Source organism: Magnolia sinica, chromosome 12 (genome assembly GCF_029962835.1).
Source record: "Magnolia sinica isolate HGM2019 chromosome 12, MsV1, whole genome shotgun sequence".
NCBI lineage: Eukaryota > Viridiplantae > Streptophyta > Magnoliopsida > Magnoliales > Magnoliaceae > Magnolia > Magnolia sinica.
Genome location: NC_080584.1, coordinates 66,340,627 through 66,403,242, shown reverse-complemented (window position 1 = coordinate 66,403,242; position 62,616 = coordinate 66,340,627). Strand labels below are relative to the sequence as shown.

Sequence of the window (62,616 nt, the reverse complement as noted above, 5' to 3'; positions counted from 1 at the left end):
CATATCTGACTCATGAGTCTTGGGAATCGTATCATTAACGGTTAGTAGTAGCCTCTCAAAGGTATGTGGTGCTTCAAATTCAGGCAAGCGTATACAAACATGGTTAACGTATAAGGATGACCAACTAGTGGACCAATCTGTCCCCACAAGACGAACCGCGGACTGTACGACCTGAGAACAACGTCTCGTGTAGTCCAATAACAGCTAACAACTCGCAGTTTGGCTAGTTAGGCCAAACTTGCCCGTGGGCTGACCCAACGGAAAGGTTGCCTAAAAAGATTCCGATTAACTGGCCGATCTGCAAAAGGGGCAATATGTAAATGTAATCCACATTTGAAATTAATGTATAAGGCATGGTTGTATCTAAGTTTGGGGAAATCCTAATGGTACAAGTATGTGGATCTACATTTCAAGGGGTTACCGATGGAATGGACACCGCAACCACTACATGAAAAAAAAAAAAAAAAAAAAAAGGACGGATTTTGAGACGATCCAGGACCGTCTCTAAAATTCCTTGGTTTAAAGCTGGTTTAGAGACGGCCGTAAGCCATCTCTAAAATTTTAGACGGCTCTTAACCGTCCCTAATATTGTCTTAAAATGTTGAACGTCCACAAATCATTTAAGACAGTCAAAGACCATCTTATATGCGGTCATCTGAGATGGTCAAAGACCGTCCACATTAGAAACGGTCCTTGACCGTCTTATATGCGGTCATCTGAGATGGTTATTGGCCGTCCGCATTAGAGACGGTCATTGGCTGTCTTTTACTTGTAATCTGAGACTGTCAAAGACCGTCTCTATTAGAGATGGTCCTTAGCCGTCTTATATCCCTGTCAAAGACCGTCTTCATTAGAGAATGTCAAGGACCGCCTCTATTAGAGACTGTCAAGGACCGTCTCTATTACAGACTGTCAAAGACCATCTCTATTAGAGACGGTCCTTAACCATCATATAGCCCTATCAAAGACCGTCTCTATTCTTTTTTAAAATATCATTTTTCTTAAACATTGTTAAAAATTAAGAAGGTCAAAAAAATTATGAATTTCGAAAAAAAATTAGTTGAGAAGCTTAGAAAAATAATTTACAATGTTTAAGAAAATTTTAAATTTTGAAAAAAAAAAAAAAAAGATTTCGATAAAAAAAATGATATTTTGAAAAAGAAAATTTTAAAAATTAAACAAAATTGTGAAAATTTTGAGAAATTGAAAAAATATATATATTTTTTTAAAAAAAGAAAACTAGATTTTGTATTTTGATAAGAAAAATTGAAAAGTTATATAACAAAAGTGAGATTAAAAAAAAATGATATTTTGAAAAAGAAAATTTAAGAAAATAAACAAAATTGTGAAAAAATTGACAAATTGTAAAAAAAATATATATTTTACAAAAGAAAACTAGATTTTGTATTTTGACAAGAAAAATTGAAAAGTTAGATAACAAAAGTGAGATTTTGATGATGTGTTGTATATCCTTGCCGCCCCTATGTTTCTCCAACCCATTTTTGGGCCGGGTATAAAAAATTGTGTAGATTTAAATCTTAAGTAGACCACACCACTGGAAAGAATGATAATATAATACCTCGCCATTAAAAATTATAAAGAGCCCATCGTAAGGTTTTAGTAATGTTTATTTGCAATCCAACTTGTTGATAATGTAAAGAAGATCTAGATGAAGGTAAACTACAAAGATCAAATTGATCCAAAACTTTTGTGGCCTTTAAAAGGTTTTTAATAGTTGTTCATCATTGTTTTGATTGGTATGGCCCACCTGAGATTATTGATTCTTATGATTTGAAATCACATCCTAAAATATGATGGAAAAATATATGGACGGTGCCGATATACATAAAATATATCAAGGTGGGCCCTACACGATTAGAGTAACACCCATGAAGGAGTTACCTAAATAGTGAAATGGTACTATAAGGTCACCTCATGGGAACTTCCCATGAGGTTAATCTGTGTGCGCCCCACCATGATATGTGTAGAACATTAGCACCATGCATTTGATGTGTCCCCGGCCTTTAAGTCAAAAAATCAGTCGTATACGAAACTCAGGTGGGCCATAGCATCGAAAACTATGTGAAGACATCCTTAAAACATATAAAAGCATTTGGTAGGGCCCACATGAGTTTTGGATGTGTATGAAACTTGGTCTGACTCCTTATCCAAGTGGGACACACATAATGAATGGGCTGGATCCACATCTAGGTGGGCCCAATAAATGATTATGAATGTTTTAATGGGAGGGTAACCCTCTCAACTATAGTATGTGGTGTGGCCCACCCAAGTCATGGATTGACTTTATTTTTAAGGTCGTGGCCCACCATGGAATGGTGCATCTAACTAATGGGGCAGATCCAAAGTTCAAGTCACTACAAGAAACGGCATTTTTAACGATGGAATTTTTACCGACGAAAAAAATTTGTATTTTAAATATTTTTGAAATATTTTATAATAAAAATGATATTTAGTTAAAAGAGTAAAAGAAAAATATACATTTTGAAGAAAAAATGTTAAATTTATTTGTGAAAAATAAAATTACTAAATTATTAGGCACATCCACAAATTGAACCTTTAATCGTTTTTGGACAATCTAATCTGTTCAAATTGAACAGTAAATAACTTCAGATGTTTAAATCAAATTTCACTGAAATTGTTGATCAAACTTGTATGCCCAATATCGTTCTCATATGTAGCCTGATTGAGGCAAGTAACTAGTCAAATTAAGAGTATTGATCAATAAAATAGAGTGAATGGACCAGACATGTAAAATGGGCCAAATATTCTGGTTAAAATTGTGACCCAACTTACTTATCTCGTGAGAACATAAGAATTAATGTTAGTACGTTTTGTGGGCCTCATCATGATGTGTGTCGAACATCAACACTGTGGATTTGATGTGTCCCCTTTAAGTTATGAGATATCTCAAAAATCATTGGTAAATGAAACTCAAGTGGGCCATACCATTTAAAACTATGTGAAGACATCCTAAAAAATATAAAAGCACTTGGTGGGGCCCACATGAGTTTTGGATGCAGTTGAAATTTGGTCTGACCCCTCATCCAAGTGGGACACACATAATGAGTGGGTTGGATATGTGAATCACATTTAGGCAGGCCCAATATATGATTATGAATATTTTAAGGAAACCCCTCTCCACTACGTTTAGGTGAGTTACTCAGTACCCTTAACATACTGAGTTAACTCTGTGGGGTCCACTATTATTTATTTTATTTATCCACTCCGTTCATCCATTTTAACAAATAACTTGAGGTCTAAAGAACTAAAAGAAAGCATATCCAAAGCTTAAGTGGACCACACCATAGGAAATAGTGTGATTGAACCTCTACCATTGAAAATTTCTTGGAGGCCATAGAAGTTTTGGGTCAAGCAAATATTTGTGTTTTCTCTTCATTCACATCTTTTTGATATTATGAACAGGTTAGATGGCAAATAAACATTACTGTGGGCCCAAGGAAGGTATCAACTTAGAAATCATTATTCCACACTGTTTGGTGTGGCATGGTCCACTTGAGCTTTGGATTTACCGAAAATTTAAGATCAACCCACACCGTTCATCCATTTTTCGAGATAATTTTAGAGAATTATCCAAAAAATGAATCATATCCAAAGATTAAATGGACCACACTATGTTGAGGGTCAAATATTGCATATCAGACCCATTTATTGCATAGATTTACACGCATGATACTGTTTAACGGCCTGATTTAATCATGTTTGTGATGTAGGGCATATTCACGAGCCTGGACTGGGAAAGGGTGCTAAAGGCATGGATTTAACGGTCTGAAAGCACCAGAGCATGGGACGGACCCTAGGAGACCAAGATCAACATATTTGCACGCCAGGGATCCAAGAAAATCGAGAAATTGAAGCTCAAGGGGCCTGAAAAGTGCCCAGAATGCAAGATCATAGGGTTCCCACCATCTGATCAGTTCAAAACTCCATACGTAGCCTGATGACCATAAATGAACCGTACACGTAAAATTTCAGCTCCTGGATCACTGTGAAAGTGGCCCAACGGATAGATCAGCCCACAAATTACTGATCTGGGGCCCACCTGATCGCTGGATACACCTCATCTTCGGTCTCAACGCCTTAAATCATATGAAGAACCAGATGGACGGTGCAGATTTCTCAAAAAATTCATACATGGACCCCATATGAGATGAGTGTGCATGGTGTACATGTGCACTGGCCGTGCACGGCAACAAAGAGCTCGGTCAAACGGTCCATTGACCGAGCTCTCCCTCTCCAACTCGACTTCATTCCTGCGAAAGAAGCAGAGGCTGCGGGTGAGTTTTGTGGCCCACCACCGTGATGCAATGAGCTGATCCGGACCGTCCATGAGATTCGTATGGCCCATGCCACTAAGGCCTAGGTGGCAAAATGCAAAGAAACAGTAATGATAGGGTTCCAGCCGTTCAAACATAGAACGATCGGTAGCAAGAAAGATTCTCTGGGCCGCACCAAAACTGATCCAAACAACCCATACTCGACTGAAATTTTTAAGGGAATCTGGTGGGCGGTTTGGATTTCTCAAGCGACAAGGTAAGTGGGCCCCACCGAGAGTCCAGCGTCGACAATTCGGGCTCTGTTTACGCAGCCCGCGCACGACCGTGAAATCCGAGATTTGTGGGGCATTCCGTGATCTTTATCACTGCCGGACTGCTGATCCAGACCGTTCAAAGTCCTTATAAGTGGGTCTTTACCCTAGCCATGCAGAAGTTTTTACTCCAAGGAAGATCGTTGTCTTGCAAACACATTCCAAACGCGAGTCAGTCTGCGTTCCTACGCAGGCGGTTTGAATAGCTGGCTGCGTAAATTTTCCGCGGATCCCAGCCACGAACGGACTCTCTTCGTACCTGTGAAATAAAGAGAGAATGAACGTGGGACCGGGGGGGGGGAGGAAAAAAGCATTGAAGGAGGAGAGCTTGGCTTGGTTCGGGGGATTAAAGGAGAAGCAGCTGTGGAGCAGAGACAGGGAGAGAGGGAGTAGTATTTTTCTTAATTGTTTATTTCTACTACTATTTTTTTTATTATTTCTTTGAGGATGTTGAGCCTAATCATGGTCGGCTAAACCTCTTAGCTAGGGCTAAGAGGTGAAGCCTGTAGCGAGATGGGAGATATTGTTTCATGCCTTTAATTCATAAACTGAATTTGATATATTTAATTATTAAAGGAATATTTTTCCTAGCCTTTAATGGTCTGTTGTGACTGAAATTACAATGGGATTGCAAGGGCTTTGAATATTTCTTTCCTTTTTTTTATGTTTATGAAGTCAGGAAGCCCTGTTGTTCATCATTGCTCCATGGGCATGGTAGGATGACAGTACCCTTCCTGATCCTCATACATTGTTGATTGGTTGGTAATTAGTTTAATCCTGTTGTTTGCTTTGTCTCCTGGGTATGGTTAGATGATGGAATCCATTCTAATTCATATACCTTTCATCTCTTGAAAACCAGATCAAGTAAGTTCAGTTTGAATTCCATAAACATTGATGCAAACATAAGATCTTCCTGATCTCCACAAGTGGATCCTCTGAATCCCTAGTTTCCTTCCTCAGAATTCCTTAAAGTTTTAGATAATTATTCCACAATTATTTCTTAAATTCTATTTGGTTTAGATCACATCTTAGTCTAGTTCTAGTTCTACTTGGTTTCAGATAACGTACAGGTATCAGTCCCTGTGGATTCGACCTCGGTCTTACCGAGTTTATTACTACATCACAAGCCTATACTTGGGGTGTGAACAAGTTTTTGGCGCCGTTGCCGGGGACTGACGGTTACGTTTTTCTGAAATTAATTAGTTTTAGAATTAGGTTAGGATTAGGATTTTACTTACTTTAGGATAGAAGTTTTTATTTTATTTTATTCTGTTTTTAGAACTTAACCTGTTTTCCTGTTTTGTAGGATCCTGACATAAGTTCTTAAATTGGTAATTCCTTCCTAATTTCTTTACTTTTTCTGTTTTTAGAATTAAGGTTTAAATCTTAGAAATTTTCCTAATTTCTTTATAACATAGTTTATTTTTATAAACTAGGTTATTTCTTAATTAACTTTCTACTTTTAGTAACTTTCTAATCTTAGATTCTAATTTGTTTCCTAATTTATTTTTAGAATTTTTGTTTAGAAACTAACCTTCCTATTTTGTAGGCCTTTAAGATAGAAATCTCTAATTCGGTACCCTCCTTCTCTACTTTCTATTTTTCAGTTCTCTTTTAGTAATTTACTTTCTAATATAGGACTTTCTTAATTTATTTTAGAAGTTTCCACTTTCTTTTAGAAATCAGTTTACTGTTATCTTTCTTTTAAAAGATTGTTTTTCTCCTTTTTAGAATCTAACTTATTTTTGTTTTATTTTGCAGGTCCTTAACTTAGGGGCTTCAATTTGGTAATTTCTTTCCAACTCTCTCTTTCCTTCTAGCTTTTCTTTTCCTTTCTTAGGATTAGGTTTTTAATTGAGGGCTGCGAGTGTTTTCATGCCCAAGTGGGCTCGTGACAACACTCGACGTCTCTTGACTGAAGGAGGATTGGTTAAGGGGTTGACTATCCATCGCAGGACTAGACACCGGTCGAAATCCCCTGAATTAACTGAAGTTATGGCTGAAGACCAACCTCCTCTACTTCCACCCAGGGCGGAGGATACCCAAGATGAGAATGAGGTGCAACAGGCACCCCCGCCTCGTACTCTACGAGATTATCTACAACCGGCGGGAGTGAGTACGCCCTCATGCATGATTTTTCCTGAAAACATAGGACAAATGGACATCAAGCCAGGAGTTATCCAACTCCTTCCCAAATTCCATGGACTTGAATCTGAAAGTCCATATTTACATTTGAAAGAGTTCGATGAGATAATAGCTACATTATGTTTTCCTAATGTATCTGAAGATACAATTAGGCTGAAACTCTTTCCCTTTTTCTTAAAAGAGAAAGCTAAGACGTGGTTACATTCACTGCGTCCTAGATCCATTGGCACATGGAACGACATGCAGAGGGAATTCATAAAAAAAATTTTCCCACATCATAAAACGATTACCCTCAGAAAAGCAATCATGAACTTTGCCCAAAAGGAAGATGAAACATTCTTCCAATGTTGGGAAAGGTTCAAAGATTTGGTCAGTTCATGCCCACAACACGGATTTGAAACGTGGCGCATTACAAATTTTTTCTACGATAGACTGACATCTTCCATGCGCCAAATGGTCGAGACAATGTGTAATGGAGAATTCATTAATAAAGATGTCGACGAGGTATGGGACTACCTCGACAGTTTGGCTGAAAAAACACAATCTTGGGACTATTACCCAAAGTCGAACACCACGTCTAGGCCGACTCAATCAAAGGAGAAAGGTGGATTATATCTCTTGAAAGAAGAGGATGATCTCAAGTGTAAAGTGACTACGCTCATAAGGAAAGTTAAGGCCATGGAAGGAAAGAAGGATAAGGCCAATGAAATTGTTTGCGGCATCTATGATTGCAACATTCACACAACTGAAAACTGTCCTACAATACCTGCCTTTCGAGGAGTGTTGAATGAACAAGCCAATGCCATAAATAATTATCAAAGACCTTTTACTGGACCTAACTCCAATACATATAATCCTGGCTGGAAAAATCATCCAAACTTTAGTTGGAGGAATGGACAAACGGCTACTCCTCCAGGTTTCTTTAATCAAAATCCAAATCAAGTGAAACCTCAAGAGGAACCGGTTCAAAATCCCATACAAGAGCTAGCTCAGGCAATGCGGGGAATTACAGATTTTATGCAAAAGATAGATTCTCGTATGACGGTTATAGAAAAGGGGATGCTTCCTGCACAACCGCTCCCCAATCCTAAACCGCAGTATGAGAATAATGATCCCAGCTCTTCAAATCAGATGGGACATGCTAAATCCATCACCACTCTTAGGAGTGGGAAGATCATTGATAAAACTCTTCCGGTTAGGCCCGAAAAGCCTCAAGAACCAGAAGAGGACAACAATGATGGATCCAGTGATGCCCCACAAAAAGTAGAACCGGAACTTCTAGAGAAGCCAGTTGCTCCATTCCCCCAACGGTTGGTTTCACCAAAACCTCTCTCTAACTCTCAGGATATCCTAGAGGTGTTTTCCTCTACTTGATGTCGTTAAACAAATACCTTCATATGCCAAATTCCTGAAAGACTTATGCACGACCAAAAGACGGAAAATTATTCAAAAGAAAATCTTCTTGACTGAAAAAGTGAGTGCCATCCTGAAGCAAGACGTGCCGCAGAAATTCAAGGATCCCAGTAGCCTAACCATATCATGTGTAATCGGGAACCATCGAATTGATCACGCACTTCTTGACTTAGGAGCGAGCGTCAATTTGATTCCCTACTCGGTATACAAACAGTTAGGTTTGGGTGAATTAAAACCCACCCTAACCACACTATAACTTGCTGATCGCTCTGTTACCAAGAGGGATAATTGAGGATGTGTTAGTCTAGGTCGATAGATTTTACTACCCTATAGATTTTATCATCCTGGACACCGAACCCATCAATAACATGAGCACTCAGATTCCCGTCATTCTTGGTCGCCCATTCCTTGCCACGTCAAATGCAATTATCAATTGCAGGAATGGTATCATGACTATGTCTTTTGGAAATTTGACATTGGAGTCAAACATTTTTTTCAATAACGGCAGCAACGCAGAGGATGATGACGATTTCCACGACATTAACATGATTGACTCTTTCGTGGAAGATACGACACCTCTAACCTTATCCTCCGACCATCTGGAGACGTGCCTGGCCCACTCCCATGATTTTGATGATGGCATGATTAGGGAGACGTGCGCCTTGCTTGATACTGTACCGGTACTTGAAGTTAACCAGTGGAGGCCACAATTTGAAGAATTACCACAAACCGATGTAGTGCCTCTACCGTCTAACCTCAAGTCGCCGAAGCTTGACCTAAAACCTTTACCCTCTGATTTGAAATATGCCTATTTAGGTCAAGATGAGACATACCCGGTGGTGATCTCTGCCCATCTGGAGAAAAAACAGGAGAGTATGCTCATATCTACTCTCATTGAGCATAAAGGAGCCCTGGGATGGACGATAGCGGACCTCAAGGGAATCGATCCCTCGATTTGTACTCACTGCATATATCTTGAGGATAATGCAAAAACCGCTCGGCAACCACAACGTAGACTAAATCCAAATATGAAGGAAGTGGTTAAGGCCGAGGTTCTTAAACTATTGGACGTGGGTATTATATACCATATATCTGATAGTCAATGGGTGAGCCCAACTCAAGTGGTCCCTAAGAAGTCCGGAATCACCATCGTAGCCAATGCTAATAATGAACTCGTACCAACTAGAGTCACTACTGGTTGGAGAATGTGCATTGACTACAGGAAGTTGAATACCGTCACAAGGAAAGACCACTTTCCTTTACCATTTATTGATCAGATCCTTGAAAAGTTAGCTGGTCATTCCTATTACAGTTTCCTTGACGGGTATTCGGGCTACAACCATATAGAGATAGCCCCTGAAGACCAGGAAAAGACCACATTTACATGTCCCTACGGCACCTTTGCTTATCGAAGGATGCCATTCAGACTATGTAATGCCCCTGCCACCTTTCAGCGATGTATGCTTAGTATCTTTTCTGATATGGTAGGGCAATATCTAGAGGTCTTCATGGACGACTTCTCTGTTTATGGTCCATCTTTCAGCAAGTGCCTGGAAAGTCTTAAATGTGTGCTGAAAAGATGTGAAGAAAAGAACTTAGTACTTAATTGGGAGAAGTGCCATTTCATGGTTCAGAAGGGAATTGTCCTTGGGCATATCATCTCGTCCAAAGGAATCGAGGTAGATAAGGCAAAAATCGATCTTATCTCTAACCTACCTCCACCCAAGAACATCAGAGACGTGCGATCCTTCTTAGGACACGCAGGATTTTACAGGCGATTCATAAAGGACTTTAGTCTTCTCTCTCATCCTTTATGTAATCTTCTTCAAAAGGATGCTCCGTATGAGTGGACTGAGCAGTGCCAGGAAGCTTTCACCAAGCTTAAGGGCACGTTAACCACTGCACCTATCATGCAGCCACCTGACTGGAACCTTCCTTTTGAGCTTATGTGCGACGCTTCTGATTATGCTCTTGGGGTGGTCCTAGGCCAGAGAAAAGATAAGAGGCCCTACGTCATTCATTACGTGAGTAGGACTCTAAACCCTGCCCAAGTGAACTACTCGACTACGGAAAAGGAACTCTTAGCCGTAGTGTTCGCCTTGGACAAATTTAGGTCCTACTTAATCGGATCCAAGATCATTATCTATACAGATCATGCGGCACTTAAGTATCTTCTTTCGAAGAATGATTCTAAGCCCCGCCTGATACGATGGATCCTTCTACTCCAAGAATTCGATTTAGAAATTAAAGATAAAAAGGGAGTAGAAAACGTTGTGGCCGATCACCTTTCTCGCCTTAATACCTCTGATTCCCTTGAGGCGACCCATATCAATGATATGTTCCCTGATGAACAACTGTTCAGAGTCTCCCATTCACCTTGGTTCGCCGATATTGCTAACTATCTTGCTACAGGTGCCATACCGACACAGTGGACTGCGCAAGATAAGAAGAAATTTTTTACCGAGGTGCGCAACTTTTTCTGGGATGATCCTTATTTATTTAAATATTGCCCAGACCAAATTCTAAGGAGATGTGTACCAGACGATGAGCATCAGAGCGTCATCTCCTTCTGTCACTCAGAGGCCTGTGGTGGTCACTTTTCTGCTAAAAAAACCCCGGCCAAGATTCTGCAGTGTGGCTTTTACTGACCCACTATGTTTAGGGACACTCATGAGTTTTGCAAAGCTTGTGAGCGTTGTCAGAAATTGGGAGCATTGTCCCGTCGAAATATGATGCCTTTGCATCCCATCCTTATCATTGAAGCATTTGATTGCTGGGGTATCGATTTCATGGGACCATTCCCCCAATCGTTTGGGAATCTGTATATTTTGCTCGCCGTGGATTATGTCACTAAATGGGTCGAAGCGATTCCGTGTCGAAAGAATGACCATCGCACGGTCATTAAATTCCTAAAAGAGAACATCCTTTCTCGATTCGGAATGCCTCGATCCATCATTAGTGATGGGGACTCACACTTTTATAATAAACCATTTGAGAGCTTAATGAAGAAATACGGTATCTCTCATAAGGTGAGCACCCCATACCATCCACAGACAAGTGGGCAAGCCGATATTTCTAATAGGGAAATTAAACACATCTTGGAGAAGACGGTCAACCCTGATCGTAAGGATTGGTCAATTCGATTGACCGATGCCTTATGGGCATACCGTACTGCATTTAAAACCTCTATTGGAATGTCTCCCTTTAGACTTGTCTATGGGAAGGCTTGTCACTTGCCTGTGGAGTTGGAACATAAAGCGTACTGGGCGATCAAAAATCTTAATTTCAATCTGGACAACGCTGGCTCGCTACGCAAACTTCAATTGAATGAACTTGAAGAAATCCGGAATGATGCGTACGATAATTCGAGAATTTACAAGGACAAGATGAAAGCATTTCATGACCAACACATTTCGCGAAAATCATTCACCCCTGGTTAGAAGGTCCTTTTGTATAATTCTAGATTACATCTCTTTTCGGGTAAGCTTCGATCTCATTGGACCGGTCCTTATATTGTTGTCACTGTTTTTTCGCATGGGGCCGTTGAGATAAGAGATCCCGACAATGGCAAGGAGTTTAAAGTCAATGGACATCGATTGAAACCATTTGTCGAGAAATTTGATTCAGAGGACATGTCCATGCCTTTGACTGATCCTGTTTACCAGGATTGATCTCCTAGTCTGATGGAGGTATAGGTAGGTTTCCTGTTTTCTTAGGACTAGAGTAGTTGCCTTATTTGTCTGGCTGAAGACGGTAAACTTAGCGCTCCTGGGAGGCAACCCAGCTCTTCATTTCATTTCGTTTATATAATTAGTTAGTCCAATATTTGTGGGTAACATTACTGCAAACCCTCACGAGACTACAACTCGTCCACTAGGGGCAACCTAGGGGTTTAAAGGCTTGTTGCATATGCTAAATGCAATCGAGAGCACCTGCGAAAGTGATGTAGGTAGGATTTTGTCTTTACTTTTGTTGGTTTCTCTCTTGTACTAACCCCCTTTTACGTAAATAGCTATGGAAAGCCTCTTGATTCTTTCAGGTATTATATTCCTATCACTTCTCATTTACTTATTTTGTCTCATGTGCATTGCATGTTTATTTCTTTTACATTGAGGACAATGTAGATTTTTGGTTGGGGGTGGGAGATTAGGTTTCCTAATCAGTGTTTCTTGGTCTTGAGCAAAAATTGTGTAATTTTTTAATTTTTCTGGACTTTCTTATGAATTCGAAGAGATTTTGACGATCTAGGGCACTTAGAATTTCAAGATGCATGATGTTGGTACTTTATGACTCTTGGATTCAGTTATCTATTATATTTCACAGCTAAGTTTGAATTGTTAATCCATTACTAGAATTTGTAAACATTGATTGAGACATGAATTCGCAGGACACATCTCGCGTGTATATTAAGGTTTCAGTTCGATATTGAAGGATTAACTTGGTAATCACTAAACATGAAAGGAACCAACTTGGAAAATTGAATGGATTGGGCGAACAGTCTTCACCATAGGTTTGCTCCCTATAGGTGAGGATTCGATTCCCCATGGATGATATTTGAAAAAGAGTTGGGTGTACAGTCTTTACTTTAGGTTTGCTCCCTATAGGTAAGGATTTGATCCCTCTTCTTGGCGTTACTTTTAATGTAAAAGTCAAAAATTAAAAGAATAAAAAGATAATGTGTAAGCCAAGAAGAGTTATCGTGAATTCTCTCAGTTGTTACCAATGATATCCTTAAATATCAAGGTGAATCTTAATGTTGACAAGTCGAGATTAGACTATACATTCATAGATCTCAATGGTTAGAATTTTTCTAATTAATGGAATAATACTTTGAACTTGATTATGAAGTTTACCGTGTACTGGAGTCTAGGAGAAAGTAATATCCAACAGTCATGAATCTAAAAATTCTCATATCTGGATTACTCTGCAAAAATCACTCGAGTTTATAAATTGTTCTGTAATTCTCAACTTATTTTTCGCATACTTTGCTCGGGACTAGCAAAATGCTGGTTGGGGGTTGACTACAAATAAGGAGAATGGATTGACTACTCCCCCTAACACCATCCAATGGCTGGTGGTTGGTGCTCTGTGAGCCCTACCATGATGTATGTGCTTAATCCATGTCATCTATATATTTTTAAAGATCATCTTATGGTATGAGACCAAAAATGAGATATATCCAAATCTTAAGTGGACCACATTCTAGGAAACAGTGTTGAATGAGCGTCAACCATTAAAAAACATTTTGGGGCCATAAAAGTTTTGGATCAAGCTGATTTTTGTTTTTCCCCTTCATTTGGCCATGTATGACCTAATCAACATATTGGATGTCAAATAAACAGTACAGTGGGCCTTAGGAGGATTTTAATGATGGATATCCAATCGCTATTGTTTTCATGTGGTGTGGTGCACCTAAGATATCAATTTATATACTTCTCATTTTTTGGGATCAGGTCATAAAATGATCTTTATATACCTCTCAATTTTGGGCCCCACCATGATGTATGTTTTGTATCCACACCTTCCATCCATTTGGAGAGATCATTTTAGGGCAATGTCCAAAGAACGAGTTAAATCCAAAGCTCCAGTGGACCCCGGCACAGAAAACAATGGGACAGTAATGCCCACCATTAAAAACTTCTAAAGGCCACAAAAGTTTTTGATCAAGTTGATATTTGTGTATTCCCTTATTTCATGTTTTCAAAAAAAAAAAAAAAAAACTTTTAAACCAGTTGGATTTCAAATAAACATTCCGATGGACCTTAGGATAGTTTCAACGGTGGGAATCACCCTCCCTGTTGTTTTCTGTAGCAGGGTCCACTACAGATTTTTATCTGTCTCATTCTTTAGCTAATGACTTAAAATGATATCTCAGAATGGATGGACGGTGTGGATATAACAAATACATAATAGGTTTTTATATTTTTTAAATATTATATATATATATAATTATATAGTAATAATATATATATGGAAAATGGTTCTATACGTCGAGCTCATGGGAACTCCCCATGAGGTCGAGCTGTGTGGGCCCCACCATGACGTGTGTCAAACATCAACATCGTGCATTTGATGGGCCCCCTTTAAATTATGGGATATCCCAAAAATCAGCCGTATACGGAACTCCAGTGGGCCATACCATCTAAAATCATGGGAAGACATGCCTAAAACATATAAAAGCACTTGATAGGGCCCCACCTAAAATTTGGATGCGTCTGAAACTTGGTATGACCCCTCATCTAAGTGGCACACACATAATGGATGGTCGGGATTTGTGAACCACATCTTTGTGGGCCTAAAAAATAATTATGAATGTTTTAATGGAGGGTAACCCCTATCAACTTTTGTATGTGGTGTGGCCCACAAAAGTCACATATTGATTTGATTTTTAATCCCTGGGCCCACCATGGAATGGTGCATCTAACTGATGGGGTAGATGTTTGACACACATCATGGTGGGGCCCACAGAGCCATACCAAATCCAAAGCTCAAGTACCATTTTTAGGTGAGAGTGAAAGAATGTGAGTTTTGTATTTGATTTAAAATAATGGTGACTCATTCATAACAATACTGACAAAGATTTAGAGTTATCCAGACCATCCAAATAATCAGTCTAGTTGTAGATGGTAAATATTTATAATTTTGTTATATAATATAATTTAACCATCTAGAAAATGGTCCCATGCATGTACGGCTGTTAATATAGCTTGTGTTATAAATAATGGAAAACTCACAGAATTCGGATTTCAAGTTTTTATCATATCCAAAAGAGGATGTCCGCAAGCGCCATTTCCATCTTCCAAATTCATCTTCAAGCGCCATTTCCATTGAGCGCCATTGCCTCTTCTCCCTCTTTCATCGAGCATCATCTTCCATTGAGCGTCATCGTCCATCTAGCGTCATCTTCCATTGAAGTGTCATCTTCCAAATTCATCTCTCTCTCTCTCTCTCTCTCTCTCTCTCTCTCTCTCTATCCTTCTCATTTGCATTTTCCAATGAATCAGAGAGAAATCCTGTAAGTTTTGGTTCTGTTACTTGCCCCTAATCACCTCTCTCTCTCTCTCTCTCTCTCTCTCTCTCTCTCTCTCTCTCTCTCTCTGTGTGTGTGTGTGTGTATAAATTTCTGTTTCTCAAACCTCAAGCTTTCATTTGAGAAATCCAACAAATTCAGAGAAAAAGAGGAGGCGGGTCTTCTTCCTGGAGATTTTTAGGGTTTCCCTTTGCAATCTCTCTCTGATTGATCCTGCAAAGGTGAACACGAATTTCAGGTCCATTCTCATCGTTTCCTCTGAATTTGTTGAAAATTTTCCTATTTCCTCATCTCTAATTGATGAATTTTCTGATGAATTAATGAACAATCCATAATCAATATACACTGTCTATAGTCCATAAGATAGATGTTTACAATACCATTGTTCTTTTCCTGACGTGTTTGTGAAAATGCCATTGCTCATGATGTGTTTGTGAAAATGCTCATGAAGTTTCTATTGGTTTCAAATGCTCTAGTCTATTTATTTGTGTATACATATATTTCGAATATAATGTTGGTGTGATAGTGAATCTTGAGGGAGAAATAGAAGGTTTGCAAATTACAAGACCAATTCGGAAGTAACATGTAGATTAGTAGCGAAGAATTTTGTGTGCAGCAAACACCATTGTTTAAGAGATGATGTCTGATGTTTGGATTTTTTACTTTGTTGAATTTGAAATTTTATTTATCTGGGAAGAAACTAAGCAGGTGTTTTGTCGATAGAAGCAGAGTTTGTTTTAAATGATTTGAACCATTCATGTTCATGATGCTACCGTATAGAAGATATGGTCTTATAATCCTGACCTTTGAATCTTTGATTTGACTATGAGCTATTAAATATTCTTGTTTATATGAAATCATCCATTCAACAATGCATCTTATGATGGCTAGGGTACCATAGAGTCTGGAACACGAACGGTTTGGCTAGGACCATGAGAAAAATAATTCATGATTATCAGTATTTCTACTTTTTGTAGAATTTCTAAAAATTATGAAACAATGCACATGTGGATGTGAAAGAGCCCTTTCTGTCCAATACAGCACGTATAGGAGCCCCATTTCTCAATTGTTGGAAATTCTACTAAGTGTAGAGATTCCAAAATCACAAACTATTTTTCTCCATTTCTCAAGGTTACGAGCCAAATGCACCATAAAACCAGATCATTGGAAACACATTCAGATATGCATACAACTACTTCAAAATAGGTGTGGAAGAAATGGCAAAGTTTCTGCAATGACCATAGGGCAATTATGTTGGATAGTTGCTAACTGAAAATTGGAATGGAAGCAAGGAAAATGTCTAAGTTGTAATTAGTATAATATGTACCATGGAACTGTTTCATTTGTTCCTTTTTTTTTCATTTTATGTTTGTCCATCTTTGTAATATGAGTTAAAGTAGAAGAAGTTATTTTATTGTGTAGGCTTGAGAGGAGGTCCGCAATGTTTCGTTGGGGAGTTCACATGGGTGCATGATCAAAGCTTTCTACTAGGTGCAAGCCACTATCTAGCTTCTACTGCACATAAAATTTAGGTAAGTCTAACTCACCTTGTCTAATAGGTACGTAGCCCATTGATGAAGTAAGTTATTATTTTTATTTTTTATATATCTATCTAGATTTGGGGGCATAATTTGGACAGTTCAATCTAAGTTACATGTGTGCCACGGTGGCATCTTTAATGCCTATGCATCAACCATTCCACTCAAGCAGAGCATCAAATTTTTTTGTATAAAAATAATGGCCTTAGTGCACTTGTGCAACGATATCCAAAGCATGAATAGACCCTCATGGTTGCCAACAACATTCTAGAAGTTTTCTAGATAAATACCTTCATGGTGATCAACAACATAATGGCCTTAGTGCACCTGTGCATGCATGCTTGCGTGAGTATAGCTCACCACCTGTTAAAGAGGCATTTGTAGGATGACCTATCTAGGAATGCTTTCTATTCTTTAGGTTGTCATGGTAATGATTATCAGTTGTGCTGTTGGCATATTTTATTAGTTTTGTATTTTATATCTCGTCCAACTTGATTAAATGCTGACAATCATTTTTGTCCATGGTTCTTGGTTTGCAGGACTCCACTTAATGGAGTCATGAGTTCATACTCAGATATGTAACAGGTTTCTAATAGGGACATGAAAACTTGTATGAAAACGAAGTCATCTTAGGCATTTGGTTTTTTTCTTGAAGTAAAAGTATTGCATTTGGTATGCGTTTCTGCTTCTTTGATTGGTTACAAGTGCCTTTAGTAGTCCTCTCTATATTTGAGTTTCCAATTTAATTAATATGATGATCATGATGTTAAGTACTTATGTTAACTTCGCAAGACTAATGCACATCATATTGTTTGTTTTTTACTACTTTGTTCTTCTGATGATGTCTAATCCTCATAATAACTCTGCTCTTTACTTGAAAAGAAATAGAAATATAGTGGTATCTAGTTCCTTGCAAGAATATAAAGGATGCTGGTTCTGTTTCTTACTCCCACTAGAGTTGGATGTGTATTTTAATATGCAGGACAATATCTTCAGACATCAGTCCTATAATTTAGACAGTTTATCTGCCAAGCTGATGGATGACTTGTTTCCTAAAAGTTTTTCCAACCACATGATTTAGGGACAGTTTGGATAGAAATTTCAGTAAAAAAATGTGAAAATAAATCTTCTTGTATCTTCAGACAGTTTATCCATAGATTTATTTGTACTGTAGCTACTTTTCATGGTTGACTAAAATAAATGATGAATGTTTCCTTGTGTATAACATGTTTCAGTAAAATTCATATTAGCAAACTTTTCATTGCATCAGCTAATCTATTGGAGAATATCAAATCAAAATATAATGACTTATTATCCAAGAAAAATATCATTGAGGTATATTGCTGTATTTCTCAGCCTGTAAAGGATCTCTCTTTAAAAAAAAAATGAATTTGTTTATCTCTAAAGTTGTTTGTTTACTGTATTCTTCTCTTGCTTACAATGATAAGTCAAAAATCAAGAAGGTGATTAAAGAGCTTGATGAAAAGAAGAAGGAAATACTAAAATCCCTAAACCTAAACCTACACCTAATCCTGTAGTTGTGCTTGTTTTAGATTATGGAGTGCCTTTTTTGGTTTATATGCATGCCTTAGCTTCATATGATCATAAAATTCCATAGGTTGATCAATATATATGATGAAACACTACTCTCTCACAGCAATGTGAGAATAACAGCACTCCAGATATGCATATCCTTTATCTTTCTTGTATGTAGTTACATGTCGAATTTCTTCGTTCTTTGATTCATTACACTCAATTCAGGTATGATTTGCACCAATTCAAGAGACTGTACATTAAACATTCAATATATAAGACTGAAGTGAAATTGATTAGGCATTTAAATGTGTTGCAGGATGTTATTTGAATTGCTTGTCCTAACAGGTGCACAAGTTGGGATGGATTGGACTTCTATCTTAAGAAAATGTTATGATTTTAGGTAGTTATTATTGTAATGGAAAGTTAAAAAATTAAAAGAGAGAGAGAGATAATGAATTCATGGAAAGAAATGTTCTTTATCATTAGGGCTGCTTTCGCCGGGTTTGATGCAGAAATCGTCGCCAACTTCACAGAAAGACAAATAGCATCAGTGGCCACAGAATCTTCCAGGTCAGATTGTTGAGTGGACCTGATTTTATTTAAATGATCTTGATAATCCATTTTATTTAAATGAGCAGACCCGGATGTGCGTCGGAGCTATCCGGATGTTGAGCGTGGGTCCCTGGAAGGTGGAGACCACTGTTATAATCATGACGAAGCTGTCTATTTCCTATGAATAGCACTGGAGTGGCCTGGCTATTTGGACAGGCCGTGTTTATATTTGTATTTGCTCGAAATTGATGGAGCAGACCTGAATGTGTATCGGAGATATCCAGATGTTGAGAGGGGGTCCTTGGAAGGTGGGAACCGCTGTTATGATCATGATGAAGCTGTCCATTTTCTATGGACATCATTAGAGTGGCTTGACCATTTGGACAAGCCGTGTTTATATCTGTATTTGGTCGAAATTGATGGAGCAGACCCGGATGTGTGTCGGAGTTATCCGGATGTTGAGAGGGGGTCCTTAGAAGGTGGGAACCGCTGTTATGACTATAATGAAGTTGTCCATTTCCTATGGACAGCATTGGAGGGGTCTGGCCAATTGGAGCAGGCCGTGTTTATATCTGTATTTGCAGGGACCGCACCCTTAACCTATAACCTAAACCTATTCTCAAATTCCAAAACCTATAACTACAACCTAAACTTATAACTTATAACGTAAACTCAATTCCCTAAACTTTAACCTACAACCTAACCTAAACCTATCCTTATAACCTAAACCTATTCTCAAATCCCAAAACCTATAACCTAAACCTATAACCTATAACCTAAACTCAATTCCCTAAACCTTAACCTATAACCTAACCTAAACCTATACTTATAACCTAAACCTATTCTCAAATCCCAAAACCTATAACTATAACCTAAACCTTAACCAAAAACCTATAACCTAACCTAAACCTATAACCTAAACCTTAACCTAAACCTAAACCTATAACCTATAACCTAAACCTATAACCTAAACTCAATTCCCTAAACCTTAACCTACACCCTAACGTAAACCTATTCTCCAATCCCAAAACCTATAACCTAAACTTATAACCTTAACCTAAACCTATTCTCAAATCCCAAAACCTATACTTATAACCTAAACCTAAACCTTAACTTATAACCTAAACATATACTTATAACCTTAACATAAACTTATAACCTTAACTGAAACCTATTCTTAAATCCCAAAACCTATACTTATAACCTAAACCTATACTTATAACTTTAACCTAAACTTATAACTTTAACCTAAACCTAAAACTTAACTTATAATCTAACCTATGACCTACAACCTATAACCTAAACTCAATTCCCTAAACCTTAACCTATGACTTATAACCTAAACCTATAACCTATAACCTATAACCTAAACTCAATTCCCTAAACCTTAACTTATAACCTATAACCTAAACGCAATTCCCTAAACCTTAACCCATAACCTAAACCTATAACCTAAACCTATAACCTACACTTATAACCTAACTATAATCTAAACCTAAAACCTAAGCCTAAAACCCAAACGTAAACCCGATCTCGAACCCGAACCCGAACCTGATTTCTTAAACCTAAACCTTAACCTATTCTCAATTCCCTAAATCTATAACCTAAATCTAAACCTAAACCTTAACCTAAACCTATAACCTAAACCTAAAACCTAAAACCTAAAACCTAAACCTAAACCTAAAACCTAAATGTATTCTCAAATCCCTAAACCTAAACCTACACCTAATCCTAATCTCAAATTCCTAAATCTAAACTTACACCTAATCCTAATCTCAACTCCCTAACCTAAACCTAAACCTGATCCCGAACCTGAATCTGAATCCCTAAACCCTTAGCCTAAACCTAAACCTAAACCTAAACCAATAACCTAAACTTAATTCACTTAAAACCTACACCTTAACCCAAACATATAACCCGAACCTGAACTTGAACCCGAATTCCTAAACCTAAACTTAAACCTAAACCTATAACCTATAACCTATAACCTAAACCTATTCTCAAATCCCAAAACCTATAACTACAACCTAAACCTTAACCTAAACCTATAACCTATAACCTAAACTGAATTCCCTAAACGTTAACCTACAACCTAACCTAAACTTATACTTATAACTTAAACCTATTTTCAAATCCCAAAACCTATAACCTTAACCTAAACTTATAACCTATAACCTGAACCTATAACGTAAACTCAATTCCCTAAACCTTAACCTATAACCTAACCTAAACCTATACTTATAACCTAAACCTATTCTCAAATCCCAAAACCTATAACTATAACCTAAACCTTAACCAAAAACATATAACCTATAACCTAAACCTATAACTTAAACTCAATTCCCTAAACCTTAACCTACACCCTAACCTAAACCTATACTTATAACCTAAACCTATTCTCAAATCCCAAAACCTATAACCTATAACCTAAACCCGAACATAAACCCGAACCCGAACTCGAATTCCTAAACCTAAACTTAAACCTATACTTATAACCTAAACCTATTCTCAAATCCCAAAACCTATAATTATAACCTAAACCTAAACCTTAACATATACTTATAACCATAACCAAAACCTATTCTTAAATCCCAAAACCTATACTTATAGCCGAAACCTTAATCTATAACCTAAACCTTTACTTATAACCTTAACCTAAACTTATAACTATAACCAAAACTCATACTTATAACCTAAACCTAAACCTTAACCTATAACCTAAACCTATACTTATAACCTTAACCTAAACTTAACCTTAACCAAAACTTATTCTCAAATATCAAAACCTATATTTATAACCTAAACCTTAACCTATAACCTAAACCAATACTTATAACCTTAACCAAAACCTATTCTCAAATCCCAAAACCTATACTTATAACCTAAACCTTAACCTATAACCTAAACCTATACTTATAACCATAACCTAAACTTCTAACCTTAACCTAAACCTATTCTCAAATCCCAAAACCTATAACCTAAACCTAAAACTTAACCTATAACCTAAACTCAATTCCCTAAACCTTAACCTATAACCTATAACCTATAACTTAAACCTATAACATATAACCTAAACTCAATTCACTAAACCTTAACCTATAACCTATAACCTAAACGCAATTCCCTAAACCTTAACCCATAACCTAACCTAAACCTAAACCTATAACCTACACTTATAACCTAACTATAATCTAAACCTAAAACTTAAGCCTAAAACCAAAACGTAAACCCGATCCCGAACCCAAACTAGAACGCAATTTTCTAAACCTAAACCTTAACGTATTCTCAAATCCCTAAACCTAAACCTAAACTTAAAACCTAAATGTATTCTCAAATCCCTAAACCTAAACGTATACATAATCCTAATCTCAACTCCCTAACCTAAACCTAAACCTAAACCCGATCCCTAACCCAAACCCGATTTCCTAAACCTAAACCTTAACCTAATCTCAATTCCCTAAACCTATAGCTTATAACCTAAACCTAAACCTAAACCTTAACCTAAACCTAAACCTATAACCTATAACCTAAACCTAAACCTATAACCTAAATATATTCTCAAATCCTTAAACCTAAACGTACACATAATCCTAATCTCAACTCCCTAACCTAAACCTAAACCTAAACCCGATCCCAAACCCGAACCCGATTTCCTAAACTTAAACCTTAACCTATTCTCAATTCCCTAAACCTATAGCTTATAACCTAAACCTAAACCCAAACCTAAACCTTAACCTAAACCTAAACCTAAACCTATAACCTATAACATAAACCTAAACCTAAAACCTAAATGTATTCTCAAATCCCTAAACCTAAACTTACACCAAATCCTAATCTCAACTCCCTAACCTAAACCTACACCTAATCCTAATCTCAACTCCCTAACCTAAACCTAAACTTAAACTTGAAAATCCAAACCTAAACCCGATCCCGAACCCGAACCCGATTTCCTAAGCCTAAACCTTAACCTCTTCTCAATTCCCTAAACCTATAGCTTATAACCTAAACCTAAACTTAAACCTTAACCTAAACCTAAACCTAAACCTATAACATATAACCTAAACCTAAACCTAAACCTAAAACCTAAATGTATTCTCAAATCTCTAAACCTAAACCTACACCTAATCCTAATCTCAACTCCCTAACTTAAACCCGATCCTGAACCCAAACCCGATTTCCTAAACTTAAACCTTAACCTATTCTCAATTCCCTAAACCTATAGTTTATAACCTAAACCTTAACCTAAACCTAAACCTATAACCTTAACCTAAACCAAAACCTATGACCTAAAACCTTAACCTATAACCTATAACCTAAACTTATAACCTATAACCTAACCTAAACCTAAACCTAAAACTTAAACGTTAACCTATAACCTAAAACCTAAATGTATTCTCAAATCCCTAAACCTAAACCTATTCCTAATCCCAATCTCAACTCCCTAACCTAAACCTAAACCTAAACCTAAACTTGAAAATCCAAACCTAAACCAGATCCCGAACACGATTTCCTAAACCTAAACCTTAACCTATTCTCAGTTTCCTAAACCTTAACCTTAACCTTTAACTTAAACTAAACCTAAACCTATAACCTGCACTTATAACTTAAACCCATAACCTAAACTTAAGCCTAAAACCTAAACCTAAACCTAAAACTGAAATGTATTGTCAAATCCTTAAACCTAAACCTACACCTAATCGTAATCTCAACTCCCTAACCTAAACTTAAACCTAAACTTGAAAACCCAAACCTAAACCCGATCCCGAACCCGAACCCGATTTTCTAAACCTAAACCTTAACCTATTCTCAATTCCCTTAAGCTATAACCTATATACTATAACCTATAACCTAAACCTAAACCTATAACCTAAACCTAAACCAAAACCTATAACCTAAACCTAAACCTTAACCTATAACCTATAACCTATAACCTAAACTTATAACCTATAACCTAACCTTAACCTAAACCTAAAACCTAAATGTATTCTCAAATCCCTAAACCTAGACCTACACCTAATCCTAATCTCAACTCCCTAACCTAAGCTTAAACCTAAACTTGAAAATCCAAACCTAAACCCGATCCCGAACCCGAACCCAATTGCTGTAATAATGTAGCCCAATCACATAGCAACAAATAAGAATATATCCCTTTTAACACATGCCCCTTTTTACAAAGCTTTAATTTTTGTTGTTGTTTCTATTAACTTGAATTGTAGCCCAATCACATGGTAACAAACAAGAATGTATCCCTTTTAACACATGCCCCTTTTTACAAAGCTTTAATTTTTATTGTTGTTTCTATTAACTTGAATTGAAACACTTTTTTGCATTATTTGTTTGCATTAGTTTTATTTTAATGATCAGTTTTATTTTAAAAAAGTGCCCACTTTTTTGGAAGAAGTTTCTGCAATTCTTCATGATTCTGAATTATAATGTTTTGTTGGTTGAATATTTTTTTATTAGATGCAAGACACAAAAAGAAAATTGTTGCTGATTTTTTTTCTTTTTTTATTTATGATGTTAAACTTATATGTATTTATGCATGGATGAATGTAATGTGGATAAGATTGTTTGTGTTTGGATGGATGTAATTTATGTTTGGATGAATGTAGTTTATGTTTGGATGGATTTATAGTTTGGATTTTAGATGGATGTGAATGTAAATATGATGAAATATATTATATAACAGGTGTATATCAGGAAGAATACGATAGCAGTCCCTTTAAAGGACGGTCCATGACTGTCCTTTGAAGGCTTATAAGAGACGGTTCATAGCAGTCCTTTTTAAGGACGGTCCATGGTCGTCCTTTTAAAGGATGGTCCATAACCGTCCTTTGAAGGCTCATAAGAGACTGTTCATAGCAGTCCTTTTTAAGGATGGTCCATGGCCGTCCTTTTAAAAGACGGTCCATGACCGTCCTTTGAAGGCTCATAAGAGACAGTTCGTAGCAGTCCTTTTTAAGGATGGTCCGTGACCGTCCTTTGAAGGCTCATAAGAGACAGTTCATAGCAGTCCTTTTTAAGGACGGTCTATAACCGTCCTTTGAAGGCTCATAAGAGACGGTCCATGACCATCCTTTTTAAGGACGGTTCATGACCGTCCTTTTTTCGTCAATAAGAACGATAGTTTTCAACCGTCCTTTAAGTAATACGACACGTCAAAATATGACGGCCCAGGCGACGGTCCATGACCGTCCTTTTTGGTCATTTAAGATGGTTTTAGACCGTCCTTTTTTCACTATTTTGGCGTAGTGAACTAGCTATATGTGGCATTCACCTTCCATGGTGAGGTGTGGGTAGTAATTCCCCCATGTCGAGTCTACTAGATGCATGTGCGCAAGTGTGTAGTGTACATTAACAAATTCAAGGACAATTTCGGCTAAAGATTAGCATATTCCAAAATTTCAATAGTGTGGATAACAATACACGTAATTCACACATATCAATTGCTTGTGACGAAATCTAGCTTACGAAATCAGCAACATTGGGAAATTAGGTTCAACATATTTCAGAATTTCAACAACATGGGCAGCAATACACTTAATCCACACACATCAATTGCATGCAATGGAATCTAAGGAATTACACATGCAATTCCATGAATTGACCAATAGTTCAGCAGTTTACACGTCAAGGAACCTCGGGATTTGAATTCCTTTCCCAATTTTAGGGAAATTCTAGGCATGAATTCTAAATCAACAAACACAGAGAAATCAACAACATGCACATAGGGTTTCCACACAAAATTACTATGATTTACGCTAGGCACAATAATCGGCCACCTAGAGGTAATGGTCTGCACCTATTGTCGACCAGAAGCTCTTGCAGTTGCTTTAGCAGTGTCGGGTCCGCAAACTTGACGTACCGAGGCCTTGTGTCACATGAATTTCATGTCAAGGCGTATGCATGTCACCCCAGCTTAAGAAAAATGGAGGAGAGCTCGAATTTGTTATCTTAAATCAGTCACACCTCACCTCTAGGGCGGTAGGGCTGTGGTTTCTAGCGAATGATGGAGGTCAGAGTGTGAAAATTCCAATTTCCTAGCTCCCCTATCACTCACACCATCCCTCTCTCTCTCTCTCTCACTCTCTCTCTTCTCTCTACTCTCTCTCTCTCTCTCCCTTTGCTGGAAATTTTCGTGGGAGTAAGGGAGAGAGGGGTTTGAAGGCTTTATATAGGTTGGACTTTTGTTCAATTGGCCCTGGGTGCCAATATAACTTCCTTAAGTGACCCTTTGGGGGCCCACTTATAGTTTTCGGGGCAACCCTGGTGGCCCCTTGGCCCATCTAAATTATGGGATAGGTGCCCCATGGTTTGTTAAGGGGCTGTCCAAATTTTGGTGGCAAACGGATGCGGGGATTGATCGCAAGGGTCCGATTTGCGATCAACAGTCACCATCCTTCGATTAAGGGTCAGATTTGGTGGACAAGGGCGAGGAAATATCTTTGACCTACGGTGTAAGTTTGGGTGAAATCTAACAATCGGAATGTCATAGTTTGTTGCCCTAAGTGGCAGGGCTAATTGTTTTAAAAATTAAGATTTCAGATTATTACTTGGGAGAGTTGCGTTTTACAAGTGCCAGCTGGACGGTGTAGATAGTCCGTTTTCAGGCGTCGTTTGAGTCTATTGTCCACAATGGAGCACAAGCCCAGTGAGATGGACATTACTCTATAAATTTGGAACTGGTGGCCTCCTAACGAGCAGTCTAAAGCAACAGTCCATATTGATGTTTTTGACAAAGAGATCTATCGGATCTAGCGTTCAAGGACCAGATCTAGGCTTTCAAGCCCTTGACAATTGTTGGATCTGTCTTGTGGACCTACAACACTCGCTGAAAACCCTTATGGGCCTCAGTAGCTGCCAGAAATTCATTTAGGATCATTTACACTTGTCGGATTTGTCTCCAGAGTCTCCAACAGTCGCCAGAAATACATTCGGAACCATCAATAGTCACTGGATCTAGTTTTTAAGCCTTTGGCAGTTGTTAGAAATCCCTGTTAAACCTCTAACAGTCACCGGAAAATTTCTCTGGAGCTCGAGCTCGACTTGACTCAAACCACTAGCTCGACTCGAACTCGACTCGACAGATTTGGCAAATAAGCTAAACTTCAATGTTGAGCTTGAGGCCGAGCTCGAACTCGAACTCAAGTATAGCATGAACAAGCTGAGCCAAGCTTGGCCCACCTCGACTCGACTCGGCTCGATGCCCACCTCTATAAGACACTTATTATAAATAGTAAATTTACTATTTATAGTAAGTTACGAATTTTAGGGAGTTTTAGTTGTAGTTTATTTCCGAAACTTCTTCAAAGCTTGGTATCCCTATTTAAAGGGTTTTAGACTCGTTTATTTCATCTATCAATTATCAATAAATTTATTTCAAATTTCTAGAATTATTTCTAGTTTCAAATTTTCCTTGTGGATTTGAGAAGTCTCTGTGAGGAATCCAGAGAAGCTTTGTGGATTTGAAGTAGTTAACCTTAACGAATATGATGATCGACCTCGTCAAGTTCATCCATACGTCAATTTTTGGAGAGAAAGAGATGATCAGGGGACTCCCCTAAGGGCTGCTGATCTATGCTTCCTTTGCGGGAGACGCACTTGGACACCAGGTGAATCCTGCAAGCTTGGACGCCAGCAGACGCACTTTCCTTTTCTTTGTAAGAAGACAACCAATAGTTAAGTACAATTCTTAGGATAAATCCCAAATGCAACCCAGCATAGTGCAGACTCAACATCGTACATGTAGCAGCCTGGTGCTTGTGTTTAAAGTCCAATTTTTCAAGGAAGTCACACCGCGTTTTTTGAGAAACTTCAGTCAATGTGAGGTTGGATACACACATTATGAAAGCAATATTGGACAACTAAAAGAAACTTACAAATAATGGTCGACATTAAAGACACTCATGTAGGCAACCTGATGTTCAAATCAGATTGTTTTACAGCATGACCCACCTCACTAGCCATTTTGATCTTGCGCCTCCGTGAAATGCTTACATGGGTGAGAGGTAAATATTATTATTTGACCCATATTTTTACTTTTTTGTAACTTGTCAACAAGGTAAATATTATTATTTTCAGGATCTTGATCTTAATATCCCTTTTCAGTTGCATTGCCCATTGACTAATCATGCATCATATAAAAGATATAGAGAAAATGAATTCCCAAAAACCATCATGCATCCTATCATAAAAGACTTTATAAGAGGGAAGCATTGAAACCCATTTCCCCTCATCTTCATCAATTGTCTGCAAATGTTCACAATGAGAACTTCAACTCAATTACTGGGCCACAATGACATTAACCACTTTTTGAAGAAAAATAAGTTAATCTACTGATTTAAAATTTTGAATTCCAACTTCAAAACAACCTATCCTAGGCTCCAAATTTACTCATCAATGATAGGCTTAGTTCATTCACATCATGATTGCAAAATTTTAGGATGTCTTGGCATCAAACTTTTAGGTAATACGTAATACGATGATTTATGTGAACCATCCACGTTAGAGAGGAAGAATATATGGTGTTGCCCAAGCTGAAGGTGAGTATGAGGCCACCCAATCCATGCTAATTGTCAATGTCAACGTGGATCCATGGTCTTGCTCCAGGTTTACTACTAAGCACAAAATGAGGTATTTGCTCACTCCATGCTCACCACCAATTGCAACATGGGATCCATTTCGTCGTGTCATGCTCATCACCTACAGTTATAGCACGACACCCGTCATTTCATTAGGAGCATAATTCACGCTGAGTGGTTTTCGTTAATTTAGGAACAAGATACAAACCAAGCTATGGTTTAGCACATGCCATTAATTACATCCTTGGGAAACTCTTGATGAATAGGTAGCAGTGGAATAAACTATCTAGCTACATGGTACAAAATAGCATTATTAACCCTAATATATGGTCCTTCATCTTCAAAGTATCAAGATCATTGATCCGGGTGGAAAGGCAAATGATAGTTGGACGTACATAATCTAGGTTGGTCTAGCAATGCCATAGGTCTCACATGTCAGAGACAAAGAAGAGATCAACACTCTATGACCCGCCATCTAGTGGTAAGACCACTTGAGCCTAGCACAAATGTTGCAATAACTTTGTGGCTAAGCATGAGTGTCAGATTTGTTCCCTAAAAAAACCAATGTGAGCCTTAATCCACTAGCTATGTGGATGTGACAAGGATAAGCTCAACCATAATCTCCAAGCTGTCAAAGGGTAGAATTAGAAGGATGAAGAAACTAATTGGCATTCAAAGGTCTTCGGCCCCATTTGTCTACTTGGGTGTGCCAGTTTTTAAATGTCGTACTAAAACAGTATATTTCCAGCCACTAGTCAGGAAATTGCAGCAGAAATTAGAGGGTTGGTTTGGAAAACTCCTTTCTCAAGTGGGTAGGCTGACCCTCGCCAATCATGTTTTATCAAGCATCCTAATTCATATGCTAGCTACTACAGACTTACCGACTTCTGTCCTGGCTTCACTGGAGAAGTTGTTCACTGATTCTCTATGGGGATGGGAGGCAGGCTGCAAGAAATTTCATTGGCTGAGCTGGAAAAGGATGTCAATGCCGAAGTCAAAAAGTGGGTTAGGTAGCAGAAAGGTCAAAGAAATCATGAAGAGTCTCAGGATAAAGCTCACATGGTCTACCAGATTCAATGCCCCGTCCAATATTTTGGTGCCTTTCATTCGGACCAAGTATGCTGCAGATTTCAATAACTTAACAACCATTTTGACTTCCTCCCTAGTCTCCCCTTTCTAGAACGAGATTAGAAACCTATTCCCCCTTTTGGATAACCATTCTAGGTGATTGATTGGCCTCAGAGAGTTTCGCTTCTTAACTATTAATTGGTCAGGTTTGGGCCCTCTAGAAGCTTGGGTGATAGGGGATATTTTGTCAGCTCTCCAAGGAATGCGTGTGAAGGACATATTGGGTCTGAAGGGACTCTTGCTGTATATTTCTATTATCAATTGGTTGTCCCAGCTGGTGTTGAAATATATCATAGAGGAGGGATTTTGTACGATGGATGGGAGCAATAGCTTGGGTGATGGGAGGTCGGTGAATGGGAACCGCACTACCTCCAGGGTGCTTCATTGTAGTCACCTCATTAGCCGTCGTTTCCTTATCCAAAGCCTGATAGTCTTTTGTTCCAGCTAACACTTCAGGCCTTAGAAGTTAACTAAGGCCCCCAACATGGCAAGGGGCCATCAATAGTCAGGTGGATTAGGCTAGACGAGGGCTAGGTGAAGTTAAATGTGGATGGCTCAACTCGAGGGAACCCCAGTCAATTAGGAGACGGGGTAATTTGCAAAATAAGTGGTTAAGAATTTCTCTTTGCCTTCTCCTTAAGTTATGGGTTTTGCTCAAACTCCAAGGCCAAAGCTAGGGCGTTGTTAGCCTTTCCATGGTTGTTGCTAGAGGATTCTCGCGAATCGTTATGAAAAGTGATTCCAAGATCTTGGTGGGGTTTCTCAGCTAGGATAGCATCCCGGAGTGGCTCTTCTAATACATTTAGGGCAGAGTTTCATATATGAAAGGTTAGTTTGAGGATTTCTTTTTTGCCTAAAGAAGCGAATGAAGTGGTGAATGGGCTAGCCAGATTAGGAAGTGAATCCCAACAACACTAACTTTTTCAATCTTCTTCCGAAACTTCCTCTATCTATTCAGGGAATTCTCTTCTTAGATCGGGTGGGTCTGGGTATAGTCAAGATGGGATGACTGTTGTTTTTAGCTCAAGCAACTTCTGATTGATGGGGCCATCCCATTGGTACATGGTTGGTTAAATTGCAGCAAGTTTGTGCAGCTATCTTTCTCTATCTTGAAGTTCTTAGTAGCGGTAGCAGTGGTTGGGTTGTTGGATAGTTTCATTTGTTCTCTCTGTCTCTGAAGGTCGGAGGGTTGGATATATAGGCATAGATTTTGGTTATGGCTTCACTTATATGATAGGTGTGGCCTATGAATAGGCCCACCCGAATGGTTGAAAATCCTTTCTAATTCAATAAAAATTAGGTGGTGTGTTCCCACCTTTCTTTAAAAAAAATAAAAAATAAAAAATAAAAAAAATAAAAAATAAAAAAACCATAGATCATGATGACCAAGTGTCCATGGTGGATAGAATATTATGCCTTAGCTAATGTGTTGTTTTAACATGTATAGATATGGGTTATGTGACAAATGACTCTTCTTATATGTTCTTAGGAACTCTATATTGGATATAATGGTTATCGACCGAGGAGAGTTGTGGCTCATGGATTTGGGTAACTTATTATACCATGAACATTGTTGGTTCTAGGGCAATCTTCTGGTCTTCATATCATGAAATGGATGACCATCCCGTGTAAGGGAATTGAGCTGGATTACGATGAGCAACCTCCACTATTGGGCTAACCGAATGTTGGTATGCCTTTGCTCTGACTCCACATGGGAATTGAGTTTTCCATGGACAAGTGATCTTGTTAGAGATATGGACACTTACATTAGTGAATTAAGATCAAGTCAGTAGTCTTGGAGCCTATTAGTCTATGTTATAATTACACTTGATGTTGTATAGAAAGTTGATTAATCTTTAACTTGAGAACGTGTAGGGGTCACAATCCTAATTAGATGGATATGGATCTCTTTATGAGGTTAGTAACTAAAATTGGGCATAATTAGGTACATTCTCTAGGGTCTGTTGATTTTTTCATGAGCCAATAAGGAATTCACAAGATTTACTTACTGACATGTTTATGGTTAGATCTATATGATCAAAGACTCATCAAGTTATTTTGCCATTAAGCCTAGTAATCAAAAGATTTTAAATGACTTTTTGAAGGTTTTCAGCCATTGAAGATTTGTTTTAATTATGAAACCATTTTAATCATACTTGACGATGATCTAATGGCCTAGATTTGGTGGTCCATTATTCGATTAGTGTGGGATATAAACATTTGAGGGATAGCCATGAGAGTAAAACAATTTGATCATGAGTACATGCATGAATAAGTGGTTTATACTTTCATTAATAGTAGCATCCATAGAAATATATAGGATAGCAGAGCACTATATAGTGTCCAAAAATCCCAGTTTTCTCCTTATATAGATCCTATTCTAGAAAATAATGAGCCCTAAGAGAGAGAGAGAGAGAGAGAGAGAGAGAGAGAGAGAGAGAGAGAGCTTTGGACCTTGGCTTTCATTAATTTGGGAACAAGATACATGCCAAGCTATGGTTTGGCACATGTCATTAATTACATCCCTGGAAAAATCGTGATTAATAGGTAAAAGTAGAATAAACTATCCAATACATGGTATAAAATAGCACTATTCAACAAACACGATTGCAGAAGCGTAGGCTATGCTTGATGGCATAGACATTTGTTGCAATTTGGGCCTTCCAAACATTGTTGTTGAGTTCGATTCCAAGCTTATAGCGGATGCAGCCAGAGATCCTTTAGCCCCCAGTCCATGGAACATCTGGTATAGGATGGGAGCCATCCATCAAAAGAGATGCCCCCTTAACCTCATTTTTTAGCACATTTTCCGAGAGGGTAACTTGGTGGCGGATGCTTGGCTAGGTTGGCCAGCAATAGGTGCGCAATAGATTCTTCAGATACCGAGCGGACTTCCCGAGAAGAATTAGGAGATCTTTAGCACTAGACAATGCTGGGTTAGGGAGCATGAGGACAATCAGATCTGGAGCTTAGCCTTTTCGCTCCATTCATCGTCTGTGGCAGATAGGATGAGTCCTTTACCACTAGCCTGTGAGTCAATGACATCCTCCTTCTGATTCGGTGTTGATGTTGATATCAGTGATAGTCTTTTTAGTCAATTTCGAACAGAGCTTAGTGAGAGAATTTTGGTATATGATAGGCGAGGTCCGAAATCTTTTTGTTAGGACTCGCCTGAATGGCTGTACAATCTATTGCAATTTATGAAATTGAGGTGAAATGAGTCCACCTTTCCTGATGTATGGTCCTTCATCTTCAAAGTATCAAGATCATCGATCTGAATAGAAAGACTAATGATAGTTGCTCGTACACAAGATAGGTCAATCTAGCAATGCCATGGGTCTCGTATGTTAGAGACAAAGAATAGATTAACACTCCAAGAGATGCCATTTGGTGGAAAGACCATTTGAGCCTAGCTCAAATGTTGCAGTAGCTTTTTAGCTGAGTGCAAGCATTAGAGTTGTTCCCTAGAAAACCAATGTGAGACTTAATCCCCTGGCTATGTGGATGTGATAGGGATAATCTCAACCACAGATCATGATGACCAAGTGTTCATGTTGGATAGAATATTATGCCGTAGCCAATGTGTCATCTTAAACACATATAGATATGGGTTATCTGATGAATGATTGCTATAAGATGTTCTTGGGAACTCTAGATTGGATATAATGGGCACTGACTGAGGAGAGTTATGGTCAATGCATCTGGATACCCTATTATACGATGAACATTATAAGTCCTATGACAGACATATGATGATCATATCATGAAATGGATGACCATACTGTATGAGGGGATTTACTTGGATTACGATGAGCATTTCCATTACTGGGGCCAATCCAATGTTGGTATGCCTTTGCTCTGGCCCCACATGGGAGTTGAGTGTGCCATGGACAAATGATCTTGTTAGATCTACGGGTACTTACATTAGTGAATTAACATCAAGTCACTAGCCTAGCAGTCCATTAGTTTATGTTATAATTAGACTTGATGTTCTGTAGAAAGTTGATTAATCCTTTAACTTGAGGATGTATAGGGCTCACGATCCTGATTGGATGGATATAGATCTCTTATGAGGCAAGCAACTAAAAGTCGTGTCGCTAGGTACATTCATTAGGGGATGTTGATCTTTTCACAAGTCAATAAGGAATTCACAAGGTTTACTTAGCGACATGTTTATGGCTAGATCTATAAAATTAAAGACTCATCAAGTTATTTTACCATTGAGTCTTATAATCAAAATATTTTAATTGACTTTTTTAAGATTTTCAACCATTGAAGTTTTGTTTTAACCATTAAAATCATTTTAATCGCACTCAACGACGATCTAATGGCCTAGATCTAGTGGTCTACTATTTGATCAACATAGGATGTAAATTTTTGTTGGATAGCTATGACAATAAAAGGATTTGATCCTGAATACATGCATGGATAAGACGTTAATATTTTCCTTAACAATAGAATCAATAGAAATCTATAGGGTAGCAGAGCACTGTATAGTGTGCAGTAACCCTAGTTTTCTCCTTATATAGATCCTATTCTAGAAAATAACTAGCCCTAAGAGACTAGAAAGAGGGAGAGAGCTTTGGACCCCCTCCACAAAATCCCCTGGCGTCACTTAGTGAGAGAGAGTGTAGAGAGAGAGAGAGATCCCATTTCCCACATACTTCTACTTTATGTTTCTTTCTTGTCCATACACACCTACATGTGGGATCCACCTTTAGACGGCATAAGTGAATCCTCGACTCACAATGGCTCTCCAAATTATCATCAAAGGATAAAAAACAACCTTCACGCATTCCCTCCATAAATTCAACATAGAAAAGTAGCTTGGTAAAGAGTTGTAAATGACACAATGACTCATTCATAATTTATTTCAGTGGGTGAAGCTGAATGTTGATGGATCCTCCAGCAGGAATCCGGGGCCTTTCGGAAGTGGACGTATCTGTCACAATGATAAAGGTGATCTTATATTTGCTTTCCGCAAAGGTTATGGGGAAGGATCTAATTTTCAGGCAGAAACTAAGGCAGTGGTAGTTGGGCTGAACTTATGTCCGGCTCATGGTCTCAATTGGATTGAAGTGGAGAGTGACTCTCAATCGGTCGTGGACCTTCTATCTGAAACAACACGGACACCTAGGAACATCGTCTACTGGAAAGGGAGTTTTAATTCCATTCAGAGCAGGATATCGGTCTCTATCCTGCACATTCCTTGGGAGGCAAAACAGGGTGGCGGATGGCCTGGCATGGCTGCGAAGCATCAGCCAAGAGGATAAAATCTTCGTGCAAGTTTCAGAGCTCCCATTTCATATCAGAGGGGAATTCGTGCTGGACCGAACTGGCCTGGGCCATATTGGATACCAGCAACAACACCCATCTGTTACTTCCCATTTATAGGTTCTAATTATATGATAGGTAGGCTCCTCTTTTATTGTTGAGGGCCTGCTCCAAATGTAATTCCTGTAAAATCTTCTTCATCTCGAACATAATTGATATATATATATATATATATATATATATATATATATATATATATATATATATCAGTTTAACCCAAAGATACATTAAAGTAAGGTAACATTCGTGAAAAGGTGAAAATGGTGATTGCAGCTATTAAAACAGTTTTTGTATGGGAAGTGCAGATTTAACTAGGTAAATGGCAAATGAGCTCCTTTGTACACCTAGAAGGACCATTTGAGACAACGACAATCCTGCTCAATGCAAATACAGAAAGTTCCAAGCATTCACCTAAGGAAAGTGAAAATAGAAACAAATTGTTATTTCTCAAACAAAATATAAACTATTCTTTGCCTAATTTACAAACCCACCCATGTTATTGAGTGCATTAATCCCTACCGAGGATCTAATTCAGTAATCGTCAACTCATTTGTGGAATATTTTACTGAATTATTTGTAGGTGGCTCAGATTCATTTGCTGGGAAGCAATTCGTGGGTTCTTCACATTCGCTTGCTGGTATGTTAGAATCACCTGCAAGAACATCTGTCCTAGTTCTGCTCTCAACAAAGAATGCTGGTGGGGAAGGAACTGGGAGGGTTATAGAGTAGCTATTGAGCATGAGTACAACTGTTGACATGGGGAGCCTTTCAGCTGGTTCATCGTGCACGCAGAGCAATCCCAGATGAATGCATCGTAAGACATCACGTGTAGGGTAGTGGTTGCCAAGCGCCGGATCCACCAACTCTAATGCAGTTCCTCTGGTCCAATGTTGCCATGTCTGTTGAAAACCCATTTATTTAATGAATCTTCAGCTTAATGCATATAATTAGATGAGGCTGGTTAATCTACCATGTTCATAGCCTTTCTTACATTCTTCCACATGTCCCAACATGGTGCATAGGTGGAATATAAGAATAGTGCATCAAGTGGACCTTACATGTAGAGGCCTTGGCCCAACAAACAGGCTAGTCTACTCATCCAATGGGAAACACTACAGAAAATGGGTAGCTAAAACCTTCTTGATTTCACTGGCCATTTATTACATAAATGTTGGACCTTTATATGTTTAGTCCAGCAAATGTACATGGTCTGGGCCACTGAATTGACACCGTAGATGCTCCACACATGTGGCATATCTGCAGATTTAGATTTGTGTGCAAGTCGAGGCAGTTTGTATCCTTATGGGATTAGCAAACCTCTAATTGTGCACACTAAAGAAAATTACAATGTAAAATCACACTTACATAGCTTAGAAGGTCCACAGAAGGTCCAGACTCAGGAAAGCCTGCATTTCTTCGCCCAGCTACAATCTCAAGAACTAAAACGCCGAAGCTAAAAACATCTGATTTAGTTGAAAACTGCCCATGCGTGATATATTCTGGTGCCATATATCCACTGCATTCATTCCAGTCCAACTGTTGTTATTTTTAAATTCATGCTAAGGACATAAAACAATCCATTCTATGAATGCCTTTTAAATTCCACTCCAATGGTTATTGTCCAAGATTAAAATGAGAAAGGAATTGAACATCTTCAACTTACCAAGTCCCTGCAATTTGACTTGTGCTTCCCTGAGTTTCGTCCCCTCCAAAAAGCTTCGCCAAACCAAAGTCTGAAATTTTGGCATTCATTTCAGAATCTAACAAAATATTGCTGGCTTTCATATCTCGATGAATAATCCTTAGTCGAGAATCTTCATGTAGATAGAGAAGTCCTCGAGCGATCCCTGTGATGATTTTGTACCGTGTTTCCCAGTCGAGTTGTACATGTTTGATTGGATCTGTCCGATTGAATAAAATGAATAATCAATATAGATAATAATCTAAGAATATTAAATTAAGTGGTATAAAATCATGATGTCAGTTTGAATAGCTCTTTCAACGAATTTAAAGAGAGAGAAAGGAAGAGAACAAACCAAATAGAAAGGTATCAAGGCTGGTATTAGGCAAATATTCATAAACAAGCATCATCTCTTCCCCTTCTAAGCAGCAGCCAAATAGCCTTACTAGGTTCCTGTGCTGAAGTTTTGCCACCAATCCTACCTCATTTTTGAGCTCTTCTAATCCCTGAGAGGATCTTCTTGAAAGCCTTTTCACTGCTATGTCTTGGCCGTCAGATAGCTTTCCCTACAGAAATTAATTTATAGACAACTTAAAAACCATGTTAAGGCAAGTGCATGCTTTATAATATGATGAACAAGTGAATCAAATCTCAAGTGGAACTGCATATGTTAGTGGTGTATCATAGTAGTCTTCAAACTGCATTTAAATTCCTTTCAAGTCTTACTTGAAAATAACCCAATCAAGATTGTACTATAGACCCCCAACATGTTACAATCTGGTGATGGCCACTTTATTAGAAAAAAAATTGTAATTTAATTCAATGATGAATCAAAACACACCCAGCAAAAACTGGCAGCTGTTAGAGGATAGAGACATGTACAGCTGTGTAGAATAAAAATTGTAATTTAATTCAATGATGAATCAAAACACACCCTGCAAAAACTGGTAGCTGTTAAGAGGATAGAGACATGTACAGCTGTGTAGATTTTATTTAGCTGTTAAAATATTGCATCTCTCTGAAGTCTCTCTCCTTGTACATATAATGGATTGTTCATAATGAAATACACCTAAAGTTTCCAACATGTAGTCTCTAATTCTATCATGATATCAGTCCAATGCCTCTTATCCTTAACCTTAAATCTCTTTTGTTTATCTGTGCATCTGTCTTAGGCCATCATCCACCGTTGTCGCACATCTACCCATCATCAATCTGGGATACGTTACAACATTCTCGAATTCATCTCCTCAATTTCCACAATTTAGTCCCTAATTCTATCAATAGCAACATTGTTCAAGAAAGAAAATGGCATGCCTTTGAAGACATTCTATGTATTACCTTGTAAACAGGACCAAATCCGCCTTCCCCAAGTTTATTTGCATCAGAGAAGTCATCTGTTGCCGCTCTTAGCGTATCCAAATCAAATAACAGGGAATTCACATTTGGTATCTCATCGTCATCTTGGCGATCTGCGAAATAGCACAAACCTTTCTAAGAAAAATAAAAAATGAAGGCAGGTCCAATATATAAGATTCCAAGTTAAGCTGCTTCACATGCAAATTGATGTCCAGTGGCCTTTGTGCTACTTTAATGACATCCAGTCCATCCATCATGTGTGGCCCCTCCTGTTCTGGCTTCCAAAACTGATATCGATCCAAAACTCTGGTGGGGCATACCATGTAAAATCCTGCCTAAAATCTCTAAAATCATGTAGGCTACCTGGGTTTTGGAGTGGCTTGATTGTTTGGCTGCCAATTCATCCCGTATTAGATGCGCCTTTTGAATGGACTAGATTGAATACACAAAACACAATGGACCCCACATACAGTCTTGGTGGTTTTTAATGGTGGATATCCCTATCCCAACTGTTTCCTATCATGTGGCCCACTTGAGTTGAGTTTTGGATCAATTGGACGTGCCAAGGAGAAAAGGAGCAGCAGAAATGATAGGCAGATTTGATGTCACAAACATTACATTGGTCCCTATGCGTCAATTTGTATGTTAAGCTTAATGCTGAAACATCTGTACTGGATTTACATATGCATTGATCCAAAACTCAGGTGAGCCACACTAAATCACACCTAAAACCTGGTGTGCATGGCCCACCAAAGTTTCATAACAACATGATTTTTATTTTTTATTTTCATTTCACTGCAGCATCTTTCTTTTTTTTTCTTTTCTTTTTTTTCTTTTTTTCCTTTTTTTTTTTTTTTTTTTCTGAGAAAGCTTTATTATTTGGTTTCTATAACTTTAGCAAACACTTACATTGGGACAGACCCCAGACCCCAAAAGAATAGTGAGGTCTGCTTATCATATACCCAAAAGCAACAAAACAGCCCAGAACCCTACCGTCATTCCTTACACATGCTCCCTAGTCCCACCTTATTGAGGAACAGGGCCGCGCCACACCTGACTAATGGTGCAGTGTCCATCATACCTCTTTTGTGGGGTGTGGCCTAGCTGAGTTTTGGACTGTCTTGATTTTTGGGTTCTATGCTGAACATGAGGCAACACACCGAAATGGATCAAATGGACGCTCCGTTAAAACTAGGATTAAACTAAATAATCTAGAATTTATAATAAATGGTATTTTCCTTGTTTTAATTCATTACTTGGTTGACTCTTTGACCAAGTGAATAAAGAAATTATTTGACTATTTTTAGGGTATAACTGCCATTAAATTTTATATATATATATATAATTGTACTATATTTATACTTGTTTGGCCAAAATTATCCCAAAAATATCCGCAGCATAGAACTTGAAGATCTGGGCAGTTCTCTGCTCCTTGCTGCCGCTGTCATACTGGCAGTAGGGGAAGAGCCGTCTGCTCTGCTTTATTTTGGGCTATTGCTCACAGTTAGCTGCTGTAATGGCTTAGCTCCACCTTGCTATGCAGTCTCCTGGTCCTAAGGTTCCTCATGATCATGACTTTCTCTGTGTCGGTTCGAGCGTCGTCTGTCTATATAATCTGAGTTTTGGTGGATTGGTGAACTGGTTCAGAGCTTCTGAGCTGTTTCGACATTTAGTTTTGTGCTGCAGCTCCGAATCCTATCACGTCAGTTGTTAGGCTATGGCTTGGGCTGTTGTCCCTCTTTCAGTCAGGGGAAGGCAACATGTTCTGCTCAGGTGTTGGCTACTAGCAGGGTTGCAGTTTGCCTTTTCTGGTGGGCTTGTTGGTAGAACTGCTTGATGGTCCGGTTGATGGGCATGAAGAACTCGGACGGTCAGCAGTGGGACTACTGGGTAGCTGTACATTGCTCCTATTTTCTAAGTAATGGTAATCTCAATTAGGTCGAGGATGGCTTGGATTTTTCTTGTGAGCTTTTCTAGCTGTACATTGCTCCCTGTTTGCAGTGGATGCATGTCCTCTTGTTTTATTTGGTTTTGTAAAAAGGAACAATACGTCAGGTGAATACACCTTTGATTGGTAATGACTCGAAAGAATCATTTTCACTGAACAATCCTAACTACTTGTTCAATGGCATTAAAATGGATCAATATTCATTGATTGGAAAAGCTTGGATCATTAATATAGATGGTCTTTAATGCAGGACCCACTTCTGATTTCTCAAAACTCTCAAGATTCACTTTGATCAAAGAGTCAGATAATTCATCATAAAATAAGGTATTCTACTCCCTGATAATGCTTAAAGTTATGGCAGTTTCATCTTTTAAGAAAAATCACTAAACTTCCATTGATCTGAAGTTACTTACCAATTTTCCTCTTGAATGCCTTCCTCCTCAGTATGCAAGCGCAGATGGCAGTGACTGCAACAAATGTCAAAACCACGGGGATGGCAATGGCCAGAACTGTTCTCGTTCTGTTATCATTTCCTGCCAAAAAATTAAACATAAAAAACATTTTTGTTATAACCCATTATATCTAATTAGCTTCTTATTGAAACAAATTATTAGGGAATAGAGAGGAATGCTCAGTTCATTTTCTAGGCTCTGGCATCTCACAGGTGGAATCTTAGCATGTGTGAGAGATTCATGAAGCCACTCGTTAGATGCCTCCAACATGAAGATTACTTAAATCAGGCCCATCTGATCAGCAGCTATGGTATGTCCATGCACTGATTGTGGACAATGGGTCTCTCTATTGTCCATCCCTTACCTATAGGCATGGAATGGTTGATGATAGTGTTTGCCTGATTTTATGACACAAGGCATCTATAGTGGGGACTGCATGATGAGTGCTTGGATGCTGCACGTATGTGCCAGAGCTAGGGCTAGCAAAGGATATCCATTTATCTGATTATCCAACATAACAAAAATGAGAAAGTCTGATATAGATATGGGATTTTTACATGTTTCAAAAGAAAAATAAAAATTTATCTATGTTTACATGAATATCCTGTTACTGGATTTTAAGGTGGGTGCATACAAATATTACAATATCCATATACGCCTTCGACTATGGAAGGGAATTTTTATTTTTATTTTTATTTTTACTTCGCTAAATATATTGTTAACAAAAATATTAAATTCTAACATAAGATAGGCTAAACCCTATGTTGTTGACTGATATTGGCATTGATGATGAGGTTGATATGGTGGCCATCATTCTTAATTGACTTCATCTTTTGTCAAATCAGTAAATTTTCATTTGAATGCTTTAGGACTTGAAACTTGATAACAACAAATTATTTTACGAAAATTAGTTTTTTTATATTTTGGTATATTTGTTATTTTATCAGGTATTTTAGTTATTTGTGTGTGTGTGTGTGTGTATCCAACATTTCGGTGATAATATTTGTCATTGAACAATGTCAGGCTTAGGCAATTTTAGATTCTTTATCTGTAAGAGGAATCCGGATCCTTTGCTTGACACAAAAAGAAAAAACTTGTTAGTTACAATATAATTGGACCATATAATCACTTATTGCATTTAACGCAATAGTATTGATAACGATGGTAATGATGTAGACTAATCAAAATGTAGGAAAATAGAATTTTTTTTTATTTTTGGCAAGGAGAGGATCTGGACTCAAGAGTACAAATCGGACATCATCTGACCCACATCCAACCTCTGAGTTATTTGCCACGCGAGAGATGCGGGTATAGTCATAAGAGTGCAGTTATCTTTTACTGTTAATTATAAATGGGAATGATGATGGTGGTCAGCATCCAAACAGAGACTTAATTATAAGGGTCAGTATAGTTGATCAGACAATCTTAACCATTAAAATATAATATAAAAAATCAATGACAAAATGACTAGGATTGTCTAATCACTGTTAAGTTCTCATCCTATTACCAATCCATAGCTGTTGTAGATGACTATACGATCTGGATCAGCAGAAAAGTATGCCGTGTGGAAGACAGTGTGAGGATAAGTGGAGTCAAGCTAGGTAGGCTTTCATCCGGCCACTGTTTTTCGCACCACGTCCCCTCTTGTCTTTAATAATCTTCAACATGCCAAAGCAGGATGAATAATAATAGAAGTAAAAAATTCAATAGGAAATTATAATAAATTTTTTACGTTATAATTATAGTTATCAACCTATTAATCATTTATACTTATTATTTTGCAAATATGTTATAATACTTTTTTTTCATAAACTTAGTCAAAAAAAAAAAAAAAAAAAATGATCAAAATAACCATGGAAGATTGAATGGATTGAATGCCTAATATTAAAAACTTCTTGGGCCACAAAAGTTTTAGAATAAGTTGATATTTGTGTTTGTCCTTCGTTCAAGTGCGTGTGAGACCTTATTAACATGCTTGGATGGCAAATAAACAATGGTGGCCCTTGGACTGTGGGGAACGTTGCCCCCACTATTTTTTCGGTAGTGTGGTCCACTTGAACTTTGGATCCGCCTCATTTTTAGGCTCATGTTGTAAATTTATCTTGCCCATGGAAGGACGGTGGATATAACACATGCGCCGTAGTGGGGCTTACAGAACGTGGTGACGTCAACACACCAAGGAAGTCACCACGCAATTCGATTCTCTGGCAAACAGCTCAGATACTCCTTAGGAATACGTAAGCAAGCAGGTGGCGAAGTGCAGGGAACGAGGCTGCCAACCTCTTTATGCTGTTCACCGTAAAATGGTGCCCGCGGGAACGGATTGGCTACTCCCCCTGGTACCAGCCAATGGCTGGTGATCGGTGCTCTGTGGGCCCTACCATGATGAATGTGTTTCATCCATGCCGTCCATCTATTTTTTCAGATCAATTTATCGCATGGGACAAAAAATTAGCTATATGAAATCTCACGTGGCCCACATTACAGGAAACAGTGTTGAATGAGCGTCGACCATTAAAAACCTTTTGGGGGCTATAAAAGTTTTGGATCAAGCTGATCTTTGGTTTTTCCCTTCATCTGGGCCTGTATGACCTAATAAAAAGATTGGATGTCAAATAAACAGTACAGTGGGCCTTAGGAGGATTTTAATGGTAGATATCCAATCATTATTGTTTTCTATGGTGTGGTCCACCTGAGACTTAGATCCGTATAATGTTTGGGTTGAAGCACTAAAATGATCTTTAAAAATGGATCAACGGAATGGATGAAACACACACATCATGTAGGGTCCCATAGAGCACCCACCATCAGCCACGGGGCACGTGGCAGGGGGAGTAGCCAATCCGTTTCCGTCCAAGCGGGAACCGAATCCATTACCAAATGTACACGGATTTCCTGAAAGCCTTTCGCAGGAAGTTCCTGCGCAAGGATGCAGGGTGGGGCCCAACGAGATGTTTGTGAGAAATCCACCCGTTCATCTTCTTTTATAGATCATTTAAGGACCTGCCACCAAAAATTATGTGCATCCAAAACTTAAACAGGTCACACGAGAGGAAACAGTGAGTATTCAGTGTGAATTGTTGAAACATTCTTTGGGCCATAAATTTTTTTAAGGAAATTTTTTTCGGTATTTTCACTTCATCCCAGTAGTAATGAGTTTATAAACGGTTTGGATGACATATAATTATAAAAATCAAGGTGGAGCTCAGGAAGGTTTCAACAGTAAGAATTTCTTTTCCAAATTTTCCATCTCGTGTGACCCACTTGAGTTTTGGATCCAACTTATTTTTAGTCTCATATCTGGAAATGAGCTCTCAAAACGGATGGACAGTGTGGATTTCCTAAAAACATCTAGGTGGGGCCCAACCTGCATCCTTGCGCCTGCCAAAAGGCTTTGGCAAGAAATCCGCGTCCAATGGCTGAGTTTTCTCATGTTGACCTCACATTCCAAAAATCAGACTGAGCCAAAACTTTAGTTGGCTGCACCATGGGTAACAGTGCAAAACAACAGATAAAAACCAATGAAGTACACACGCTGTGGCCAGCATGACTATTGGATGGAAATGATTTTTGAGGTGTATATTAATCCTTTGTTGTATTTTAAATTATTTTAAAATAATTTAGTGTTTCAAAATATCTGCTGGGATGGACCATGGCTATGGACATAGGTGCGCATGTGCCCTACAGATGTGTCTTTTCACTAGAAGGTTATATTCTTTCAATTTTTGTTTTGAAAAGTTGTGTCTTTTGAAGCCTAAGGGTCGCACCACTTGGGTTTAAATCCAATAGTCACAATCCTTTGTGAAAGAGTGTCTTCACAAAGTCTATAAATAGATTTTCTCCCATCTTTTTTTAAAAAAGTAAGAAAAAGTTTGTTTTATATTAAAAGTACGGTTTAAGTGTTTTCTAGTTCGGGTTAAGTCTACAAAGTGGTTTGAGCCCGTGTACATTGAGTGCACCGCTGAGACCGGGTCATAGTCGTTGTATCCTGGAGGTCGATTGCTCTGGAAACCTGTTGCACTTGGGACGCTATCCAAGGGGAGCAAATTCGATTTCAAGCCGAGTGACTTATGTCACGCCTCGACTTCTATAAACTGATAAGTTTTCTCTTTTTCTTAATTTAAATTTATTTTATTTAAATAGTTTTTCAAACTCCATATCCCAACAATCTTGAAATCGAATTTTGTTTGAAAAACTATTTAAAAATTACGGTTGCATCTATTTTGTTGAAATATCCCAAAATGAAACCACACCAACCCAATTTGTGGGCCATGACTCATATAATCTAGAGTTGTCATATCTAACCTAGTGGCCATGATCTTGTAGATAGTTGTTATGTAAGTTCTTTGGACCACATGTACAAAAGTGAACGTATGCATCGATCGAGAATGATTAGAGCACTTTAGATCTTGATATCTATAAATGAGAATGATTAAACTATGATTCAACATATAAGAGGCCTGGATTCCTAAACAATTGGCTGAGTTCGTTGTAACCCTCGTTAGCACAAAGTATGATCCTCAAGTTGTCAGATAGGTCGGGCTAAGGCTATCTTAGGTACTAAAGTTATAACCTACATATAGTTTTTATGTCCCAGAGACATGTCATTTTATCACACACATGTAAAATTCAAAAAATCTTTAGTGCCTACCTCTTGGATAATGTCAGGCCCTGTTCACTCATAAGAAAGCCTGTATTTAGTAGATTTTTTCAAAATCATGATATGACATTAAGGAGCATTTCTTTTTAGATCTCAAAATTTGCGATTTATTTTCTCACAGCTTGAGCCAATGTAATCTTCATATGAAAATAAATCAAACTGTTGAACCATACTGAGTAGGATATACACTAATCTCAATATCCATGTATAATAAAAATTAACCCAAAATGCATTTCAAAATGAGATTTTGTGTTGAGATTCCCATCATATTAGGAATTCTTCTTTGTAGACCACCATACATGGTTTAAAAAAAAAAAAAAAAAACTTTGGAAAGAAAAATGTAAATGAAACTTAAAAATGTAATCTTCCAAAGTATCTTCTAAAAAGGGCCCGATAGGTCGATGGTGTGGTCACTATCTCATAAGTCTGCTAGTTACTCACATGCGGATAGGTAATATTCATTGTACAGTCAACCGGTTGATGGATCTAAATCCATCACGTACGTGTCAGAAATAAAATTCTTAATATTGGGAAATGTAGTTATTAATTATATGTCTTTCTATCATTTTCAAGTTGGTGCAACCCTTAAGGGTTCTAACAAGGAGCATCTAGTGGTTTTAACAGTTCTATATGAATTTGACATGTTGCATGAGAGCAAACGGCATTCTAATGACCCTTGATCTAGTCCATTGATCTGATGGACCTTACATGGAACAAAATCGCCAAATATGGAAAGACTTGAATGTCTCAATAATGAGATTTCTTGGACAAACTCATTAAATAAATAAATAAATAGGTGAAAATGGCTCAAATCCAAAGGGTGTAAAAAAAGTAATAATGAACTGATATTCTAATCATTTCAGCGGAAATGAAGTGAACGGTTAGAATCATCTATCCTAATTACTCATGAGTTTATACTCTTATGAGTTTCCTCTTCTAGGCAACTTTTTAATACTTTAACAGATCACTGTGTTTCATACACATGCAATCATAATTCTTTATGATATATGTCTTTGAATAATCTAATCTAGGCCCAATTTTGATGATCAAGACTATTCAGTTAATGTGTCGGACCATGTATAATGTGTCACCAAAATATTCTTCTATTCGGCAATCTTACATGTCCAACTTATAGACTGTAAGTGGATGGTTTACTGTCTACTTTATAATAGGAGATTTTGGAAAGATATTTGATGGCGACTGATGGTGAGTAGCACAAGAGTGCATGGTCTGAATTGTGAAAAAATAGAGCATACTATATCACTGGTGCTTGAACAGATATAACATATCATTTTGATCAAGTGCATGTTAAGGAGTTGATTTTTATGTGATTGAGGTGCATAAAATGAATATCGGTATTGATATATATTGATCTTACAAATGCAATAGAATGCACGATTACATACTAAGGCGTCACTACACACATGTTTGTAACATGAGTAGTTCATTAGTAGGTCATTCTTTTTATTTATAGTGACCTAAAACTTAAGTTATAACGTATACTAACTATTGGTAAAAAGATCTTTATGATAATGAGTGCACATAAGGAATAAATAAGTATGCTATTGAACTTGATCAGATCAATAGCCAAGTCTATCAAATCATGGGCTCACTTATCACTGTATATCTATATATAACGCACATTATTCATTTTGTATCATTGCATGTATCTTGTGGCCTTTGATCCATCCTATGAGGATTTATGATTAATATGTTTGAATCTTGTATCCTTGTATCACATGTACAAAATATAGTCTTCCTATTATAATATAAAACATTAGACAATATGCGACACTTGATATATAGACACTTAGAAATTGTATATATGTGGAAAACATCCCATTTATAAAGATTTGAAATTGTGGAGGTTATATACTTAAATGCACTACAATGTTCCAAAGTTATAGATCCATACAAATATTATATTGGCCTATGTGAGATGATTGGGCTGGTGTATTCTTAAAATATTACCTTTTGCAGGCCCAATAGATGAAAGGTTTAGATCTCACATATATATTACTTTTATGAATTTTAAGTACTTGATAACTCACATTATATGAATGTTTGTCTCTCTTGAGTTTCACTTACCATGAAACAATGGGTAACTTGAGTTTATCAAATGGACTAGTAGTAAATGTATATTAATTCAATGTTAATTCTGACTTACATTTTATTATGTAGAAAATAATATAGAATATTGGATCCAATAACAGACGTGCCTAATTTATGAGACAAGTTACATTCACTTTTGACATCGCTCACAATACTTTATATACAATATTACCTGCTTAGAAAGGCGAAGGAAATGTTATTTTCGTCCGATCATGTGCCAACTTAGAACACCTGTTAGATCTAGTCAATTCATAAGATAGTTCTTCCGAAAGATTTCTCCTAACTATTGGTTAATGGATTTATCAGGTGGGCCATAGATATATCTATCGAGGCTAAATATGAAATTATGGGGGTGCACTTGGATGCATTTAGATAAATTACTTAACCCATGAAATATAAGTTTAGTCAATAAGTATTTGATAAATGGGTTGACATATATAAAATTGAAGATTTGCACTAAGGAAACTATATGTTGAATGTTATGAATCAATATGCATATATTTTACGTTGATGTATAGGTCTTTGAGACAAGACGTCTGTAATTAAACATATTACATATTTTATGATCAAATTGGTAACTATCAAATGAATGGTAGAAAGAATATTGGTAACGGTTTGAATTCATAAGATGATTGTTGGATCAATGAGATTTTTAGGCTTATTTTATTATCATTGGAGGATAGATTTGGACATTTGAGATTGATATTCATATGAGACTATAAGTTTATGTAATAAACTGTTTTGTTTTACCATAAAAAAATGTATCTAATGGGCAAACTTATGCACTTATGGAGCCCATTGTTCAGTCCGTCAATCAAGATACTTGATAATGAACTTGGACATTTCTCCTGTATATTCAGTTGTCAAATATCCTTTCATGTGTTAGGGAACATATGATAACATGATGATGTTGCGATATGATTACATGAAAGTTATACTCTATTTTAGTTGTCATATGTCTATGCATGACAGATTACTACAACCTCTTTATATTGTAGATACAATAAGGTTGATTCACCAGTTAGTTGAATGGAGGGGTAATGAAGTTGCTTGAATTGTAGAAGTATATTCAAAGCTAAGAAAATTAGTTGTATTTAGAGCCGGTGATACGACAACTATCATAATAAAAGTGATACTCAGTATTTGTTGCTTGATAGAGTCATAATTATTGACTCTGTGAGGTTAGAAATGTATGCATTGACTTGAAATATGAATAGTCAAAGAGGATGCGGCTGATTACCGAAGACTTAATTGAGGAGCAAAATGAGGAATCAGCCTAGGCAGAGGCTCATTTATGAGTAGCTAGTTGGTGAGGCAATAGCTTGCCAATACGATGATCCCTAGCTGATCTAAAAGGATGATTAGCCACAATGGGACAAAGACATGGCCAAACTCATATGAGAAGTAAGGCTGACAGAGTAATGATGAGTGGAGGTAAAAGGCTTACGGGTCATAAATCCTCTGACCAAGTGATTATCTAAAAGATTAGTCAATGATACATCGAAGGGAATGGGGTTGAGCCTAATATATGAGCTACCAGTTTTGGCAACCCAACCTATACGAGTAGAGATCCTATTAGATAGGTTCAATGGGTAAACAACAAGACACGAGTTAGACGATTGCACTGATGTAAATAAACTCCTTTTATGGTGTACAGTGCGAGCAGCAATGAAGAAGGATGAGTTTTTGAACTCTTAATGAATCCATAGCCATATATTTGGTAATGTACCCAATTGCTGCGTATATTTGATAGAATTCACCTATATGGGTGTGGAGGTAGAGGCCGCTTCTTATGAGAATCTAGGCGAATTCTCTAGAGCACTCATGAAATCCAGGTAATGGCGTATGACCGAAACGCACCGAACCGCAGAATCACTTGTAACGGAAAAGTTATGTGAGTGGCATGTACTTGCGATCTACATCAAAAGGAATCAGGTTCAAGACTATGGTGTCACATGATTCCTGTACACCTGTCATGTTTATTCTAATGTCGGTTCAAGTCTATGGTGACACCGGCATCATTACACAACTCTTCCATCTTAACCCGAAATGTTAAAAATTTTGAAACATGTGGGGGATTGTTATATTTTAAATTATTTTAAAATAATTTAGTGTTTCAAAATATCTGTTGGGACGAACCATGGCTATGGACATAGGTGTGCATGTGCCCTACGGATGTGTCTTTTCACTGAAAGGTTATATCCTTTCAATTTTTGTTTTGAAAAGTTGTGTCTTTTGAAGCCTAAGGGTCGCACCACCTGTGTTTAAACCCAATAGTCACAACCCTTTGTGAAAGGGTGTCTTCACAAAGTCTATAAATAGACTTTCTCTCATCTATTTTAAAAAAAGTAAGAAAAAGTTTGTTTTATATTAAAAGTACGGTTTAAGTGTTTTCTAATTCAGGTTAAGACTATAAAGTGGTTCGAGCCCATGTATAATGAGTGCACTACTGGAACCGGGTCATAGTTGTTGTATCCTGGAGGTCGATTGCTGTTGAAACCTGTTGCACTTGGGACGCTGTCCAAGGGGAGCAAATTCGATTTCAAGCCGAGTGACTCATGTCACGCCTTGACTTCTATAAACTAATAAGTTTTCTCTTTTTCTTAATTTAAATTTATTTTATTTAAATAGCTTTTCAAACTCCATATCCCAACATCCTTGTGATTTTCCCATGATAAATGGGTCGGAGGGTATAGACACACCATTTTGGGCACAAACAAAAGTTTGTAATTGGCATTCTATCTGTGTTTTCCTGGGATGTAGCCGGACCTGGATTGCCTGCTAAAGCCTTTCTAATGATTTCCAGAGACAGGAAGCCAAGTGGGGCCTACTGCAATGTTTGTTTGAAATTCACTCCCATCCATCCTTTTTCCATATCATGATAGGATGACATGGGCCCGAAACTGAGGGACGCTATCGCAGCCAGTTCTAGGAATGGACTAGGGTTCCAAGGGGCCACCATGATGTATGGGTTTTATCCATACTATCCATGCATTTTGCCATACCATTTTAGGGTAGCCCAAAATCAGGGAGCTCCAAGGCTTAAGCATACCACTATATGGGAGATTAAACACTACCCTTTTGGGGGCCATAAAAGTTTTGGATCACGTTGATATTTGTGTTTTTCCACTCATTTACATCTATGTGACCTTGCGAAAAGGATATTTCCCAATTAACCATCATAGTAGCCCAAGGGAAGTTTCAATGGTGGGTGTCATTATCACTGCTGCTGTTGCTTGTTGTGGTGTGGGCCACTCTAGCCTTGAATCTGCCTCATTTTGGTGCTTGTATCCTAGAAAAATATGGCAAAAATGGATGATTGTTCTGAATAATACCCATGCATCATATTGTCCCCTAGAGCCCTAGTCCGTTTCCAGCTAGAGACGGGCGGGGATATTCCAAAAATGAGGCGGATTCAAAACTGGAGTGAGCCACAAGGTGGTAAGAAGACAGAAATGTAGAAATTTAAAATATCTCTGGGATCTACCTAGGCTTTTATTTATTTTTTTAATTTTTTTAATTTTTAATTTTTATTTTTTTAAACATAACGATGTTTCTTTTCTATTGATAGAAAAAGGGATTTATAGCCATTCGGTTGGGCCCCAACAAAAAGGAATGGGCCTCACCTATCATATGCTGGACATGAACATAGGAAAAAGGGATTTATTTTCTATTCATACCGTTGATAAGGTAATTGCTACTGGGATGAACTGAAACCACAGAAATATTAGCCTGCTCCCAAACATCTGATGCCTAATGAATGTTTCAACGCAGGACATTCAATCTCCACTGTTTTCTATCGTGTGGCGCACTTGAATTTTTATCTACTTCATTTTCGGCATCATGTCCTAACATGATGTGGCAAAGCAGATGGAAGGGTTGGATTTTTCACAAACATTACAGCGGCCCCACACACAAAACGGTGGCCCATCATAGTTAGGGTGTTTTATCGATTGTATGCAACTGATGATGTACAGAATTCGCATGCGTACAGGTGGGCCATTAGTATTTTGCAATGGAAATTAAAATGAGGAATGCTTACATCCAACCAGATGCATGATCAGGATGCTGCATCTTTGGCAAGAATATATATATATATATATATATATATATATATATATATATATATATATATATATATATATATATATATATATATAATAAAAAACAGAGATGGATGATGAGCAGGATAAATTCCAAACTGTCATGTTTAGGTGACATCCAACAAGTTCAACAGATGGGGCCAGCATGATGACATCCTAGTATTAAAATCAGCCTCATTCACTCATTAAGTACGCCAAAACGAACAAAACAATGGATAGCTGCTAATATGATAAAAATGCTGTGGTGGCCCACTTTATGAGTGGGTGAAACTAATTTTTTGCAGTCTAAGCAATTGGATGGAATAGAAGAAACTAATCTTACCATCAGTATTAGATGTATTAGTGGAATTTGAATCCTCATCGTGTGGTGGTGGAGCAAGAGCAGGAGGAGGAAGAGCTTCAACTGGTGGTGGGGGCGGCCGTGGCGAAGATAGAAAGAAGGAAGTTATCTCATACCTTATATTACAACTCACAGACAAAACCTGCCCTCCTATTTTTCCACTACAACACGTCGGAATCCGGCCAACCATCGATTGCAAACATGAGTAGCAATCGCTGTTCGATAGATCTCTAACACACTGAACCAATCCATATATGTTTGAGAAGTCGGAAAAATTAATGGAGTCGGTTGCAAACTTGGATGCAGACGGCTCATTTGCAGCTGTAGTGGATAGATTTTGCATCAGCACACCCAACCGTTGATTAAAAAGAACTGGGTCCGATGCGTTTTGCACATTCCATACATAAACAATGACACCATTTTGAAGTTGGGAGAAGAAGCGTTGGTCGGAGTAACGTAGGAGGCAGTAGTCGAATCTTATTACTGCTTGCTTCTTGTTTGCACACCGTCGGACAATCTCGACCATTGAAGTGTTTAAGCATTCTCTGCAGGAACCGGATGAAATATCGCCCCGGCATTGGGCGAGGCCATACACCCGGTCGGGATCTGCACCAGAGGAGGTATTGTAGTAGCCGTTGGAAGATGAAGCATTGATGGTTAGAGATGAGAGGAGGAATTTGAGATTGGTTTCGTATGCGCTACCATTGGTGTAATTGCCTGGAGAGTCACAGATGTTCAAGATGGGATTTTGTTGGGCGCTAATGGAGCTTTGAAAGAGGAAGAACACGCAACTGTACAGTAGTAGATGGACCGTTTTTGATGGAGGAAGATGCATTCTCAAAATGTGTGTGTGAGAGAGACAGAGAGAGAGACAGAGAGGGCGGAATTATTTCACGGAGGATGGTGTGTGACAGATATAGCCAGTATTTTGAAAATATCACGATAAAATACTAAACGATATTATCGATATACTTTCAAAACAGCCACGGATTGGAAAATACTGCGATATTATCTCGAATTCATTCGACATTAACTAGAAAATAGTAAAATCTGTTTTGGATCTTCCTCATTATTTGGATCATGCCCTAAAAATGATATCTCCGAATCGGTGGACGGTTTAGATAAAACACATATATCAAGGCCATAGAACTTGGTGACGTCATTTCATTAGCTAAATAATTAATGAAGCTGTACGTAGCTACTCTTTTTTTTTTTTACCACACCCCCACACACTCACGCTGGTGGAATTTCACCACTTATGGGTACTCAAACCCTTGACCGGGAGTAGAAACTCCTGTATGTACGTAGCTACTCCTCGTCGGCCTATCCCAAGCTCGGAACAGGTTGTCTATGAGGGGCCCACCGTGATGTATGAGTTTATCAACACCCTTCATCCATTTTGTCATGTCAGTTTAGGATATTTGGTAAAAAGCCAGAAGGTAGATAAAAGGCTTCTACGGCTCCAAAGAAGTTTTAATGGTGTATATTTAATTCCCACCGTTTTTCCACTTGATCCCTAAATCTCCTTCATTTTTTTAAGTTTTACCTTAAGTTTACATGTTAAAATAGATGGACGGCATTGATAAACCCTTAGATCACGATGGTATCCTCATAGACCTAGCCTATTCTGAACTTTGGACAAACAGGGGTCGTACCTAATCCGCTTCCATTTTATAAATCCATATTTAAAATATTATTTTATTTACTAGTTAATTGCAGGTAGAGGTGGGCAACTTAGGCCCGATCCGGTGGATCCGACCCGACTAGACCCGACTCAGTACCGTTCCGAACAGAACCGACGGTCTGATCGGGCATGATCGATTTTGATGGTCCAGATCCGAAAGTATTTCAAATCAAGTTCGGATAGCATTGTATCCGAACAAATCCGGTCCGAATACCAGGACCAAATGGGTCCGTACCGACCCGAACAGATCCGACCCGGTTTTGACGTCGAGTATACAATAAATATCAGCTTGATAAAAAACTTTTATAGCCTCCAAAACATTTTTAATGGTCAATGTTCATTCAACACTGTTTCCTATAATGTGGTCCACTTGAGATTTCGATATACCTCATTTTTTTTCTAATAACATAAAATGATCTATAAAAATAAATGAAGGGCATGGATGAAACACATACATCATAGTGGGGTCCACAGAGCAGTGACGACCGATGGCAAGGGAGTAGCCCATACGTTTCCAGTACAGCGCTTCAGTTGTACCGGCGCGTGACGCGTCTGGCACCTTGATCTCCGAGTTGTACGAACGGTTCAAAGGAGATCAAAGTTATATGGGCCCCACAGTGATGTATTGATTATATCTACACCGTTCATATATTTTTATAGATCATTATAGAGCATTATTCAAAAAATGAATAATATCCAAAGATCATATGGACCACACCACAGATAGAAGCAAAGAATGATTTTCACTGTTAAACCATTCGTGTGGTCCACTTGATAGTTAGATTTGTCTGATTTTTCGTCTCAAGCCTCAAGACGAGCTTGCCAAATGAATGAACGATTTGGATATAACACATACCCCATGATCAGATCCACACAAATCGCTAACGTGGATACACAATTTGAATTTACCCATGCTTGCGAAAAGCAAGTAAAAGGTTCCGTGAAGAGGAAGTAATTTTAAAAGTTAAATGAAAACATATACACGAAAGCAGAATATTCTTTCAGAGCCATGTGGGGCCCACCTTGATGTATATATTTCATCTAAGCCGTTTAGACATTTTGAAATATTATTTTAGTCATTCAGTACAAAAATGAGATATATTAAAGGTTAACTTACACCACACCATATGAAACAATTTGATTTAATTTATTATGTTCGAATCGTACCTAATTCAATCTGGCTCTGTTGTTCTGACTGAGACGGACATGGTTCGGGTAATGTCAACTAGGCATCGGGTCTGTCCGAATCGGGTCTATTCGAATCCGGTCTTAAATCGAATCAGGTTCGGGTCTAACCATTGAAAAATCGGATAGGATCGAGTTATACCTAATCCGATCCGATCAAGACCCATGCCCAGCTCTAATTGCAGGAAATGAAAATTGTTCATTGTGTTCTACGTCATGGAATAGGATGAAACTATATGATTGTGTCAAAACAAGACTTATACAGTATACTCCGGTGGTATATATGCATGGCATAAATAAGGCATCCACCAATCTTTTAGGTTAGGGCAAGCGTGCAATTGAATCCAACGGTTAAAATGGTGGGCCACTGTAATTGTTTTCCACCCAACCTGGATAAGGTAGCAGAGGCCCAAAAGAAAAATAAATAAATAAATATAAGCTTAGATCCAAAATTTTTATACCCCTAAGATTTCCTTAATGGTGTGCATTCAATCTACTTGAGATATAATTGAAATTTAGCTCTACTTCATTTTTTAGGACCATGCTATTAAATGAGCTGAAGAACTAATGGACGGCGTAGATGTACAACACATTCATCGAGCTGGTCCCACGGTCAGGACAGCACCTAGTAACGTGTTACCAGGGTCACCTTTACTAAAGTAACTTTTGGGAGCACTAAAGTCTAAGACGCGTCCTCTGGAAACGTGGACGCGTTTGTCTACATACGCCCTAATTAAAATTTGACCGTTGATTCATAATCTTGACTGGACCTTTATGTTATCAGAAGACTTTTTTTTTAATTATTTTTTCTGTCTTTCTTTATTTCTGGCTTCCAATGCAAGAGGAATTCTAATTGGGGAAAGGAGATCTGCGGCACGCATGCCAACAAAGCAAACCCTGTGTGAGATCCGAACCATTCATTAGCTAGGTAAGAAAAATCTGCCCGATGTGATATCCTAAAGTTCATTCTGCCCCTTATCATGCCTGCCCCACAAGATGAGTGATCTGGATCGGTGCACTTATGCAGGGTATTAGATGGGATTACGAGAGAGATGAATTGCAATTGGTCCTGGGCAATTCCATCCCGCAGTTGAAGAGGATGGGAAAGGTTGAAATTTAGTGCTATGGAATTGCATTTGTTTCCATGCAGGATATTTACTGATTTTAAAATTTAATGCACATGTAGGCCCGATATTGATGTATGTATTTATCCATCCTCTCTATCCATATACATCATTTATATGTGACATTTTGGTTTTATCTATATATATATATATATATATATATATATATATATATATATATATATATATATATATATATATATATATATATGTGTGTGTGTGTGTAAGTGAACCACATCCATTGTGAATTAGGTCAGTTGATAATAATTCTACGGTCCACCAAACATAATTTTGCTTAATCTAGTGTTTTGTCATAGCAAAAATTTTATCCCAAAGATTGAATGGCTACACTGCTATATTTTTCTAGACATGCAATCATTGACTAATAATGATGTTAATCTCATATAAGACCAAACACGCTCAACATTCTTTGCAGGGAAAAATAGTGAAAGGAATCTAATGTCGTGGACCCATGGGCGTGTCACGGGTATCATTATCTCGTACTCCACCCCACACCTAACGCGAGTCTGCAAGACCCGTTGATGCAGTGTTTAAAAAATAAATAACCTCTGTGTGGCCCGCTATGTTTTATATATATCATCCACTCCGTCTATCAGGTTCTGTACTCAAGTCTAGGTGTTGTGAAAAAATATCAGCCAGACTTATTCCTCAGGTAGGCCATACCAATGGAACAATTGGAATGAGATGCCAATCATAGGGTTTTTTTTTTTTTTAATGTATGCCTATCAAAAACTTTATCTTTCATCAAATCTGTTAATCACGTTTATCTCATAAGGATGAAGCGAATATATAAAAATCATCCTGATCAAAAATATAAGTGAGCCACACAGCACCGCATGAACTTAAGAGGCTTGCTAGCAAAATTATACTGTTTCAATTGGTAAGCTCTATTAGAGTTCTCTATAGAGCTGTTTTTTTATTTGTACGGTTCAAGTAAAGGCTCTCATCTGATGAACGGAGCAGATTCTGTACATATGGAACACGGTGGCTCCACGGAGCTCGGGTGTACTTTGCACTACCTAAGAGGTGCTCTGGAAGATTTGAAGTCAAATAAAACGGAAAGAAGTGGGAATTTTTCCACTCGTGTCGTACACTCACGACATGGCTTAATTAAAAGCGGGAGTTGCGGCTAATGTATAATCGGGGCCGCTCGTCCGGTGGGCCATGGAACTCGTGGTTGAGGCGCACATTGTCGGGACGGCTCACCAGTGTTTGACAGACTTACCATGGGGCCCAAGCAAGAGATCCATAGTTCATAGACTCAAAAGCTCCACTCGATATCCACCGCACACGGGCTGACCCAAAGACTCGATTGAATTCCACTTATTTAGGGCCTGTTTGGCCCGGCAGGCTGGATTGGATTAGATTGTATTAGAAGGGATTAGAAGGAGTAATCCCGGGATTGGCCGGGCGTGCCAAACAAGCACGATGAAATTCTGCCTGGATTGCCAGCAATCCACTGACATCACCATCATTATCTTGAAATCCACCCAATCCCTCCTAATCCTACCTAATCCCATGATTTTTGCCTGGGACATGTTTGGATGAACAAATTGGAAGGGATTAGCTGGGCGTAATCCCCGAATTGACCAGGGGGCCAAACATACTTGGTGGTAGATTCCCTGGATTTAGCAATCCCACGGGATTGCCTACAATCCACTGACACATCCATCATTGAATGCAATCCACCCTATTACAATCTAATCCTGTGGGATGGGCCTGTCCAAACACGTGTAATAAACGATTTTTAAAACATTATTACCATAAAAAGAAAAAAAAAATTTGTCCAAATTTAATAACAAAGTAGCACATGGCATGTTAGAAAATGGCATTGCTACTGTTTCCGGTGGTAGACTTACACCTGGTCAAGGGTTCGAGTACCCATAGGTGGTGAAATTCAACCACAGCGGGAGTGTGTGGAGGTATGTGTGTAAAAAATAAATTTTAAAATTAAAAAATAAAATAAAAATTAAAAAAAATAAAAATAAAAATAAAAAGAGGTTGTGGGTTGAAATCTGATTGGATAATCTGGCCTTTTTCTATTAAAAATGTAATCACTTAGCAAGTGACCCAGTTTTAGTCATGAAAAATTGGCGAGCTGACTCAATGAGTCAAAAAAGAATCTCACTCAGCAAGTTTCATAATCACTCAGCTAAAAGACACTGTCCGAGCAGAGTTGCCTCAGCCGACTCAAATCTTGCATCCTAGTTTTTAAATCATGGCAATAATGTACAAGACTTAGGTGGATAGTCTTGTGAGAAATAACATGAGTGGCCCTGGCTCAAAAATAGTTTTGTGGAACAGCACTGATCATTCGATTAGAGGAAAAAAATGACCATTTACTGGTCTTTTTGGCCCTCTTCCAACCCATGAGTTGGATAATTGGAACTGCATTATTATGGGTCCAGTGACAAATCTCATTCTTGGCCATTTTTCGTTTAGGTGATTTCTCAAGAGATTTCAAATTTGAAGTTGTTAATTTCATAAATTAACTAATTTAATAAATTTGTACGTATACAAAATTGAAACCTTAGCGTTGATTAGTCAAAATACAAAGCTTACACTGTAGGATTGCACCACAGACCAAGGTCGAGTCAGATTTCTAGATGTAGGAGGTGTGGATTATGCTATTTCCTTTGAGATAGTTTGTACCGCCCGAAAGATTGGTGCAAGAGGTTCATCGTATGCTATTCCCAGGATATAGTCACCTAGATTATGCCTTCTTCATAGTTGGTAAAATTCCCTTTTAAACTCTCTAGTTTTGAAAAAAAAAAAAATTATATAACTTATCAACAGTTTAAAACTACATATGTTTCAAATAGAGATTGTTGATTGCTACCATTGAAAAAATTCCGTAGCAGGTGAGTTTTTTTAATTAGAAATGAGTTGACTTATATGAGGATTACTCGAAAAGTAAGGATATGAGAAAGCCAAGGAGAGTCATTCTTCTTCTTGTCATTCTTTTTTATTCTTTTAATTTTTTCAGAAGAAAACTATCTTCTCCCTTAAAAATCTCATTATTTCCCAGCCATAAATCATCCGCGCATTGATTGTAGAATTTTACGTTACTTTTCTATGTTGCGGAATTGTCTATGTATCAACAATGGAGATTCAAGATTTTAAATTTTGAGTCTCCATTATTGATGCATAGAAGATCTGCCAATTCCGCAATATAAAAAACATAACATTTAGAATCAGAACATCCTATGTATTAATCTTGGGGATTTTCTAACCATCAGGGATTTATATGTGCCCGACAATAGCATCATTCAGATTCCAGCAAACCCGGTTGCAATTTCGGAATCATTTTTATTTTTTTTCAGCAAAAAAAACACCCACATCCGCCGTGGATTCCGATATTGATGCACCTACTGTCGCGAGCCGCTGGATTTCTGAGCGGACAAGCCGTCTGCCCATATAGATCTGTGCATCGCCAAATCCATTGCCAAGCATCAGATCTGTCGTTAGCATCCCAGATCTGAGGCCGGCAGCGACGTTGCTGCCCTGTTTGAGCGCTATCAGCCATCGATGGCCGAACCCATCTCCGCCTCTCCTCCTCTTTTATCAGATCTGGCAACGAGTAGGTACATTTGATGCTGGATTTCTGGACTGTGCTGCCATCCTCTCCGTTGTCAGTGGCTGCCATTAACGGCAGCATTAAGCTTTCAAAGGGTGGCAGTGGCAGATGGTGATGGCGGCATCATCTTCTTCGGCTCGAGCAGGAGTTGCGTTTTCTGTTGCAATCAGCATCAATGGCAGTGGTAGTAGCCACGACTAGGGCCGATAGCCATGGCAGCCCTTTGCAACCTGATGTTTTTTTTTTCCGCCATCGTCCACCTGATGAAGGAAGCTGAACCCATCTTCGATCGCCATTAATGGCTGCCGCACCTCCAGACCCACCGTCCTCCTCTTCCACGGCAGCGACGTCAACAGGGTGAAAACCCTCTGATTTTTTCTTCATCCCCGCCATTAATGGCAGTCGACCGTGGTTATGAGCGTTGATCATGGGGTAACAGCGGCAACTGCTCCATTGGTGATGGAGATGACTCGCGGCAGGATTTTTGGCTGGGATTTTGAACAGGGATTAGATTTTGGGATGAAAACGGCATTTTCCCTTGGGAAAGGCTTTGCCTTTTTTGGAACAGACCATTGGGTCCAGGGATTGGGCATCTGGAAGGGGCCGTTGGGCCTCTCTTCAGCAAATTTAGAGCCCCAATGATAGGCCTGTTTTTTAAAGTACTCTAAAGGTTTTAGGTTTTGGGCCCTGTTGATGCGTGTTGGGTCTGATTTGGGCCGGCTCCTCTTGTTAATGATGGAATGGGCTTAGGTTTTGTTTTTGGACCTGGTGTTTTCCGACGGACTGAGCCGAATTACAGCAAGCCTTTGTGCCCAATTTTCAGCCCATTTTAGTGCACATTTGGGCAGACCCTGGACCTTATTCCGAGGCCCACTTCAGAGATACGTTTGGGCCCATTTCTAATCCATCTCAGGTGCATTGACAGCAGATTTAGGCCACATTTGGGCAATTCTAGCCATTGCCCAATATGATAATTCTAGCCATTGCCTTCATGTATTATTATTATTATTATTATTTTATTTTATTTTTCATTTGGGCCCATTTTTGGATTTTTTGGGCTCATTGTCTGAAGGTGATGATGTTAACCTTATAATAATTATACTTGGCCCATTTTTCAGCACAAGTAAAACTCATATGGTTGATTTGATGGTTGGTGTGTTTTTTTTTTTTTTTACTTGATAAATGGCCCAAGTAATTTAGTAAATATGGTTAAATACATCATTAAGTTCTAATTTGACCTGAAATAGGGCCATTACCCATGTGTTTAAGGCTAATATTAAGTTGTTGATGATTAGGAATTTGATCCAACCATTACTTAAGAATATGTTTAGCTTATGCGCGGTCAACATTAGCCATGCTTTAGGCCAAATCAGAATTTATTTATTTTTTCTTTTTGAATGGTCTGTTGTGGGCAAGACCATGTAGCAATCCTTGAGTCTGGGAGTGGGGATTGGACCTGATTGTGTTAGCCACCAAAGTGACCTCAAAGTGACCGCAATTGGTGAAAATTTTTACTCTCAGACTACAGTATATGGAATTCGGTGACCTTCTATAATAGGATTGCATTCAGTTATGTTCGTATCCATAGCGGGCGGTGGTTAGAACAAAGAAGTATCATCGCTTGGCAGGATATGAGCGAGGTGAAGTGATTGGTGATACTGATATAAATTTAAGATATTCATTTTGCCCAAAGGTAATGGACGTCTTAGATTTATTTTACTTGATTAGTTTCATGTTCAGTAGAGCCTCTTGTATGTCGTAATTTCGCCCAAAGGAGAAGTCACAATAATACGCTAGGCTCTTGCCAGAATTTGATGACTATGGCCCATCATCATTCTGTGTCATTTGATTGAAGGCCCAAATCAATCGAATGTTTGTACATGTATAATGTTTTAGGTTTACATTAATGCATTATTTTATGGAACTTGTTCATTTTATTAATGTGAGTGTTATGCTTTATTTGTCCAGTCATGATTGTTTCCAATGTTTCAAACCAGTTCAATTCCATACCTTTCCTTACTAGGTCCAACTATCAGAAATAGAAATCATCCGTTGAAATAGTCCTAGGTTGCATGGACTTGGAACTGGCCCTGGAGGAAGCCGAGCCTCTCGTTCCATTTGACTCGAGTACGGATTCAGAAAAGGTTTACTACAAGGTCTGGACCAAGTCGAACAAAATGTGTCTCAAGATCATAAAGAACTCGATCTCTGAGACCATGTAGGGTGTCATGCCCAACACTGAGAAATCCAAAGAGTTCCTGACCGAAATAGGGAACCGATTCATAAGGTCGGATAAAGCTGAGCTGAGTTCGCTTCTGCATAGTCTAACTCAAGTCATTTATAACGGTCAAGGAAACATTAGGGAGAACATCGGTGGGTTGTCTGATGTAGTGTCCAAAATCCGCGCATTAGGCCTTAAGATTGAGGATGAACTCCTGGTTTACTTAGTTCTAAACTCCCTACCTCCATAATTCGGTCAATTTCATATAAGCTATAATACACAAAAGGAAAAGTGAACATTGAACGAACTGATATCTCAGTGCATTCAGGAGGAAGAAAGACTCAGAAGGTTGAACAAGACACAGGGTGCACACCTAGTGACATCTGGTCAAGGACGAAAAAATAATAAGAAAAGGAAGAATAATTCAGGAAATCGTTCTTCGGGTCCTGCGGGTGGCAATCAGCCTAACTCTGAGAGAAAATCAAAGAAGAAAAAGAGGGAACCTAACAATGGCTGCTTCTTTTGTAAGAAGTCTGGTCATTAAAAGAAGGATTGTGAACAGTTTAAAGAATGACTCGTTTCTAAGGGTAAGAAACAAGTTTAGTCTGTTTTGAATCTAATTTAGTTGATTTGTCCACAGACTCTGGTGCAACTATTCACATATGTAATTTCATGTGGGATATGCTCCAAAGTCGGACATTAACTAATGCAGAAAAATCGGTCTATATGGGAAACGGCATTAGAGTAGACGTGAAAGCTAATGGAGTCTGTAAACTTAAGTTATCGTCAGGACTCTTTCTTGATCTAGTAGATACTATTTATGTGCCTTATATAATGTACAATTTGGTTTCCATTTCTTATTTAAACAAATTTAGTTATGGGTTTACATTTGGAAATGAAAAATTAAGTATTTCTTATTATTTAGTTGTAATTGGTTCTGACACTTTAGTTAATAACTTTTATCAGTTAGATTTGAATGTTTCACATATCTACAGTATTAACTCCTCATATGTAAACACTAAAGACATCAAGCGAAGGTTAGATTGTGAAAATTTTTCCATATTGTAGCATAGGCAATTAAGCCATATCTCTCATGAGAGATTGGAAAGACTTGTGCGTGAAAGAATTCTTCATTATCTGGACTTCTCAGACTTTAGGGTCTGCATAGATTGCATTAAAAGTAAACAAACTAGAACCAAGGAAAAGATTTCCACTAAGAGTGTAGGACTCTTAAAAGTGATTTATACAGACATCTATGGACCGTTCCC

The 62,616-nt window shown here is 38.1% G+C and overlaps 1 protein-coding gene and 1 non-coding gene across 2 annotated transcripts; both read right to left on the bottom strand.

Moving 5' to 3' along the window:
* Nucleotides 1–7,060: 7,060 nt before the first annotated feature.
* LOC131222239 (small nucleolar RNA R71) lies at nucleotides 7,061–7,167 on the bottom strand. The gene has a single exon (XR_009159947.1). It is a non-coding gene; the product is annotated as a small nucleolar RNA R71 (small nucleolar RNA).
* A 28,033-nt stretch (nucleotides 7,168–35,200) lies between these two features.
* Nucleotides 35,201–52,386, bottom strand: LOC131221552 (cysteine-rich receptor-like protein kinase 10). The gene is made up of 7 exons (XM_058216836.1): nucleotides 51,519–52,386; nucleotides 40,283–40,402; nucleotides 37,904–38,034; nucleotides 36,921–37,131; nucleotides 36,548–36,785; nucleotides 36,250–36,400; nucleotides 35,201–35,783 (listed from the first exon to the last, which is right to left on the bottom strand). Exons 1-7 carry the CDS (start codon nucleotides 52,369–52,371, stop codon nucleotides 35,400–35,402), a joined length of 2,088 nt encoding a protein of 695 aa, XP_058072819.1. The 5' UTR covers nucleotides 52,372–52,386; the 3' UTR covers nucleotides 35,201–35,399.
* Between the last annotated feature and the right edge of the window lie 10,230 nt (nucleotides 52,387–62,616).

Excerpts from the sequence above, each read along its gene's own strand:
- LOC131221552 (XM_058216836.1), bottom strand. The coding sequence starts at position 52,371 with ATGCATCTTCCTCCATCAAAAACGGTCCATCTACTACTGTACAGTTGC. Across the intron at positions 40,403-51,518 it reads TAATACATCTAATACTGATG|GAAATGATAACAGAACGAGA; the intron begins GTAAGATTAGTT and ends ATTTTTTGGCAG. Across the intron at positions 38,035-40,282 it reads GGCATTCAAGAGGAAAATTG|ATCGCCAAGATGACGATGAG; the intron begins GTAAGTAACTTC and ends GCTATTTCGCAG.